The 72,089-nt window shown below is 41.0% G+C and overlaps 2 protein-coding genes across 2 annotated transcripts; both read right to left on the bottom strand.

Annotated features, from left to right (window-relative positions):
* Positions 1 to 4,754: 4,754 nt before the first annotated feature.
* On the bottom strand, positions 4,755 to 40,958 carry CD53 (CD53 molecule). Its single transcript, XM_068965644.1, has 8 exons — positions 40,879 to 40,958; positions 24,593 to 24,673; positions 23,294 to 23,482; positions 21,209 to 21,283; positions 20,542 to 20,637; positions 7,542 to 7,622; positions 6,321 to 6,404; positions 4,755 to 5,456 (listed from the first exon to the last, which is right to left on the bottom strand). The coding sequence occupies exons 2-8, from the start codon at positions 24,653 to 24,655 to the stop codon at positions 5,385 to 5,387; spliced, it is 660 nt and encodes a 219-aa protein (XP_068821745.1). The 5' UTR covers positions 24,656 to 24,673; positions 40,879 to 40,958; the 3' UTR covers positions 4,755 to 5,384.
* Positions 40,959 to 50,155: 9,197 nt separating this feature from the next.
* On the bottom strand, positions 50,156 to 50,857 carry LOC138069397 (olfactory receptor 11H6-like). Its single transcript, XM_068960683.1, has one exon. The coding sequence runs from the start codon at positions 50,855 to 50,857 to the stop codon at positions 50,156 to 50,158; it is 702 nt and encodes a 233-aa protein (XP_068816784.1).
* Positions 50,858 to 72,089: the final 21,232 nt, after the last annotated feature.

Here is a 72,089-nt window from a genome sequence, read left to right on the forward strand (position 1 = left end):
CTATTTCTGCTTTATTGACTATGCCAAAGCCTTTGACTGTGTGGATCACAATAAACTGTGGAAAATTCTGAAAGAGTTGGGAATACTAGACCACCTGACCTGCCTCTTGAGAAATCTGTATGCAGGTCAGGAAGTAACAGTTAGAACTGGACATGGAACAACAGACTGGTTCCAAATAGGAAAAGGAGTACGTCAAGGCTGTATATTGTCACCCTGCTTATTTAACTTCTATGCAGAGTACATCATGAGAAACTCTGGGCTGAAGGAAGCACAAGCTGGAATCAAGATTGCCGGGAGAAATATCAATAACTTCAGATATGCAGATGACACCACCCTTATGGCAGAAAGTGAAGAGGAACTAAAAAGCCTCTTGATGAAAGTGAAAGAGGAGAGTGAAAAAGTTGGCTTAAAGCTCAACATTCAGAAAACGAAGATCATGGCATCTGGTCCCATCACTTCATGGGAAATAGATGGGGAAACAGTGGAAACAGTGTCAGACTTTATTTTGGGTGGCTCCAAAATCACTGCAGATGGTGAGTGCGGCCATGAAATTAAAAGACGCTTACTCCTTGGAATAAAAGTTATGACCACCCTAGATAGCATATTCAAAAGCAGAGATATTACTTTGCCAACTAAGGTCCGTCTAGTCAAGACTATGGTATTTCCAGTAGTCATGTATGGATGTGAGAGTTGGACTGTGTAGAAGGCTGATCGCCAAAGAATTGATGCTTTTGAACTGTGGTGTTGGAGAAGACTCTTTAGAGTCCCTTGGACTGCAAGGAGATCCAGCCAGTCCATTCTGAAGGAGATCAGCCCTGGGATTTCTTTGGAAGGAATGATGCTAAACCTGAAACTCCAGTACTTTGACCACCTCATCAGAAGGGTTGACTCATTGGAAAAGACTTTGATGCTGGGAGGGATTGGGGGCAGGAGGAGAATGGGACGACAGAGGATGAGATGGCTGAATGGCATCAGTGACTCAATGGACGTGAGTCTGAGTGAACTCCGGGAGTTGGTGATAGACAGGGAGGCCTGGCGTGCTGGGATTCATGGGGTCGCAAAGAGTCGAACTCCACTGAGCGACTGAACTGAACTCCATCACCAGTCACATGCCCAATTGGGTGTTGTTTTTGCTTTGGCTCTATCTCTTCATTTCTCTACTGACCTGGGGAGTTCCTCTTTCAGTATCCTATCATTTTGCATTTCATACTGTTCATGGGGTTCTCGAGGCAAGAATGCTGAAGTGGTTTTTCATTCCCTTCTCCAGGTGACCACATTTTGTCAGAATTCTCCACCATGACCCATCTGTCTTTGGCGGCCCTACATGGCATGGCTTATTGTTTCATTGAGTTAGACAAGGCTGTGGTCCATGTGATTAGATTGGTTTGTTTTCTGGGATTGTTGTTTTCATTCTTTCTGCCCTCTAATGGAGAAGGATAAGAGGCTATGGAGGCTTCCTGATGGGAGATAATGACTAAGGGTGAAAACTGGGTCTTATTCTGATAGGCGGGGCCAGGCTCAGTAAATCTTTAATCCAGTTTTCTGTTGATGGGTGGAGCTGTGTTCCCTCCCTGCTATTTACCTGGGGCCAAACTATGGTGGGGACTTCCCTGGTGGCTCTGATGGTAAAGTGTCTGTCTACAATGCGAGAGACCCGGGTTCAATCCCTGATTTGGGAAGATCCCCTGGAGAAGGAAGTGGCAATCCACTCCAGTATATTGCCTGGAAAATCCCATGGACAGAGGAGCATGGAAGGCTACAGTCCATGGGGTCCCAAAGAGTCAGACACGACTGAGCAACTTCACTTCACTTCACTTCACTTCAAACTATGGTGGAAGTAATGAAGATAATGGCGACCTCCTTCAAAAGATCCCACGCATGTACTACTACACTCAGTGCCCCAAACCCTGCAGCAGGCCACCACCAACCTCTGCCTCTGCTAGAGACTCCTGAACACTCACAGGCAAGACTGGGTCAGTCTCTTGTGGGGTCACTCCTTTCTCTTGGGTCCTAGTGCACACAAAGTTCTGTTTGTCCCCCCCCAAGAGTCTGTCTCCCAGTCCTGTGTAAGTTCTGGCAGCTCTGTGATGTGGTTAATAGCGACCTCCTCCAAGAAAGCTTATGCCATACCTAAGATTAGTAACTATTCCCAGATTAGCAACTATTTGAATCTTCCCTTTGGAACTCAGGGCTTCCCTGGTGGCTTAGATAGTAAAGAATCTGCCTGCAATGTGGTAGACCTGGGTTCGATCCTTGGATTGGGAAGATCCCCTGGAGAAAGAAATGGCAACCCACTCCAGTATTCTTGCCGGGGAAATCCCATGGACAGAGAAGCCTGATGGGCTGTAGTCTCTGGGGTCACAAACAGTCAGACATGCCCAAGTGAGTGACACTTTGGAACTCAGGGAAGATCATAGGGGCAGGAATCAAGAAACGGGGACAGTTTTGTTCCTTTTTATGGATGAGTAATAATCCATTGTGTGTGTGTGTGTGTGTGTGTGTGTGTGTGTATGTATACATATATACCACATTTTCTTTATTCATTCCTCTGCTAATGGACATTTAGGTTGCTTCCATGTCCTGGCTATTGTAAAAGTGCTGCAATAAACATTAGGGTGCATGTATCTTTTGGAATTATGTTTTTCTCTGGATATATGCCAGTAGTGGGATTGGTGTGTCATACGGTACTTCTATTTTTAGTTTTTTTTTACGGAACCTCCGTACTGTTCTCTATAGACTGTAGTCTACCAAGCTCATCTGCCCGTGGGATTTTTCAAGAATACTGGAGTGGGTTGCCGTTTCCTCCTCAAGGGAATCCTCCCAACCCAGGGATTGAACCGTGTGTGTCTTGCATGTCTCCTGCATTGGCAGGCAGGTTCTTTACTACTAGCGCCACCTGGAAAGCCCACTGTTCTCTATATGGTTGTAAAAGGAATGAAATTGTGCCATTTGCAAAGGTGTGGATGGACCTAGAAGCTGTCATACAAAGTGAAGTCAGAAAGAGAAAAATAAATATCGTATATTGACACATATATGTGGAATCTAGAAAAATGGTACAGATGAACCTATTTATAAAGCAGAGTTCCTGGGACAGCAAGGAGATCAAACCTGTCAATGCTAAAGGAAATCAACCCTGAATATTCATTGGAAGGACTGATGCCGAACCTGAAGCTCAAGCTCCAATACTTTGGCCACCTGATGTGAAGAGCCAACTCATTGGGAAAGACCCTGATGCTGAGAAAGATTGAGGACAGGAGGAGAAGGGGATGACAGGATGAAATAGTTGGATGGCACCATTGACTCAAAGGAAATGAGTTTAGCAAACTCCAGGAGATAGTGAAGGACAGGGAAGCCTGGTGTGCTGCAGTGCATTTGGGTCACAAAGAGTTGGATATGACTTAGTGACTGAACAACAACAACAAAGACAATTAAATTTAGCTTCTCCTAACCCAAAAAATCATGGTGTGGCTGATCACCTCTAAGACAGCTCCCAGTGGTCTCTACCCCATAGTTTCTATATGCTGTATAATTTCCTCCCTTCAAGTGTAAAATTTTCAACTTACTTCTAAGGAATAGTGTAAAGCAGGACAGTTGTGATGGCATTCTTGAGTTAGCTTATAAAAGGAGTTAACAGCTTGTTTTGGGTGCTGTATTTCATTCTGTCTCTTGAATGTCTTGCTCTGGGGAGAATCAGTTGCCATGTCATAAGACAGTGCTGTGGATAGGTACATGTGGCAAAGAACTGATGCCTACCAGGAGCCATACTGAAATGGTGTAACTCAGACTGAGACTTGAAATCAATATTTTAACTGAAATCCATACCTGGTTTCAGGAGTTAATGAAATTCAGGTTCTTGATGTCTCATCACAGAAAGAATTCAGTGAGAGACAAAGTGATAGGTAAGAAGTGGATTTATTTAGATAGAAACACACTCCACAGACAGAGTGTGGGCCACCTCAGAAGGCAAGAGTGGCCTCACAATGTGGTGTGGTTAGTTTTCATGGGATGGGCAGTTTTATAGGCTGATGAGTGGGAGGATTATTCCAATTATTTTGGGGAAAGGGCAGAGATTTCCAGGAATCAGGTCACCTCTAACTGTTTGATCTTTGATAGTCAGGCTCAGAACTGTCATGGCACTGTTGGATGTATCACTTAGCTTATGTTAGAGTATTACAATAAATGTATGATGAAGCTCAAAGTCCATTGGAAATCGAATACTCCACCATCTTGGACCTAGTTGGTTTTAACCAGTTTTTGTCATATCCTATGTTTATGTCATTCCTTTAAAGGCTGTGCCCTGCCCCCTTGCCTCCTGTTTCAATATGAGAACTTAGAAGTGTGTCCTCTTCTAGTTGAGACTTGAGATGACTGCAGCTGACATCTTGACTGTAGTCATGAGGGAGATCACAAGCCAGAATCAGCCAGTTAAGCTGCTCTCAGATTTATGATCCACAAAAACTGTGAGATAATAAATATTTGTTGTTGTCAGTGACAAATTTTGTAGTAATTCATTATTTAGCAATAGATAACTAATATCCCTAACTTGCAGGCAGAACAATCAGGCTGGGTCATGAAAACTATACTTGAGACAAAGGATGAGAATGTAGTGATTGAGAGATCATAAGCTATTTTATTTATTGAAGAATTAAAATATTACATTAAGAAAAAACTTATCTGAAAGAGAATTAACACCAGAACTCTTTTGACTGTGATTATTACCTCAACCACCAGAAATACTGATCCTGCTGAATTCCTTCATAGTTATGTAAATCAAAGTCTAAGCAATTGGCTGAAATCAGGATGTGAGTCATTGGACAGTTCCTCTTAGAAAGACTTAGATGAATCATAAAGAAATTGAAATGAAACCTAACTTTTGGAGAAAGAATATTTTTGTCATTCCTGTAGCCAAGGCTCCTAGTCAAAAGGAAACAGAGGATTGTGATAATGATCCAGTGAATCTGCCCCCAGAGCTCCCTTAAGCTTATCTCTTGTTTGACTTCGGAGTGTGGACTGTGTGTGATTTAGAGGCCAGAGATTTTTTGGCAATGGAAAGATGCAGAAAGTCAGGCTACAGACCCATCCTTTGATTTTGAGCCATTAGTACCACAGGTTCTCTTGCCCTTTCATGTCTGACAAATGATCAGGTATTAAAGAATGATAAGGCTACTGCCATGAGTGAGTAAAGGATTGTCTTGCTGTCTGTCAGGGAAGTGCCTGACCAACACCCTCTTCTCTGGTTGTGTAAGTCAGGGACTCCATAAGGAAGAGATGGGTGGGAGAACAAGGACACCAATTCAAGAGGTGGTCATTTAGGACTTCATGATACAAGTTGTTTTGGATTTCCAGCGATGAAAGAAGTCTCTCCAGCACATGGCAGCAGCAGGTCAGAGTCCTAGGACCTGACTGGTTTTGTCAATCTGGCAGTTCAAGGTCAGTGCAAAGGACATCCCTAATACCTGAGGAAAGAGTTGGTAAAAAGTGAGGTCTTTACACGTAAAACATCTCACCCACAGTCCCTAGGATGAGTCCCAGAGGAAAAGAAAGTGTCCATCACACTGAAACTACCCTTCCTACTATCACTTCTAATTCCTTCTTGAGAGTTTTCTCCTTTAGCTTTAGAATGGCAGTGGGGAGACAAGTAAGGGTGATAATGGCAAGATAATGGAATATTAAGTGCTGAGACATCTTTTTGTCTTCTTAAGAAACCACAGAAATCCTGCTGCTGGTATAATGAAGTTCTGCACAGGTCAATACTTTGCACGAAGGTGCAATGAGTCTTCTCTACCCATGCCTTAGGCCTCCTTGGTTTCCAAGCAGAGAAAAATCATTTCTCTTTGAGCTTCCTAAGTAGATCTTAGCTAATCTGTGATACACTCAAGCCACTTGGGTATAAAAATAGTAGGAATATAACATAATAAAAAAGAACAAGAAATTATCCCCATTCACTCCTGACTTGTCAAGATAAGCAGAGAAGCAATGAGGAAATTGATTACAGTTTCATCACCAACTCCTCCTTAGCACACAAGATCAATTTTTCAAGTGAAATGTTTTATTTAACAGGTTTTTCCAGATGAGCTGAATGAGGAACCAAAGTAAGGTTCCATTTAGTGGCTTTTAATTTGACCATGATACACTCATTTCTATTAGGGATAAATTGACCAGATAGATCTTACAGCATTATTTTCTGTATGCCTTAAACTGGTAATAATATAATTTTCTACTTGAATAGGGGAGCTCATATTTATCAAGCACATACTTTAAAAATTACATGACTTAACTCATTTAATTCTCAAAATAGTCCTCTGATATTAAGCTCTTACCTGGATTACACATACGCAGATAGTGGTGATTCCAATATACAGGAAATTAGAGTGAAACCACTGTTTTGCTTGTATATAGCAACCCTAGAAAAAATTACATGTACAAATGACACTAATATATTACTCAACTTTATCAAGAGGCTTATTTGGGATGATAGTTTGTCTCTTGCCAAGATATTTAGGACAGGCATTATATATATATATATATATATAAAATATATAATATGGATAATATTATAATATATCCATATCCATTGTTATTATATATATATAATATTATATATATATTATATGGATGAAGAAATGAGCATGAAGTAGAGAACATTAAACTAGAGACTTTTCCAGTATTGTTATCATTACAGTGGAAGTAAATAAAGTAAAAGTCTTATATATTTACACACTGCATTAAATTAGCTCCCAAGAAGCAGGTCAACAACATATGTCCTTGTATTTTTTGAACATTCACTATTGTCTTGGCATTGACAAATAGGAATATAAGCTATGCAATCCTATGACTAGTTGCATTTCAGCTTCTGCTTCAAAAGCCAGTAATGATATCATAGCCCTACCAAGCTGCAGGGCAGTTGCTGGTTGGTGGGTGTCTCAGTCTTTCTTCACAGACTGCCCACCCACCCAAATTCCAGAGATTTCCAAACAATATCAACTGGGTGACATGGGTAACAGGATCTTAGGGACTTGGTCTAGTTGGAAGATGATTTGGGCTTCTTCTCTGGGTCTAGTCAGAAGTTCCATCAACTTTTTCACCCTCAGCTCCTCACTCTTCACTTATAATTAATTCTGCTAAGGAGTTGGATGCTGCCATCTCCAAGGAATAGAGCAGGGAAATAAGTAGAAAGAGAAGCTTTTCTGCTTCTACCTTGCAAATTTCACTTTCAATCATAAGAAGATCTAATTATTACTCAAGAAAAATCTAGACACAGTCTTCTGCCACTATCACATAAACTTTTCCCCTCTAATATAATAGTTCAGAGTAGCAAGATTCTTAATGGTATCTCTAGTCTAGATAAACTTGTTCTTTTCTTTTGCTTATGTTTTCTTTTTTGTTTTTCTTATTTTCTAGTTATATGTCTCCCTGGTCTCTCTTTTGTTTGAGGTTTCCTGTTTATGGCTGGGATCCAGTCCTGCATGACTGGATTTCTAAGGGAATTAAAGGTTTCATCACAGTGGCCAATAGCAGAAACGTTTCCAAAAATAAATTACCTTAACAGTTGAGCCTTTGGGGCAAGATGCTGGTACTCCAGATGTCCAGTCACTCGTGCCATTTACACCACAACATTGCAGCTGAAAGCCAAAGCCCCAAAAAGCAATGGTTAGTCAGATAACAGAAAGAAGACCATGGGCCTTGGAGAAAAGGTGAACCTTTCTGATTTGACTCTATAGCAGAAAATACAGAACTGACTCGTTTACTATGGCTCCTTAGAACTGAGTACTTTCAAACCTGTTATGCCATTTTGTTCACAAACCTGTTATACCAATTTATTTACATAAAACTTCTTGAAGTAGAGAGGGCATATTTAACTTATTCACATTTTATAGATCAAAAATTAGGCACACAGGGGACTTTATAGTGGAGGGATCAGACTGACCACACCTAGACCCACTGTATGTCTGTTAGCATAGCTGATGCCATCTTGGGCCCTTACAGTTTCTCCTGTCCTACACTGACCCTACCCCTGTGCAGTGAATCACTTCTATGTCATTAAGGGCTTTATAAATAATAGATATTGTGGCTTTTGTGCTCCATTAGTTCCCAAACAATGATGAAAACTTTTGCTGATGTATTTTTGGCACCCAGACGACTAGTTACCATTCATCTTGACTTAGGAGTGCATGTCCTGTTTCCAAGCACCTACCTCCATACCCTAAGTTAACTATAAAATCCTCCTAACAGCCCCTTGGCAGTGTGGAGTGTAGATGTGAATGCTTCCAAATTGTTGTCCACCTGATCCTGATACCACCCTGTGAGTAAGCGACTGTTTAACAAACTGACCCAGTGATTATATGGAGCTACCCAGCTTGTTTTTGTCTCAAGATGCCTTCTCAGCTCACTGGGCATTTTCTGTTCCTTCCATCCTTAGACAATTGGCAAGCTAGGCAGGAGACTGAAAATGATGCAAAAATGTGTGAAGGGGGCAAGCAGGGAAAAGCTTGCTGTTGTGGGAGAAATCCCAGGTTGGCCAGCCATTTCCATGTGGGGTGATCTGGCTAAATTTATGGAACAATTCAGGCTGATGCAAGTGTACATGGACACAATGGAAACACCAAAGGACTTACTAAATACATTAACCAAAGAGGTAGCAAAGCAAAAGTGCGGGGGGGTGGGGGCAAAAGCGAGTGATCTATTGCAGCTGTTGCATGGCCTTTGTTATGCACTCTAAAATTTAGCACAGAAAAGGACAGCTCAGCTAGGCACTAGAGAGAGATGTATGGATGGCATGTTCTGCAACTTAAGACATTATGTCAAAGAAAGTACAACAGGAAGAACCTACTGAAATGATGGAATGTAAGATGGCTAAATGTGGGGCCCTAGGCTACCCCATTCAAAGGTGAGGACTATTATTTCACAGGATACCTGGGACCCCAAGAGGTGGAATTCTTGGGCTCATGACTCCTCAGAAGATGAGGACATAATTCTAGAAGAAGAAGAAGAGGACCAGCAGTCACAGCCTCTGATTCAAACTAAAGCATGGGATGCTAGAGAACTGAGAGATAATAGGAAGGAAATGGCAACCCACTCCAGTATTCTTGTGTGGAGAATCCCATGGACAGAGGAGCTTGGCAGGCTACAGTCCATGGGGTCATAAGAGTCGGATATGACTTAGCAATTAAACCACCGCAAGAGCTGAAAAACAACCCCATGAGATTTTTCCTCCCTGAACTAGTAGAAATAGCCAAAATATTTAAACAAAAAGTAGAGAGGGCATTGCAGCCTAAGTTCTCCATCTGTGGGATACTGGGGACAATGGCATTGTGTTAAAAGGGCCACAAATGTGTAAAATGGCTTCTGTTATAGCACCAACTGCCTTCTGGCAATGTTTGTATGGGGCTGGTGTGGGAGAAAAATGAGGGTGCCCAGCCAACTTACTTAAATGGATATTTGCAGGTATACCCTGGATTCCTAAGGATTAGGGGTGGGGTCAAGAGTGCTCCTTGGCATGCAGGTCCCGGGTTGAACAGACTATTTATTGGTCCTGCACCAATAAACAGATTGTTCTAGCATATACTGTACAAAATACACCATGATTTACGGAAATCCATCTAAGTTCCAAGGGGAAGTAGCAACCATTGATAGGATATGAGGTCAAACATTGTAAAGTGAAACAAGTGAGCTTGTATTTACAAATCAGAAGATTGCCTCCCCTTCCTTTTCTGGTTTATCTTCACCCATATCTGAGTATATTTTGGGTGTGTATGTCGTATAGGACCTGGACCTCAAACCACCATGGGTGAGTTCGACTTATGGATCAGACACTCAAGATTATAAAGGTTAGTCATGCTAAATGGGAGTTGTAAAGTTGCCTATCCCCCCAGAGAGTAGTAGCAATAAACAACAATAATGGGTACCTGGGGGATAAGAAAAAATAACTTCTACCATTAAGGAATTAGAGAAAGTGGTGGTTATAATACCAGCACAAAGTCTGTTCAGTAGCCCCATGAAGCCAGTGAAAAAACCAAATGGTACCAGGTGTATGGCAGTAGACTATAGAGAATTAATCAAGGTAATACCCCCTATCTATGCAGCAGTTACAAAAACTCTTGGATAAAATTGCCACTTCTCTCAAGGCATAGCCTCTTCTCAAGACAATGTCTTAGATTTGTCTGATGCCTTTTCTTAGCAAACACTTAGATAAGGGGTCCCAGGACCAGTGCACCTTCATGTGGGAAGGGGGAACAATGGACTTTTACCATCTTACCCCAATGTCATCTCACTATATGTCATGGGATGGTGGCCCTGGACTTGAAGAAATGGACTCTCTTCTTTCTATAGTTCTCTATCATTACATTGATGATACTAGGTTAACCTGTAATGACTTGTTTTCTCTTTCCCAAGCCTCTTCTGGAACATTTAAGCATAAAGATGGGAGTTCAACACCAATAAGCTACAAGGACCTGGACAATCAGTAAAGTTGCCAGGAGTTATCTAGTCTGCCAAGATTGAAGGGATGCCTCAAACTGCTATTGATAGAATATAGATAAACCATGCCCTATAATAGAAAAGAACTACAATCCTTTATAGGTGTGCTAGGGTATGGGCAGCCTTTTATTCTCCACCTTGTCCAAATATTAAGACCCTTATATTCTTTGGGGCTTCCCAGGTGACTCAGCAGCAAAGGCTTTGCCTGCAGTATAGGAGCCATGCGAGTTGCAAACTTGGGTTCGATCCCTGCATTGGGAAGATCCCTATGAGGAAGAAATGGCAACCCACTCCAGTATTCTTGCTGGGAAAATCCCAACGGACAGAGGAGCCTGGCAGGCTGCCATCCATAGGGTTGCAGACTCAAAACACTACTGAGCACACAGCACATATGATTTAGTGAAAAAGGGAAATATCTGGGTTAGGAATACCCCACCCCACAAGCCCACAAGAGGCTTTTGAAAAGGCAAAGCTGATTGTCAAATAAGTCCAAGGACTGGAGGTGTTAATGCCAGACACAAGTTGTGAGTTGGATGTAAGTCTATACCCAGGAGGGTTTGAATAAGGACTATGGTAACAACAAAATGGGAAATGAGTCCCACTACGTGAGTCTGAGTGAACTCGTGATGGACAGGGAGGCCTGGCATGCTGCGATTCATGGGGTTGCAAAGAGTCAGACACGACTGAGCAACTGAACTGAACTGAGGATCTTGGTCTCAGTTTTGGGAAGGGGCAAAGAATTGATATAGTACTATGGAAAAACAATTGTCAGCAATATATCTAGACTTACAACAAACTGAGTGTCTAACCACTGACTTACCTGTCAGTGTTACCAGGCAGACGCCCCTGCCTATAGGGGAATGGATTAAGTAGTAGTAGTAGTAGTAGTTAAGTCGCCAAGTTGTGTCTGACTCTTGTGACCCCACAGACAGTAGCCTGCCAGGCTCCTCTGTCCATGGGATTCTCCAGGCAGGAATACTAGAGTGGGTTGCCAATTGCTTAGGATGGATTAAAGACATGTTTTTAAAGCCTATGAATGCCTGTGCACAACTGAGTACCTTACAAAAGTGGCGCACACACCTTCAAGAAAGAAGCACTTAAAACACTGGCCCACTTACGCAGGAGTTGCAAATAGTGACCTATATCTACCCACCAGAGACCCCAGTGACATCACCTGTTGGACCCGATTTACTTCAAGTACAGGAAGGTACCTGGATGCCCCTTGTGGATACATGGTACACCAAGGGCAGCTGTAAGGGTGATCTACCTTGGTGATACACCATAGTTGTTCTGGATTCAAATGTCATCTGGTTCAAGGAAGGGACTGGACATAATAGTCATTGGGCAGAACTCAGAGCAGGATGGCTGGTGATTGCTTACAATCCCATGCCCCTCAACCTTGCCACTGACATTTGGGCAGTATGGAAAGGCTTGACAATATGGATGTCTCAATGGCATCAAGATAATTGGACACAGTAAATGAACCTCTGTGGGAGTCTGAGTTATGGGCTGATATCTGAACTGCTTGCGCACAACCTGGTGCCAATGTGACCATATGCCATGTTTCCACTCACTGACCCTCAACTCTATCAGGCAATTGTGAAGCAGATACACTAGCATGGACAAGAGGCTTGTGTCTGCAAGAATTACAGACCTCCTCCAATGCAGCGGAATGATTCCACCAAAAGTCAGACATAGAATTCCCAAAACAACTTGGGAAATAGTAAAAAAAGCTTCATTTGCCTCTCAAATCTATAGGCCTGCAACTTACAGGTAAGGACTGCCTTATGCATCATTTGAGGTGGTCCCCTCCTCTGGTTACCAGATGGCAAGTGGACCACATAGGCTTTTGCCTGTGTCAGAAGGGTATAAATACGCCCTTACCTATGCTGACACAGCCTCTGGATTGGTGCTAGCCTTTGTTAGTAGGAAAGCCAATCAGACTGCTATTAATACAATCAAAGGCAAAATTGTCAAACTATCAAAACTGGAAGTTACGTGTGGAACATCAGCCCAAATTGGCAGTGATCAGGTGACTGGACATGAAAGATAAGAGTGAGCAGAAGCCCAAGAAATTCCTTGGACTTTCAATCTACCATATAATCCCACCATTGTTCAGTTGTGTCTGACTCTTTATGACCCCATGGACTGCAGCATGCCAGGCATCCCTGTCCTTCACTATCTCTGAGAGTTTGCTCAAACTCATGTCCATTGAACTGATGATGTCATCCAGCCATCTCATCCTCTGTCGTCCCCTTCTCCGCCTGCCCTCATCTTTCCCAGCATCAGGGTCTTTTCAAATGAGTCAGCTCTTCACATCAGGTGGCCAAAGTATTGGAGTTTCAGTTTCAGCATCAGTCCTTCCAATGAATATTCAAGATTGATTTCCTTTAGGATTGACTGGTTTGATCTTTTTGCTGTCCAAGGGACTCTCAAGAGTCTTCTCCAACACCTTAGTTCAAAAGCATCAATTCTTTGTCACTCAGCTGTCTTATAGTACAACTCTCATATTTGTACATGACTACCAGAAAAATGATAACTTTGACTATAGCTTTGTTGACAGAATGATGTCTCTGCTTCTTAATAGGCCAAGTTTGTCACAGCTTTTCTTCCATGGAGCAAGTCTTAATTTCATGGCTGCAGTCACTGTAGCTGGCTTTATAAAATGTGTCAACCAGATAGATGTTAAAAGCCCTATTTCCTGAGGGCACATCAAAAGTTTGGTCCTGAGGGCTGTCTGAAGCTATCAGACTATTAAATGCCTCGGGCCAATCAACAACAATCTACATGTGAATGGCTGGATGGATGGACAATAAAACAGAAGCTGAGAGTGCAGGTTCAAAAGGGAGGTCTTGTCCTAACATATAGCACAGGAACTCTGCTCAGTGTTATGTGGCAGCCTGGGTAAGAGGGGAGTTTGGGAGAGAATGAATATGTGTATATGTATGGCTGAGTCTTTTTGCTGTTCTCCTGAAATTATCACCACATTGTTAATCAGCCATGTTGTTATTCAGTCATTAAGGCATATCTGACTCTTTGCAACCCCTTGGACTGCAGCATGCCAGGCTTCTCTGTCCTCCACTATCTCCTTGAGTTTGCTTGGATTCATGTCCATTTGAGTCAGTGATGCTATCTAACAATGTCATCCTCTGATACCCCCTTCTCTTTTGCCTTCAATCTTTCCCAGCATCAGGGTATACACCCCAAAATAAATTTAAAAGTTTTTAAAAAAAGGAAGCCTTGAGCCTATCAGGTGGGATGAAGATCTTGTGGGTTTTTTTGTTTGTTTGTTTGCTTTTTAGGGGGATGCCACAGGACATCCCGCCTGGTGTTACTAAAACTCATTGGTGTTTAAATTATTCTCCCCATTCCAAGTGGCTTGGTATTCTAACCCCTTGGGAGATACGATTTGCTTCCAGTATCACCTTCAGTCCAGATGTTTTATTGAAAACTTTTATATAGAAAGTTTATATAGAAATGGGACCCCTTCAGGCCCAAATCACCTCTCCAGAAGCATTAGCACAGTGAGCTAAACCCACAAAAAGTAGGTTTACTCAGGTGGATTCCCACTGAGCCCCTATCTGCAATTTGAGTTTACCTCTCGGAGATATTAAAGGACAGATTGTGTAGTGTTGTTAGGTAGTTAGAATAGGAAAAAAGAGTCCAAAATGGCAGTAGCTAAAAGACAAAGAAAGGAAGAAGCCTGAGAAAATGGAACAAAAGAAAATCTGAGGACTGTTGTGAGAACCTCAGGTGAAACAAACAGCCTTCCTGGCTATCCCAGTTTACATAGGGCAGGTTCATGGGGAGGAGACAAAACATATAAAAAGAGGAGCCAGGATTGAGCCTCCCTTTTTGGGTTGGCCCGCCCTCATGCCCCAGGGATATGCTATCCTTCGCTTGACAAATAAAACTGAACTGTAACAGAGCTGTAACACCTGTCCACTGTTGCAAAGCTTTGCTGCGACGAGACAGAACCAAGGAAATTACACACACCCCCTGACAGTATCACCCACTGGGAAAAAAGTCAAAATTGGGGATAGTTTTCTCCAATGCTACTCATGAATGAGATTTTGCCTTATCTTTTACCCCAAAATATCTCTGTTGTCACCTACAGTGTTTGCCTCATGGACTATTTGGCTCTAGTTACTGGAAATATGTTCCTCTCCTGTGGCTCAAACATATGCAGAGGTCCACAACTCTCCTTACTTCTGGGTCTGTGGCCTGTCTCCAATACCAAGGGAATTCTGTGAAAATTTCAGCCACTCATCTGTACTAAATGTAGACAGTGGCTTGGACTGGTGACCAAAAATCCCCTTGCTATGTGACTCCTGTTTATGGAACCTCTATGTTTAACTATAGTGACTCTAAATAGTATGTTTTTCCCCTGCTGTGAAGTAGATCAAATAATCTCCAGATTCCCACGGTTTGTCAAATTTGGGATGGCTTAGGGGGTAGATGGGAGGTGAGTATGGAGTCTTGATGTCCATAGCCCCCATCTATATAGAAAGGAGCAATCATACCCAAACAAGGGTTTCCTTAGTGGCTCAGATGGCAAAGAGGCTGCCTACAATGCAGGAGACCTGGGTTCAATCTCTGGATTAGGAAGATCCCCTGGGGAAGAGAATGGCAACCCCCTCCAGTATTCTTGCCTGGAGAATCCCATGGACAGAGGAGCCTGGTGGGTCATGGGCCATGGGGTCACAAAGAGCTGGACACAACTGAGTGACTTTCACTTTCAAACTTTCATACCCAAACAAATCATACACACATGGAGGTGGGAGGGGGGCTTCCCTACTGTCTGTCAAGTAACTCACAAGATATTATATTCTAAATGGACAGGAAAAGAAGAAGCTCCCTACAAAGCAGGTGCCTCGATGGTTCCTAAACAAGAGATCTGAATATTTGGAGTCTCTGTGTGGGCTTTTCTGCCCTATGAGTGGACAGATTGATGCACCTTGAGATTTCTTTCCCTCTGGGCTGGTATATATACCCCTTTACTGGAAGTTCCCTATAACCTTCCTGCTATTAAGTCGGCCTATGGTAGTATGTCATGGTGGGAATGGTCAACATTTATTTTCCTTCCCAAAAACGTAGATATAAGTGCTAAACTAGAAACCCAGGAGTTAGCATACCCCACCTCCCCCCAGGAACACATCAAAATTACATCTACATGTGGAATAATTCTCACTGAAAACTAACTAAAAAAGGGCAGAAGGACTCCTGTACAACTAAGGCTGAAAGAAAGATACACATGTAATCAGGAGGCCAGGACCTATGACCCTTGGAGAGGACTCAGAGTAAAAAGGAGTGTACATGGGTGGGACACCACCCACTCTGGGGAGTGAGAAGTTGAGAGCCACAAATCTGGAGCCCCAGTCCTGGGGTCCTACACTGGGGAGACAAAGTCCCTTTGTTGATTGGCGGACTGTTTGAATTAACAAGAGAGCTGTAGAAGCCTAGACTCCACCATGAGGAGCACATGCATGCTGGCTTTCCTCTAAGGCAAGGTGGAGAGAGGTCTGCTTTAGTGGGTGCCAGGTTGCTTGCAACTACCTGTGGGCATGCCCCAACCTGAGTCGAGCAAATACTCTTTCCCCACTCATTCCAAGTCAGTGCAGCAAGGGATCTGGGGCAGCCATGACCAAAGAAATGATTCAAACCTTAGAAACAGAGGTGACCCAGTATTGGCACAGAGCCTGGGTGGGGCAGCAGCTGCCATTGTTGGTGCTTACTCAAGCAGTACATCAGAAACATCCTAGGTCCCTGATAGAGGCTGCTTCACCACAGCTTACCACCACCCCCCACACACACACCCTGAGAGTTCACGTGGACCTCACCTCCCCTGAGGTGTGGCTCCACAACAGGGCAGGGAAGGCAGAGGCTGGGGGCAGTGACTGGCAGTGAGGGAAAGGGGGATTTGCACCCAAGGCTGCTTCTGAGCAGAATGAGGGAAACAACTGCAGGTAACTGCAAAGCAGCACATCAAAGACAGCTCAGATTATACCCAGGTTGCAGAACATAAGGTTAATAACATTAGTTGCTTTCATATATTACAATAATGAATAAATAGAATTTGAAATTAAAAACACAATGCCATTTACATTAGCATTCCCAAAAATGAAATACTTAGGTATAAATCTAACAAAATAAGTGTAAAATCTTTCCTATCCTATATAATAGGAAACCTATAAAACTCTGATGAACAAAATCAAGTAAATGGGGAAGTATGCCATTTCCATGGATAGGAAGACTCAGTGTTATTAAGATATCAGTTCTTCTCAACTAGATCTATAGATTCAATGCTGCTGCTGCTGCTAAGTCGCTTCAGTCGTGTCCGACTCTGTGCGACCCCGTAGACGGCAGCCCGCCAGGCTCCGCCATCCCTGGGATTCTCTAGGCAAGAACACTGGAGTAGGTTGCCATTTCCTTCTCCAATGCATGTTACCCAATCAAAATCTCAGCCAGTTATTTAATGGATATCAACCAGCTGATTTGAAAGTTTTATATAGAGAAAGAAATGGCAACCCGCTCCAGTATTACCTGGAGAATCCTGTGGACAGAGGAGCCTGGAGGACTGCTGTCCATAGGGTCGCACAGACTCGGACACAACTGAAGCGACTTAGCATGCATGCATGCATTGGAGAAGGAAATGGCAACCTACTCCAGTATTCTTGCCTGGAGAATCCCAGGGACAGAGGAGCCTGGTGGGCTGCCGTCTATGGGGTCGCACAGAGTCGGACACGACTGAAGTGACTTAGCAGCAGCAGCAGCAGCAGCATAGAGAGGCAAAAGACCCATAATTGTCAACACAATACTGAAGGAAAAGAACAAAGTTGGAGGACTGATACTACCCAACTTTAAGACTTTCTACAAAGCTGCAGCAATCAAGATATTGTGGTATTGGTGAAAGAACAGGCAAATAGATATAGAGAGCCCAGAAGCAGGCCTGCGTAAAGATAGTCAACTGATCTTTGACAAAGGAGCAATACAATGCAAAAAAGACAGCTCAACAAATGGTGCTGGAAAAATTAGACATTCATATACCAAAAACAAAAACATAAAAACAAACAAACAAAAATAAACAAACAGAGACAGAGAACCTACACCATTCACAAAAGTTAACTCAAAATAGGTTATAGATCTAAGAGCAAAATACAACACTACAAAAATCTTAGTAGATAATATGGGAGAAAACCTGCATGACCTTGGTTATGATGACATCTTTTTAGAAACCACACCAAAAGTATGATTCATGAAAGAAATAATGGATAAGTTTGACTTGGCTAAAATTAAAAACTTCTATTCTGCAAGAGACAGTATCTGGAGAAATAGAAGACAAGCCACAGACTTGGAGAAAATATTTGCAAAAGACACATCTGATAAATGACTGTTACCTAAAAATCTATATATAAAAGAGAGAGAGAAACCTCTTAAAACTGAGCAATAAGATAACAACTAACCTGATTAAAAAATGAACCAACAAACTTAACAGACACCTCACCAAAGAAGATATAGAAATGCAAAATAAACATATGAAAATCTACATCATACGTCATCAAGGAAATGAAAATTAAAGTAATGAGCTCCCAGTACACACTTATGAGGATGGTCAAAATCTGGAACACTGACACTAAATCCTGTTGAGGATGTGGAGCAACAGGAACTTTCATACGTTGCTGGTGGGAATGAGAAGTGGTACAGATGCTTCAGAAGACCGTTTGGAGGTTTCTTACAAATTATGCATACTTTTACTAAATGATCCATCAATCACACTCTGGTATTTATCCAAAGAAGTATAAAACTTATGTACACAAACAAAAATGCTGCTCATTAATGATTATGGAAGCTTTATTCTTAATTGCCAAAACTTGGAAGCGACCAAGATGTCCTTCAATAAGTGAATAAGTTAAGTAAGCTGTGGTATATCCAGACAATGGAATATTAACACTAAAAAGAATTGAGCTATCAAGTCATGAAAAGACAAGGAGGAATCTTAAATGCATATTAGTAAGTGGAAGAAGCCAATTTGAAAAGTTTATAAACAGCATGACTTCAACTGTTTGGCATTCTGAAAAAGACAAAACTATTGAAAAATAAAAAGATCAGTGGCTGTGAAGGATGAGGGGAGGAGGAGGAGGGAACGTAGAGGGTTTTTAGGAGGGCAAAGCTACTCAGCATATTATAATGATGCATATATGTCATTATAAGTTTTGTCAAATGCATGGAATGTGTAACACCAAGAGTGAACTCTAATGTAAACTATGGACCTTGGGTGATAATTATGTGTCAATGTAGGATCAGCATTTATTTTAAAAAAGTACCATTCTGGTGAGTGATGTGGATAATGGGGGAGACTATACAAGTGTGGGAGTATATGGGATATCTCTGTGCCTCCCTTTCAGATTTGTTGTAAACCTAAGACTGCGCTTGGACAATGGACATGAGTTTGAGCAGGCTCCAGGAGATGTTGAAGGACAGGGAGGCCTGGCATGCTGCAGTCCATGGGGTTGCAAAGAGTCAGACATGACTGAGCAACTGAACAACAACAAGACTGCTCTTAAAAAACTATTTTTTTTATTTTTAATTAATTTATTTATTTATTATTATTATTATTTTTACTTTACAATATTGTATTGGTTTGCCATACATTAACATGAATCCACCATGGGTGTACATGCATGCAAATAAAGCTGCTAACTAAGCCACAAGTCTCATTAGGTAAGAATTAAATCTTTACCATTATTTACGGTTTCAAAAATTTAAGTCACTATTGGAAATTTGTCTTTTGACCAAAAATGATCAGGAAAGAGCTTACTTTTGATTATAATATTTTTAAAATGGATATACATATGTTTATTAAATTCCATTTGCTAAATGTGTACTTAAATGCTGTGTAACCTTTATTAAGCCAGAGAAAAGGGAAAACATTTTTTAAATGCAAGGAGAAATGTGAGTTTAAGATAACAAAATGTTCTGTCTTATTTCAACACAGTTCCAAATTCTCACCTTCTTGAAAAAAAATCGATTTTGATTACTTTGACTAGAGTGCCAAAGCTACTCTTTCCCTATATGGAATCACCTAGGTGATTTTGCATCACTTCATAGTTTCTCAGAGCTTAAACATACATACACACACACACACACACACACACACACACACACACACAAATGCTTTTTAAAACAAAGTAATTATTTTTATATTTAATTTTGAAATGATATAGTATCTATTATTTGCTTTAAAAAGTTCTAGCAAAAAATGCCTAGAGGATTAGGTGAAACAATATTGGCAAAATGTTAACTGTTAAAGCTGGGTGATATGTACCCAGAGATTCATTTTGCTATTACTCACTTTTCTTTTCTATCAGCCTAGAAATTCTATAATAAAAGGTTTATAAACTGGATTTTTAAAAGAAAGAAGAATAGGGATCCAGAAAGTTAACTGACTTTCCCAAAGCCACCCAGTCCTGGTCTCTGGACTTTAATTCCTGTGCTATTTCTTTTAGCCCACACTAAGCAGGCATGGCAGGGCCACAGGCGGCTCCAAGCGGTCATAATGGTATTGTCTCAGACACAAACTAGGCCACTGTCAGACTGGCTCCCTGACCCCAGCACACCAAGGAAGGAATGCTGAGTTAAAATATATGTTTGTGATGGGGAGGGGCATGAGAAATGGGGTTCTGGTGAACTAGGTAAAAAGAATGAGTTGGGCTACTCAGGAATTCAAAAGAAATTTCCTATAATAAACAATTTCTGTTTTCAGAAAAAAATTGGAAAATACATAAACTAATCCAGTATGACACGTTTGGGTCTTTCTTACATCTTACTAGGGCTGAAACAATGAGCCTGAGTGGGTAAAGAGTAAAAGAGAGAATGTATTAATAGACAGCTTTGTCCCAACCAGGCTCTCATGCTCTCCTGTTTCCGACAACCAGTGTTATTCTGAACCTAGGGGCTGTGGACCTCAGATTCTGAAGCCTTCATGAAAGAGAGACCGTTCCAGTGCCCAGGGACTGAGGCTGGAAAATTATATCTGGGCTGAGTTAAGGAGGATTTTGTACTCACAAATGACTGGATGGAGTCCCACGCTGCCTTGGTGCTGTTGTCTGAGTTGTATCGCTGGATGCTCTTGGTCAAACCCTCAGCCACGTATTCCTTCAGCTGTATGGGGCACATTCCAGCAGAGGAGGCGTTGTAAAAAGCAGGTGAGTTCAAGGAACAGGGAATTTCTAATGCAGGTTAATAAAATAGTTCCATTTGCTCCTCCCTTCCAAATGATCTCTTCAGAACTAAGTCAGGGGAGCGAGCTTATATATAGGAAGAAATGCTGAGGATGGAATGGCAATGAAGGAAGAAACACACAGCATTTTCTTGACCTTCCAAAACCCTGGGTCTACATAGGATGCAAAGGGGCAAACCAAACATGGGTTCTCTTAGGCACTGAGACAGATATTCTCCTCTGCCAGATAGATGGAGAAAAATAAATAGGTAAATAGGGGGAAGATAAACTTGATTTTTACTGTGCTTCCCATTCATCCTTCAAAGCACCACTCAAATACAATCACCTTCATAATTTTTTTCTCCCCAATTACAATCAACCTCTTTTCCCATTATCCTTCCACTTTGACTCTAGCTCTATCATAGGACTTACTTGTGCCAACTTCTCCTCCCCACACCACCCCCCACTCCACTCTTAGCAATCCAACAATGAATTGTGTTTTCTGTAACTTACCTTCTGTTCGTACACAAAGAGCAGGATGGCCAAGGTCACCTCAGCAAGGAGGATAATCAGCAGCAGGATAAAGAACTGGGGCAAAGCAAAGAGATGCTCACAGCACTGAGCCCAGCTACTCCCCCACTCCCACTCTACCCTGAGCATAAAGGCAGATCTCTGTACATGGGCAGAAGTTCCCACCTACTCGAGCTTTCATAGTTTTTTTCATGTTTTGTGAGGAATATCTGTTCTTTTCCTACAACCAGACTTCAAGACTCTAGAGGGCAGATCAGCTATCTTCCAGCTTTTCTCTCTTCTTCCCATTGCACCTGTTGAGTTCCAGGCGCATAGTGAATATGGATTACCATTTGTTGAATCAGTGAAGCAGTTTTGACATTAGCTAACTGAAACAGTTGAGCAGAAGACTTGTAAACTAAATCATGTGTCTTCAGAGTTTGGGACCTGGTTCTTTCTGCAAGCAGAGGGCTATTTTGGGGTGGAGGAAGGTGATAATAGAGGCTGAGAGGAGCCCTGTACAGACAGGGAGAAGAGGTGCTCTAATCATGATCTTCACTCTTATTCAACTCCAATTTTAGATGTTTGTGCTAATCACACTTAACAGCAAACACATTTTCACTTTTTAATTTTCTTTCATTGTTTTACCCCAACACAAACTTTGATTATTTAAAACCTTTTTCCCAAGTCTATTATCTTCCATCTTTTGCTAATAGTCTGGGAACTATCTGAGAACAAGGACTTTCTTATTCTATCTTTTGGCTTCAGTTTAACATGTAAAGGAAAGAAGATTAACCACATGACTTGAGGAAGAAGAAAAGTGATTGGGAATCTATATTTATGGATAGCTGCTACTGCTAAGTCGCTTCAGACATGTCCAACTGTGTGTGACCCCACAGACGGCAGCCCACCAGGTTCCACCATCCCTGGGATTCTCCAGGCAAGAACACTGGAGTGGGTTTCCATTTCCTTCTCCAATGCGTGAAAGTGAAAAGTGAAAGTGAAGTCACTCAGTCGAGTCCGACTCTTTGCGACCCCATGGACTGCAGCCCACCAGGCTCCTCCATCCATGGTATTCTCCAGGCAAGAGTGATGGAGTGGGTTGCCATTGCCTTCTCCAAGTGACACCCTGCTGCTGCTGCTGCTGCTAAGTCGCTTCAGTCATGTCCGACTCTGTGCGATCCCATAGACGGCAGCCCACTAGACTCCTCTGTCCCTGGGATTCTCCAGGCAAGAATACTGGAGTGGGTTGCCATTTCCTTCTCCAATGCATGAAAGTGAAAAGTGAAAGTGAAGTCGCTCAGTCATGCCTGACTCTTAGTGACCCCATGGACTGCAGCCTACCAGGCTCCTCCATCCATGGGATTTTCCAGGCAAAAGTATTGGAGTGGGGTACCATTGCCTTCTCCGATTTATGGATAGAGTGGTGCTTCACTATCGAGCTCTGTGTGGGCACACCAGAGAAATGAGAAACTCTTCTTTCATAGAGCTTATAGGCAAAGCCCAAGTCTAAAGGTGCTCCTGAGCCTAGTTAGCTGACAGGGAGAAAGTGAAAAGCTCTAGTATCTCTAACGTTAGACCTCAATGGCCTCAGCCTAGGCTCTCACCCAGCTGGGCCACTCACTAGCTGGTCTGAGATACATACATATCCTCTGCCATCTTAGGAGGGTCACAATACTCAGAAGAATCTAAAGACTAGATTTTCCACCAGCTAGTTAGTGACTCTGAGTCAGATCCTGGCAATATATACTAATGTGAGGAAGATTTAGGTAGATGGATGACGCTTGATTTCAACCATATATAAAGAATAAATAAAAAGCTATGAATGCAAATTATATTGATAAGGGTCATCATTAACAGTGTAAAATGGATACTAAGGAGGACAGTGATATCTTCTCTTATTTGTCCCTCTCAGAAACAAAATACTATGGGCCTAGACACACTGGACTGAGCTGAGGTGCCAACTTCACGTTCCAACAATTTCTTTGCACTAATAGATGAGGTACCAGAAAATGTCTTGCCTGTGGTTTAAGGCATCATGCCCACCTCCCCCTAAGTGGGGGCACATCAGCTGTGAGAGTCACTCACCGACATAAGCAGGCACTTATTCTCCTTGATGGATCCCATGCAGCCCAGGAAGGCAACCACCATGATGACGGAACCCACAATGACAAGCACATTGCCCAGCGTGAGAGAAGGGAGGTTGTGGAAGAGTACTCCAAACTTGCTGTGGATCAGGAGGTAGATCCCAAGGCCCAAAATGCAGCAGCCACAGAACTGAAAAGAAGAATCACATAACGTTCTGAAATGCAAGGGTGTTCTTAAATATCTGCTCATATCCCCTTACTTGACATTAGAATCATTTTTCCCCATTGGCTCTAGCCAACAAACTCTTTACCTAGATTTCTCCAAGTGCCTAAAAAAAAGGTATCATCTCCTGTAATGTCCCATGCATACCTCATCCTATTCATATCAGATAACAAAAAGGTCATTCCTATGGATAACACAGTATTTTCATGATTCAGATTCCTACTCCTTTTTCTAGATCTTCATGATTCAGATCCCTACTCCTTACTGGCTCAACTGCTTATATGTGGTCTTCGCTTTGTAAAGGGAATACACTGGTTGAGAAGTTCATCTTTCTTGGCAGAAAACTAGAGAGGCCAAACTTTTAAGAATCTTCTCATAGAAACATGAGTAACAACTCATCCTATGACTGAAATTCAATTGCTAAATTTGATATAGTGAAAGTGAAAGTGCTAACACTGTCCAGCTTTTTGTGACCTCATGGATTATATACTGCTCCCCCACCTCCCCCAGGCTCCTCTGTCTATCCACAGAATTCTCCAGACAAGAATACTGGAGTGGGTTGTCATTCCCTTCTCCAGGGGGTCTTCACGACACAGGGATTGAACCCTGGTCTCCCGCATTGCAGGCAGATTCTTCACTGTCTGCGTCACCAGGGAAGCCTTAATATAGTGAAATCTCCCCAGAAAAGGGGACTTCCTTTTTGACCAGCTATTTTTCCCAAGGATTCAGGAGGGTTGGGGTCAGGGGAGCAAGAAAAAAAGAAGCATTCAATACAGGGAGTGTAAAATCTTAGGTTTCTCACCCATAGATGTCAGCAGTGAGCAGTAATAGCCTAAAGCTCCCAGAGAAATAGCCTCACCAATCACACTGGTGTCTTTCAATTTTGCAGGCTTTTCTTATGGCAGGATGGGAAAAGGGGAGAAAATTATCATTCCCTTCTTCTTAGGCTGGGTGTACTTCACATGACCTTTGCATGCATGATTTGCACTCCACATCAGGCTCTTCAGGAGAGGAGAGAGAAGTAGAGTGTAGCTAGGAAGAGGTGAGCTTAACCATGCTCAGAAAATACACACTTACCCAAAAGATCAAATTGAAGAAAAACAGGACATACTTCAGCAGTTTCAAGCTACTCATGCCCATGCTTGAGATATTCTTGCCCTAAAAAGTAGAAGGAAGAAGAGAGGATGTGAGTGGCCTGACTCTGCAAAGTGGCACCAGAGATCAGAGGACACAAATGTCCAGGGTTCAAGGGTCTCCAGCATCACTGTGAGTTTTAGCTGTGACTCTTCTTTGGAAAGTTTCCCCAAACTTCTTGCTCTTTTAGTCTCTGAATTGAGGTACCAATTAGCTCATCTTGGACATTCACTTTTGCTTCAGTTCAGCAAGCCAGGGTGCTTAACATTTAATTAGGCACTCTAGAAATAAGTAGTAAAGCCATTCTTAGAGGAGGGTGAATTACAGTGACACAAAGCAGGCATCTGGGGGATAAAGGATAATCTGGTCAATCATCTGGGGAGGTCAGTGACTTGATCTACCAGTTTCTTAAATACCCTGAGATGCATACACACTACATTTGGTTTATGAACTTCTCTACATGAAAGTGGAGGGAGCATACCTATGCCTCATTCTTTTACCAAAGGAACATATATGGTGTTTTCTGTTCTAGGTGCTGTGGGAGATACAACCATTACTAAGCAATAACTATTTTCCAGAGAATGGCAGTCTTACAGCAGAGATAAAACTGACCAACAAATATCCAATGAAGAAATGAAAAGAGATTAGCAATGAGAGCTTGAATTTTTAAAAAATAGAATTTCATTTTTCAGTAGAGGACATCAATATTCAAAGTCTGGTCCTCAATTCTAGAGATCCAGATACACATTTTTAAATTTTCTTTCAGAATTAATGAGGTTATATAGAGGGACTCCTATTTAAAAGCTGCACATAAGACTGATATATAAGGCAGAATGTCAATTTATTGCTTTTCTCCCAATATAACTATGACTTTTCTAGTTCATGGATTGCTTTTATAATCCATTACACTGTCCTTGCAGTGTCAAGATGCCCAGAAATCAGGTGATATTAAGGGATAGTTCATTTAGGTTGTAAATAAGCCTAAGGGTTTTATATTATCTGGTCTCACATTCAGGGCTTCCCTTGGGGCTCAGCTGGTAAAGAATCAGCCTGCAATGCAGGAGACCTGGGTTTGATCCCTGAGTTGAGAAGATCCCCTGGAGAAGGGAAATGCTACCCACTCCAGCATTCTGGGCTGGAGAATTTCATGGACTACAGTCCATGGGGTCACAAAGAGTTAGACAAGAATGAGCAACTTTCACTTTTTTTCTTATATTTAGGCCTTTAATCTATTTTGCGCTTATTTTTGTGTGTGGTGTTAGGGAGCACGGAGATTCCTTTAAAAACTAAAACAGAACTGCCATATAACCCAGCAATCCCACTACTGGCATATACCCAGAAAAAAATCATAATTCCAAAGGACACATGTACCCCAATGTTCACTGCTGCAGTATTACAATAGTCAGAACATGGTAGCAACCTAAATGTCCATTAACAGCAGAATGAATAAAAAGGTTGTAGTACATATATACAACAGAATATTACTCAGCCACAAAAAGGAATAAAACCAGGTCATCTGTAGAGACATGGATGGACCTAGAGACTGTCAAACAGAATGAAGTAAGTCAGAAAAACAAATATATTAATGCATATATGTGGAATCTAGAAAAATGGTATAGGCCATCTTATTTGCAAAGCAGAAACAGAGACACAGATGTAGGGGGCAAACATATGGGCACCAAGAGGGGAAAGCTGAGGGTGGGATGAATTGGGAGATTGGGACTAACATGTCAACACTGTTTTTTTGCCTTTTTTAAATTTATTTTTTAATACATATACACTATTAATACTATGTATAAAATAGACCACCAATGAGAACCTACTGTATACCTTGGATAACTCTACTCAGAGCCTTGTGGTGACCTAAATGGGAAGGAAATCCAAAAAAGAGAGGCTATATATATACACACATATATATATACAGGTATAGCTCATTCATCTTGCTGTACAGGAGAAACTAATACAACATCTTAAAGTAACTATATTACAATAAAAATTAATTATAAAGAAGTGTGATGATTTACTACACAGACTTTGAAGTCAGATTTGATTTCAACTCTCACATATACCACCAAACAGGTATGTGAGATTTGGAAACCTGCTTAACATTTCTAGTCACAATTTATCCCTATGTAAAATGGGATAATACTTATACCTCACAGGGTAGAAGTAAAGATCAAATCATCTTATCACAGAGACTGATATACAACCAGTACTCGGTAAATGGAATCCTTGCTTATTAACATGGATTTGAGTGTTTTCCAGGCCTCATAATCAAGGGTTAGCTGCCCAAAAGGACTACACTCATTTGAATGTGTCCATTGAAATGTTACCTTCTTTATCAATCCAGCTGAAAATCTTTGAATTTCCATAGCATTTAGTGCTGTTCTTTGGGATTTGATAGCCACAAACTGGAAACAACCTGTGAAACTGTGATTTATAAGAAACATATTATGATGACTAAAATATATTTCTCAGAAACATTTAGTCTTTGTCCATAGTTCCTGGCTTACAGCTCCCAAAACTCTTGGGAATTCACTGAGCAATAAGAACAATCAGAACATTTTTTGATATATAATATTTGGTCTCTCATCCTCAACTCCTGAAAATAATTCAGAACCATAAAGGTATCTTACAAGCCCTTACTGCCACAACTGGGTTAATGTTAATGAAGGTCACTTATTTTTTATTGACGTATAGTTAATTTACAACATTGTTTTAGTTTTACATGTACCGGAAACTGATTCAGTTATGATATATATATATATATATTTTATTTTTCAGTTTCTTTTCCATTATTATAAGATATTGAATAGAGTTTCCTATGCTAATAGTAAGTTCTTGTTGTTTACCTATTCTATATATAGTAGTGTATATATGTTAATCCCAAACTACTAATTTATCTCTCTCCTTTCCCTGACTGTATCATATTAACTGAAGTAAGTAAGACAAAGACAAATAACATAGATATCACTCTTACATGAAATATTTTTAAAAAATGATACAAACTAACTTATTTACAAAGGAGAAACAGATTCATAGACATAGAAAACAAACTTTCCAAAAGATGTTCAAACTACTGCACAATCGCACTCATCTCACATGCTAGCAAAGTAATGCTCAAAATGCTCAAAATTCTCCAAGCCAGGCTTCAACAGTATGTGAACTGTGAACTTCCAGACGTTCAAGCTGGATTTAGAAAAGGCAGAGGAACTAAAGATCAAATTGCTAACATCTGCTGGATCATTGAAAAAGCAAGAGAGTTCCAGAAAAACATCTACTTTTGCTTTATTGACTATGCCAAAGCCTTTGATTTGTGGATCACAACAAACTGGAAAATTCTAAAAGAGATGGGAATACCAGCCCACCTGACCTGCCTCCTGAGAAATCTGCATGCAGGTCAGGAAGCAACTGCTAGAATTGGACATGGAACAACAGACTGGTTCCAAATTGGGGAAGGAGTACATCAAGGCTGTATATTGTCACCCTGCTTATTTAACTTATATGCAGAGTATATCATGCAAAATGCCAGGCTGAATGAAGCACAAGCTGGAATCAAGATTGCTGGGAGAAATATCAATAACCTCAGATATGCAGATGACACTGTCCATATGGCAGGAAGCAAAAAAGAACTAAAGAGCCTATGGATGAAAGTGAAGGAGGAGAGTGGAAAAAGTTGGCTTAAAGCTCAACATTCAGAAAACTAAGATCATGGCATCCAGTCTCATCTCTTCATGGCAAATAGATGGGGAAACAATGGAAACAGTGAGAGACTTTATTTTCTTGAGCTCCAAAATCACTGCAGATGGTGAGTGCAGCCATGAAATTAAAAGACTCTTGCTCCTTGGAAGAAAAGCTATGACCAACCTAGACAGCATATGAAAAAGCAGAGACTTTACCAACAAAGGTCCATCTAGTCAAAGCTATGGTTTTTCCAGTAGTCATGTATGGATGTGAGAATTGGACTATAAAGAAAGTGGAGCGCTGAAGAATCGATGCTTTTGAACTGTAGTGTTGAAGAAGACTCTTGAGAGTCCCTTGGACTGCATGGAGATCAAACCAGTCCATCCTCAAGGAAATCAGTACTGAATATTCATTGGAAAGACTGATGCTAAAGCTGAAACTCCAATACTTTGGCCACCTGATGCAAAGAACTGACTCATTGGAAGAGACCCTGATGCTGGGAAAGATTAAAGATGGGAGGAGAAGGGGACAACAGAGGATGATATGGTTGGAGATGGACATGAGTTTGAGCAAGCTCCAGGAGTTGGTGATGGACATGGAAACCTAGCATGCTGTAGTCCATGATGTCGCAAAGAGTCGGCACGACTGAGTGACTGAACTGAACTGAGGTCCATTCAAGTTGCCACAGATGGCATTATTTCATTCTTTTTTGTGGCTGAGTAATATTCCATTGTATCCATTGTGCCACATCTTCTCATCCATTCATCTGTTGATGGACATTTAGGTTGCTTCCATGTTCTGGCTATCGTAAATAGTACTGCTAAGATCATTAAGGGGCATATATCTTTTATGAAGGTGAACTTTGCAAAGCACCAGAGGATAGAGCCTAGTTGCCAGGAGAACCAACTGTGAATAGAGGATTGAAACTTAGTCTCATTCCTTGATTTTCAAGGAGGGGAGAGGGGAATAGAAGTTGAATCAATCACCAAGTGAATTAGTCAATCATGCCTCCACAAAAAAAAATAAAAAATAAAAAAGGAGGAGTTCAGAAAGCTTCCACTTGGGAGAGAACCAGAACATTTTTATATGCTATCATTCTGATTCCAAGCTGCATATGGACAGAAAGTCCTTTTGTTAGGACTTCATCCTATGTATCTCTTCATCTGACATTACATATTGTTTGTATTAAAGCAGTAGTCTAGTGAGTAAATGGATTCTCCTGAGTTCTGTGAGCCATTTTGGTTAATTAGTTGCACCCAAGGATGAGGTTATGGGAACCTCTGATTTATAGGACATAGGTGGGTTAGAAGCTTGGGTAACACTTGGACTTGGGGCTGGTATTTTAAACGGATGGCAGCCTTGTGGGACTGAGCCCTTTGTTTGTGGAATCTGATTCTATTTCTGGGCAGACAATGTTAGAATTGAGTTGAATTATTGGACACTCTGCTGGTATCCAAGAATTGCTTGCTGGTTTGGAAAAGCTGCCACCCACATATATATTTGAATCAGGTCCAAGAAGCTAATCTACAACCTAAAGCTCTAATAATAGGTGAATGGATGAATAAATGGTGGTAAAACTATATAATGGTATACTACTTGGGAATAAAAAGAAGGAACTGTTACTACATGTTAGAATGTAGGTGGATCTCCAAATGATTAAGGTGAGTGAAAGAAGTTAGCCAAAAAGGAGTACCCAATGTGTGATTCAGTTCAGTTCAGTTCAGCCGCTCAGTCATGTCCAACTCTGCAACCCCATGAATTGCAGCACGCCAGGCCTCCCTGTCCATCATCATCTCCCGGAGTTCACTCAGACTCATGTCCATCGAGTCCGTGATGCCATCCAGCCATCACATCCTCAGTCGTCCCCTTCTCCTCCTGCTCCCAACCCCTCCCAGCATCAGAGTCTTTTCCAACGAGTCAACTCTTCTCATGAGATGGCCAAAGTACTAGAGTTTCAGCTTCAGCATCATTCCTTCCAAAGAAATCCCAGGGCTGATCTCCTTCAGAATGGACTGGCTGGATCTTCTTGTGGCCCAAGGGACTCTCAAGAGCCTTCTCCAACACCACAGTTCAAAAGCATCAACTCTTCGGTGCTCAGCTTTCTTCACAGTCCAACTCTCACATCCGTACATGACCACTGGAAAAACCATAGCTTTGACTAGATGGACCTTTGTTGGCAAAGTAATGTCTCTGCTTTTCAATATGCTATCTAGGCTCAGTGAAAAAAGGAAAGAGGAAAGAGATGGCACTATCTCTGTGAAAACTGGGACCATCATTGAATACAGTAAAAGTATTAAAAATCGTCACAAAATGGGCAGTTTTTCTCCTGTAATTTGGTGCAAGACTACATGGAAAATCAGGGAAGGAGAAAGAGATGCTCTTTCCTGTCTGTGAAGGAAAGGATCAGTGGGGATATCCCCCGGTTTGTGGGCATCTCATTAGTGGGTGCTCTGTTGACAATTAGATTACAGGGCCTGAAGCAGTTGTCACAGGATCTGAGAATATTGGACATGAGGTGACTCTAGGAGGCTAGTCAGGTATGGACTTACCACCCCAGCCAACCCCACTGGAAAAACTGACACCCTTCTGCTGTCAAAATCTGTGACTCATGTGGTCCTGTGAGAAAAGTCCCTGATGTCAGCTTCCAGGAAACCTCTGTGACTGAACTGCAGTTAGGTGTGGTACCTCCCACTCCCAATGTGGAGGCCAGAAAGGAAGTTCACCCTTTAGTTTTCTCCAAGCAAAGAGCTCTTTGGCTGATAAACTGTCCCATTAATTTCTAGTTCAACCTCTTTTTCTCTGACCCATACTTACGGGTCATCGAATATAGTCTTGAATCTAATCAAGCCTAGAAGTGGCTAAGGTCAGACAAGAATCCCAAGGAAGTATCACTTCTTGCTCTCCAGCCTTATCTGATTCAAGTTCAATTTGGATACACCCAAGACAGCTTTGTTGTTATACTACTCTATTTATGAGATGTTAGTAAGTATTCCTAAAACAAAAACAAGCAAAACCATAGGGAGTGAGAGGAATCTATGGTTAGTCATTTCAGAAGTGAGATTAAATAAAATAAAACATAAAACAATGAAGTTTTTTTTCTGATCAACTTCTGAGAAAACTGTTATATACTAATGTACATTGTGAGTCTCTAAGAGAAACGTCTACTTATATAACTACAAACCTATTCATGTAATACAGGTTACTTATTAACAGCTCATAGTATTTCATAGCTCAGAGAATATTGCATTCCATGGAACAAAGTTTGGCAAACTCTAGTACTGGACTTGAGTAGATTTAGTTTTGAATTCTAACATTGGTGCTTACCAGAAGTATGGCCCTGGGCAATTTCCTTAACCTCTCTGACTTTCCCAATTTCTTCTTCTTTAAAATGGTGATACAATGATTCATACCTTATTAGCTAAAGGACATAATATTTCCTGGGTGGCTCAGTATCAGACTGCTGGGTTCAGTGAAAACTGAAAGATCAAATCTAGAACTTCCCTAACAGTCCATTCTTAAGGGTGACTCTGAAATTTCTGCTAGATCTTTTTTTTTTTTACTTTTTAAAAAATTAATTAATTAATTTTCCTTTACAATATTGTATTGGTTTTGCCATACATTGACATGAATCCACCATGAGTATACTTGTGTCCCCATCCTGAACCCCCCTCCCACCTCCCTCCCCATATCATCCCTCTGGGTCATCCCAGTGCACCAGCCCCAAGCACCCTGTATCATGCATCAAAACTGGACTGGTGATTCACTTCACATATGATATTTAATATGTTTCAATGCCATTCTCCCATATCATGCCACTCTCGCCCTCTCCCACAGACTCCAAAAGACTGTTCAATACATCTGTGTCTCTTTTGCTGTCTCACATACAGGGTTATTGTTACCTTCTTTCTAAATTCCATATATATGCATTAGTATACTGTATTGGTGTTTTTCTTTCTGGCTTACTTCACTCTGTATAATAGGCTCCAGTTTCATCCACCTCATTAGAACTGATTCAAATGTATTCTTTTTAATGGCTGAGTAATATTCCATTGTGTACATGTACCACAGCTTTCTTATCCATTCGTCTGCTGATGGACATCTAGATTGCTTCCATGACCTGGCTATTACAAACAGTGTTGCGATGAACATTGCGGTACACGTGTCTCTTTCAATTCTGGTTTCCTCAGTGTGTATGCCCAGCAGTGGGATTGCTGGGTCGTATGGCAGTTCTATTTCCAGTTTTTTAAGGAATCTCCACACTGTTCTCCATAGTGACTGTACTAGTTTGCATTCCCACCAACAGTTTAAGAGGGTTCTCTTTTCTCCACACCCTCTCCAGCATTTATTGTTTGTAGACTTTTGGATCGCAGCCATTCTGACTGGCATGAAATGGTACCTCATTGTGGTTTTGATTTGCATTTCTCTGATAATGAGTGATGTTGAGCATCTTTTCATGTGTTTGTTAGCCATCTGTATGTCTTCTTTGGAGAAATGTCTGTTTTAGTTCTTTGGCCCACTTTTTGATTGGGTCTTTTATTTTCCTGGAATTCAGCTGCAGGAGTTGCTTGTATATTTTTGAGATTAATTCTTTGTCTGTTGCGTCATTTGCTATTATTTTCTCCCATTCTTAAGGCTGTCTTTTCACCTTGCTTATAGTTTCCTTTGTTGTGCAGAAGCTTTTAATTTTAATTAGATCCCATTTGTTTATTTTTGCTTTCATTTCCAATATTCTGGGAGGTGGGTCGTAGAGGATCCTGCTGTGATTTATGTCGGAGACTGTTTTGCCTATGTTCTCCTCTAGGAGTTTAATAGTTTCAGGTCTTACGTTTAGATCTTTAATCCATTTTGAGTTTATTTTTATGTATGGTGTTAGAAAGTGTTCTAGTTTCATTCTTTTACAAGTGGTTGACCAGAGTTCCCAGCACCACTTGTTAAAGAGATTGTCTTTTCTCCATTGTATATTCTGCTAGATCTTGAGGAATAAAATACATTAGGTGCCAGAAGTTCTTTTAGTAATCCTTTGCCTGTTTCATTTTTTGTAATATCTTTAAGTTTTGTGTGCTCTTGTTAAAAAAAATTCAAACAATATAGAGAACACAAAAAAGGAAACATAACACCTTCTGCAACCCCACAAGCCAGAGATAACCACCTTTAACATTTTTGGTGAACATCTTCCCAGACATTTTTTAAATATACAGATCTATTTGACAATTTACATGGAAGAACATGGTATCCAGCAAGTAGTTATTGGTTTCCCATTTATTCCTACACAGAGTCTGTGGAGGTCTTTGATTCACCACTGGGGCCATAACTAACACAAGTTTTTTTCTAAGTAAGAGAAGAAATCTGTTCTCTATGAGCACTCCCAAATTATGGCCCTCATGACAAAATAATTTTAGATAAATGATATAGTTCATCAAACCCTGCAAAAGGCCAAGCTCTTCATAAATAAATTTTGTCTATAAATTTAACCCCACTTTTCAAACAGGAAGTCCAAGGCTCAGACAGCCTATGTAACCAGCATAAGATCACCCAGATAATAATCAACAAAGACAGGGCATAGGCCAAGGTCTTTCATCCTCCCAAGCCTACATTCCTTCCATTGTCCCACGGCCTGGGAACTCATCTCTCACTTCACCATTCAACTCCCTCCCTGCAATGTGATGAACCTCCAGAAGGACTCTTTTCATTTTTTACAGTTCTAACCCCTGTGAGCAGTGGCTGAGTGAGGTAGGATGTGGGTTTGCAAGTATGTCTATTTATGGAGTAATAAGCAGTTATAGATGGAGCAGTGTTACTAAAATCAAGTCAAATCAAACCATCAACTTTATGCATTAATTTCTTCTCATGTCTACATCACTTCCTCAAAAGAATGTGTCTATCAGCTTATTTTTTCCTTAAATCGTGTTCTGGTGAAAATTTCCTTTCAAGGCTGCTCTCCAGGGAGAGGAATTGGTGATTTATAAAAGAGAGAAAGAAGGAAGAAGCAAAGAGAAGAGAAACAAATGAGGAACACAAATCCAGATGATCCTGGGGTCTCATTTTCCTCTATTTGGGAGCTTAGCAAGGTCATCACTTAACAGAAAAACCACAGATGATCCTAGTGGCTGAGCTGAGACAGGACCTATATAACAAGGTGGCTCTCAAAACTGGAACAGTTACATGAAACAGCTACAACTGCTCCAGAGTCAGTGGACTAGGAGTTCTCTTTCTTTAGCATAAAATATGTAGAATTTTGATGCAGAGGGACCCTGTCCTAGAGACTTGTCCACGGTGTGCTCAGCAAGCTATGTCCACAGTGGGCAAGACTCTCTGTGAGATAATGAAAGCTATTTCTATAAATATTCCTATCAAAAGTTGGAATAGCCTGAATCTAGTCATGAGGCAATGGCACCCCACTCCAGTACTCTTGCCTGGAAAATCTCATGGGTGGAGGAGCCTGGTGGGCTGCAGTCCATGGGGTCACTAAGAGTCAGGCACGACTGAGCAATTTCACTTTCCCTTTTCACTTTCATGCATTGGAGAAGGAAATGGCAATCCACTCCAGTATTCTTGCCTGGAGAATCCCAGGGATGGGGAAGCCTGGTGGGCTGCCATCTCTGGGGTCGCACAGAGTCGGACACGACTGAAGCGACTTAGCAGTGGCAGCAGTCATGAGGAAACATCAGACAAACCAAAATAGAGAGACAATCTAGAAAATATTGGCCAGTATTCTTCAAGAATATCAACGTTATGAAACAAAGAAAGACTCAGGAACCATTCCAGATAGGAGAAAATTACAGAGATAACACTTAAAAGCAATGTATGGTCAGAGATTCTAATAGCAAAGAACAGCAATGCCAAAGAATGTTCAAACTACTGCACAATTGCACTCATTTCATGTGCTAGCAAGATAATGCTCAAAATTCTTCAAGTTAGGCTTCAGCAGTATATGAACCAAGAACATCCAGATGTACAAACTGGATTTAGAAAAGGCAGAGGAACCAGAGATCAAATTGCTAACATTTATCAGGTCATAGAGAAAGCAAGGGAATTCCAGAAAAGCATCTACTTCTGCTTCCCTGACTATGCTAAAGCCTTTGACTGTGTGGATCACAACCAACTGTGGAAAATTCTTAAAGACCACCTGACCTGTCTCTTGAGAAATCTGTAAGCAGCTCAAGAAGCAACAGTTAGAACAGGATATGAAACAATAGACTGGTTCCAAATTGGGAAAGGAGTACATCAAGGCTGTGTATTGTCACCCTACTTATTTAACTTATGTGCAGAGTAAATCATGCAAAATGCCAAGCTGGATGAAACACATGCTGGAATCAAGATTGCCAGGAGAAATATCAATAACCTCAGACACGCAGATGACACCACCCTTATGGCAGAAATCAAAGAGGAACTAAAGAGCCTCCTTATGAATGTGAAAGGAGAGTGAAAAAACCTAGCTTAAAACTCAACATTCAAAAGGCTAAGATCATGGTATCCAGCCCCATCACTTAATGGCAAATAGATGGGGAATAAATGGAAGCAGTTACATATTATTTTCTTGGACATCAAAATCACTGTGGATGGTGACTGCAGCCATGAAATTAAAAGACTCTTGCTCCTTGGAAGGAAAACTGTGACAAACCTAGACAGCACAGTAAGAAGCAGAGATATCACTTTGCAAACAAAGTTCCATATAGTCAAAGCTATGGTTTTTCCAATAATCATGTATGGATGTGAGAGTTGGATGATAAAGAAGGTTGAGCACAGAAGAACTGATGTTTTCAAATTGCGTTGCCAGAGAAGACTCTGGAGAGTACTTTGGACTGTAAGGAAATCGAGCCAGTCAATCTTAAAGGAAATCAACCCTGAATATTCACTGGAAGGATTGATGCTGAAGCTGAAGCTCCAATACCTTGACCAACAACTTTTGGTCATAACTATGATGTATTTTCATTGGAAAAGACCCTGATGCTGGGAAAGATTGAGGGCAGGAGGAGAAGAGGGTGACAGAGGATAAAATAGTTGGATGGCATCACCAGCTCAACGGACAGGAATTTGAGCAAACTCAGGGAGATAGTGAAGGACAGGGAAGCCTGGTGTGCTGCAGCTTAAGGCTGCAACTCTCATAAAGAGTTGGACATAATTTAGTGACCAAACAAAAACAATATAGAATATTAGTGAGCCAAAAGGGAGAGGATAAATGTATACATATAGCTGATTCACTTCATTGTACAGCAGAAGCTAACACATCATTGTAAAACAATTAAACCCCAACAGGAAAAAATAAAAAGAAAGAAAAAAAGAGTATTAGTGGGGCAATTGGGGAAATCTAATTAAATCTATGGAGTGGTAATAGTATTATATCAGTGTCAAAATCCTGATTTTGATCATTGTAAAGTGGATATATAAGAAAAAGATTTTGTTTTCATACACCTTAAACACTTAAGGGGGAAAGATATCATGTCAGCAATTGCTCTCAAATGAGAAAACTGGAGAAAGAAAGAAAATGTGATAAAATGTTAATATTTGAGAAATCTGAATGAAGGGGGTTCAGAAATTTTTGATATTGTTTTTGTAACTTTTCTGTAAGTACAAATTTTTGTCAAAATAAAAAGTGAAGAAAAAAGTTGAATGTAAGTAAATGATCTAAGGAATTCTGATCTCAAAATCATTATAGTTTAAGCCCCTCATGGTATAAATATTGAGATTCTACAATAGTTATTTTCAGAAGAATAAACCATGGGGCAATTCTTTATACCTCTAGTTCTTCCTGATATAGAATAAATATGAAGCTATGAGATCAAATTTAGCTGAGCAAATTTTAAAACATGCACAATATCAAAATCATTTCTCACCTTTTTTTCTCCATCAAGTTCTGAAATATAAAATGTCAAAAAAGTTTGGCAAATTAAATATTCGACGTTAGCCTATTGATTTCAGATATTTAGGATTTATAGCTAAGTTGTATTCTCATATCTGCTTATGTTAAAACACACTGGAAATTTCTTTATGTGAACAAATAACACAATTCAGTGATGCCATTTAATACATCTGAAAGAAAAGGATGTAGTGTGGAGAAAAAAAACATTTCTTAGAGAATCAAGAAACATTCTAGATAACTAGTTAAGTAATTTTGTGATTTTGAACAAGTTGCCTGACCTAAAAAATACGCAGATTGGAGTGTTATGTTAGCAAAACTGGGCTCTCACTATGAGTTGACATTTTATTTGAACATTTATGTAATCTCTAAGTTCCCTTTCAGTATCAACATTCTAACACTTAGAACATATCACATTTATTTTAAATTGTTATACAAATGTATCGCTGTGGTGAAACAACTTTTGGCGATAGCTATGATGTACTGATGCAGTGGGAACTCTACCGTGAAGTAGGAAATGAAGAGAAGAATTGCCTCTGTATTCCAACACAAAGATGCATGGCCTCCCCTCTGAGTGCCCACACACTTGCTTTGTAAATGCATTGTCTTCCTCTTTCTGAAAGTCTATTTCCAGACAACTTTCCCAAACTGACCACCCAGCCTCCAGTTGCGATCCTTTCATTCTGTGCCCCAGAGACCACCCTGGAGGCCCACTCTTCATGACTGTCTAATATCTCTGTATTTGTTTCAGTGCTCTGCACCTGATGTGGCAGCTGGGTCCTGGACCTTCCTGAAGCCAGGTAGCCAGCCTCTAGGCCCAGGGTGATCTGCTCACAGTGGACGCTCACTCTGTACAGGAAGTACTGTGTGCTGACTAATTCAGGAAAGTAAACCAAACCACTGTAAGTAAATCAACACAGCATTTCCGGAAACAGAAGCTGAAAGAAAGAGAATGGCTGTAACCTTGCAGAAAAGCTCCACCCTTCACTAAAATCTAAGGGGGATACCTAGGTCAAGGAGGAAGAAATCTGCCCCTCATCCTCATTTCAACCCATATTCCATCTGTCAAGTGGATATTTCAGGCATAGCTCTGTCTGTGGCTAGCTTGGAACTCACCTGGTTAGTGAGCTTGCCTTCCATTTTAGGTTCTGGAGTTCTAGAACCAAGTAGAAAAAATTTCCTACTTCTTGTGGTCCTGCAACCATGGCTTGTTATACTCCAGTGTCATTTGCTTACTCTCATTTCTAACATGCCTGGGTGTTCACATTTCTTTGAGTTTGCATATTCTGTTTGAAATGCTGTTACCCCTAGTCCCCATAGCAAATTCATCCTTCCTTGAAAATGAACCTGAGCAATCATCTCTCCCAGGGAGTCTTGGGCATATTCCTAAACTCCTCCTACATTTTGTGCACAGGATTGTTCCATTATAGAAAAGATTATATTATGTTGCATTTGTATATTGCTGTGACTGTCCTCATGCTACTATACAAACACCACATTGGTTATCCCTGTGTCTCCTGTGCTTAGCACATGCCTAGCTCCTGTTCTGTGACAAGGTAGGAGTGGGGAAGGTTAACAGACTTCACGTGCTAGTCTGAAGCCCCTTGGACAGTCAGAAATCAACCTGAAGTCATAAGAAGCTAAAGACCAACAGAGTTTGAGGTTTCCAGTGTGTGCCTCTTGTCAATTACCAAGTGTGAAGTCACTTAGGTAGTAGTAGATGTGAAAGGTGAAAGGCTGGGCTTTGACTAATTCCTTGCTGGTTTAAAAGTGTCGAATCCTCTTATTTCAAGGCTAAATACTCTTAATTGGCCCACACAGGAAACATCACAGGAAATCATGCTACAGTTCAGCCTCTGCTCTAATTTAACCGCAGTTTCAAAATAGTGTAGATTCTAGTGGAGATTGAGAAAGCAAAACTTTGTTTAGCCAGCAGCTAAGATTCTGTTTTGTTCAGTTCTGTTCCCTTGCAAGCATATCTGATGTTTCTTATCTCCCAAGGGAGTTCCTTAAGGGCAAGACTGTTTGCAGGACAAATACATTCCTTTTATTATCCTCCCACACCCCCACCTCCCACCCTTACCAGGATAGTACCTGGCCCTGCTGGGGCTGCTGCTGCTGCTGCTGCTGCTGCTAAGTCGCTTCAGTTGTGTCTGACTCTGTGTGACCCCATAGACGGCAGCCCATCAGGCTCTGCCGTCCCTGGGATTTTCCAGGCAAGAACACTGGAGTGGGTTGCCATTTCCTTCTCCAATGCATGAAAGTGAAAAGTGAAAGTGAAGTCGTTCAGTCGTGTCCGACTCTCCGGGACCCCATGGACTGCAGCTCACCAGGCTCCTCCATCCATGGGACTTTCCAGGCCCTAGAATGTGCTTAACATCTGATTATTAAATGAATTCATTACAAAGTCTGGTCTTTATTTGAAATTCAAAGGTCAATAGCCCCTGAGATGCTTATAGAATCGGTAGCCCTTTGCCCCATTCCCCTGCCTCATCATTAGGTGGATGAGTGTGGTTCTACAGAACTTTCCTTTCCATTCCCTGTATGATTCTTACAGATCTTGGAAGGAGAAAGCTTTCATCTAGAGTTCTTTGTGGTAATCTGACCCCCAACAACTATAGTGGTTACAGAAAGCCAGGACCGAAGCTTGGCTATCACTTTCTGAGTCCATAATACCGCAGTCATTAGTTATGGGACCCGAATTAGAAATCCTTGCAATATCGTTTTGTTTTCCAAGTCATCCAGATTTGGTACACGTCATATTATATTTATCAATATTCTTGTTTTGAATACTAAGGGAAAGCGTTAGTTGCTCAGTCATGTCCGACTCTTTGCAACCCTGTGGACTGTAGCCCGCCAGGCTCCTCTGTCCATGGATTTCTCCAGGCAAGAATACTGGAGTGGGTAGCCATTCCCTTCTCCAGGGGATCTTCCTGATCAAAGGATCAAACCCAGGTTTCTCACACTGCAGGTAGATTCTTTACTGTCTGAGTCACCAGGGAAGCCCATTGAATACTAAGGATAAGTTTATTTGGGGGAATCCTGAGGATCACGGTGCTCTTCCTGTTCTTTTAAAACAACTAATCTAAGCAGCTCTTAACAATGTCTATCTTTTACCGCTTGAAACACAGGTTCTGAGCATGTCCTGTGTCCTTGACTCTGAGCTGGGAGTTAAGATTAATCATAGTCCTTCTGTTTAGTGTCTCTCAGGAGTCACTAACTTTACTTTTGAAAATTTCTCAAATTAAGAAGATCTGCATCTCCCAGCTGCCTTTTAGAATAGTTCTAGCTGTTGGTTCTCTGCTCACTTTAAAATTACAAGACCAGTCTTCTAAAGACCAGATCAAGTAGGAAATCTTCCAGTTTCATTTCACACAAATGGCTCTAGTCATCAGTAATGACCAGACAGAGAAGTTCAAGTTCTGAAGCAATTTAAGCACATGAAAACCACGACCCATCAAATAACTGGAACCCAGTTAACTGGAACTCTTTCTGGCCAGATTGCCTTTTGAGGGCCACTAGGATCTTGCTGATAATTTTACTACCTGCACTAAACATTTGCAAAAGCTTCAAGAAAGTTTACAGTCTACTAGAGAGATAAACAGAGACTCCTAAGAAGATACCCTACCCCACATAATATGGTTCGGTTCTCTGCTTTCAAGCCAAATTAAAATGTCACCAATCTTACCGTTAAGCAGGCACTTTTCGTCTCTCCTTTAGACAGAATTGGTGATTATCAATGAAGCGCCAAGACAAGACTGGTAACACGGATGTCAGGGCTATTTGTGTAAAAGGAGAAGTGAAGGGGGAATAAATGCGATCACACTGTGACGACAGGAAGCCCAGATGAGGAGAGGGAGGAAGTGAGGCTGGGCCCACCCTCTTTAACCTCAGAAATGCAATCCTTCCCCTGTGGCTTTTCAGACGCCTTCTCTCACAGTTCACCCAAATATCTAAACCAGTTTCCATGAAAAACAGGAAAACTCGAAGAACAAGTTGATTCGGGCAGGAATCTGTGAGAATTGGTGGGTTCTGGAGTGATCTGACATTGATTTTTGTCTAGAAAAGGACAGCATTTCTCAATCAAAATGACATCTCAGAATTACCTGCGGATCTGCTCAAGAATAAATATACCTGACCCCACCATACTGATTGAGTCCCAGTTAGGTAGATAGACAGGAATGGAACCCAAGAATCAATATTTTGAGAAGTTTCTAGGAGTGAAAATTAGGAATGTCTCCTAAGCCACTTCACCTTCTCCCCATTCTCCCTCTGGCCTCCTTCCAGAAGCTTTGTAGTCTCCAGTTTGATTGAGTCACTACTTTCAGACTTCTATGTCTCAGAAGCTGGACTACCCTTGCGTAAATGTAGTGTCAGGGGCAGACTTCAAGGCACAGTCCAAAGGTACTAGTAGAATTGATTTGATTAGTAGAGAGAGCCCCAGATTCAGAGTCCCAAGATCTGGATTTCAGTCCCAGCTTTATTTGTGTTAACTGTGAGATACTGAGAAAATCTCAACCTCTCAGCTTCAGCTTATTAAGAGTAACAGCCAATAATTACTATCTTCCTTCACCTAAGACTTTAAAATTCTAGTATTACTTCTAAGCAGGGTTGGCTTATGGGGAAAACTGAGTTAAAGAAGAAAAGATTCTTTACTGCAGACTGTGTCTTGTCAGTCTTTAATATTCTCTTGTGTGTGTACATGTGCTTAGACACGTGTGTCTGATTCTTTGTGACCCCAAGGACTGTAGCCCACCAGGCTCCTCTATCCATAGGGATTCTCCAGGAAAGAATAGTGGACTGGGTCGCTACACCCTCCTTCAGGGGATCTTCCCAACCCAGGGATTGAGCCCAGGTCTCCTGCATTGCAGGTGGATTCTTTACCATCTGAGCCACCAGGGAAGCCTAGGAATGCTGGAGTGGGTAGCCTATCCATTCTCCAGGGGGTCTCCCTGACCCAGGAATCAAACTGGGACCTCCTACATTGCAGGCAGATTCTTTACCAGCTGAGCTACCATGGAAGCCCAATATTCTCTTAACATTCTCTAAATATGTAGATTTCCCCAAATTTGCTTGATCATAGAACAGTGTGTGTGTATGTGGGACAGAGAGAGAGGGAGAGAGAAATATTTATCAGGAAACTATTTTTCAGTGCAACTATACTTCAGGAAATGCTATTATAAACTCTCCTCTCTTCAGCTGGCATCACTCTGAGAAATCACTGCCCCTCACCTGGGACTGCTGTCATACCGACAGGCCACTGTAGTGGAGTAATTGAGGAAAGACCTTTTGATGGCTTTCAATACTATCTTTCTGTGCCGAAGATGCACATACCTATGTACAACCTCGTCTCTCATTTGAGTGCCACATAGGCACCTCAAGTACAGATCCAAAACTCAGCTTAGTAAACACAGCAACCTCCCACTCAGCCTGCTCTACACCCCCACCACCCCCATTACCATCTCACGGAAAGCTTGACTAAACTCTCAGTTGCCCAAGTCAGAAACAAGGCATCCTTTTAAGTTACTGTCTGTCACATACCACCACATGCTATTGTTAATAATGATTAAGGAAGACAATTTAGGCGACAAGGACAAACGTTATCTAACACTTCATAAAGTAGACTGTCTCCATTCAGAGAACTGCAAAGTGGGACCAAAGGCAGGAAGCATTTATAGAACAGAAAATAAAAAGGAAGGAAGATAAAAAGAGAAAATGTCTGATTGACTGTGGCCACATAGTCAACCTTGATTGTGGTGAGAAGGAACAAAGAAATAATTATAGCGCCTACAGTTGATGTGTTGACTGCTCAAGCAAAGCATCTACAAGAATACAAAAGTTACAAAAATACTTCAGTGTGCTGATGTGGTGCTTGGGGCAAGAGCAGCTCCATCCTGGGCCTTAAGAACTATGTCAAAATTATCAACCACTCAATTTATTTATTTTAATTGGAGGTTAATTACTTTACAATATTGTATTGGTTTTGCCATACATCAACATGAATCCGCCACAGGTATTATTGTTTTTGTTGTTTAGTCACTAAGTCATATCCAACTCTTTTGTGACCCCATGGACTGTAGCCCACCAGGCTCCTCTGTCCATGGGATTTCCCAGGCAAGAATACAGGAATGGGTTGTCATTTCCTCCCACCGGGGATCTTTCCAACCCAGGGACTGAACCCATGTCTCCTGCATTGCAGGTGGATTCTTTACCACTGAGCAATGGGGGAACCCCAAAAAATACCCCATAAAAAAGGATTATGCAGCAGAAAAAAAGAGAGAACTTTAGGAATATCAGGAGACTAGAGCATAGAGTCTAGTCAAGACTAGAGTTCTGCATAGCAGAAATAATGATCGTTTTAATTGAGAAAACATTTTCTTTAATGTACTTCTCTCTGTCATCCTACTGCGAAAGGCTAATCCAAGTGTTCCACCACCAGAGGCAACTGTCCCTGGTAGTCAGAAAAGGATAGGGAATTGTAAACCACTCAGACCCAAACCTATAAGATTTCATTGAGAACTAATGTCGTTTCCAACCGTTAGATGTTTACTATCCATTTGGAGAAACAACGGAAAAATTGGAGAACAAAACAATGTCAGGCCAGATCATGTTGTTAAATAATCCAGAAGAATGCTCAAAAACTTCAAAAACAAAAAAACAAAACTAAATTAGAGAAGGGATTTAGAAGAAGGTCAGACTCATGGCTTGGTTTTCTCAGTGTATGATATCAATCAAGCATCATAGGTGATAATGGAATCCAGGAATTTAGAAGGCTTACAGTTGGCCAGACAAGGAGTTGGAGTACAAAATATGGATGCTTCATTATCAAGCAGTAGTATCTGTCAAAATGGCCCCTGAATGAACAAAACCTCACATAAACATGGAAAAATCATTGAGTTCTCATTTAGGCTTTTTTTTTTTTTAATGAGTTAGTCTGTTTTTATTATTAGAAAATAAATACTATTGAGATATGAGGCAAATACAGATAGAATCCTCAAGCTGAGGGTAGGCAGTATTTTTATTATTATTATGGCTACAATAACCAATAGTGATATCCCTTTCCTTTGAGACTTAATCCAATGTGGCCTGGATTGGCAAACTTTCATCTATAGCAGCCCCCTACTGGCATCATTGTCCCAGATACTACACTGCCAAAAAGTTTGACACTTTTTAACATAATGTCTGTGATATATTGTGGCTACTTGATTTAGGCCCTAGGAAAAATAGGGGCTGTAGAAGTAGAAATACATTGTTGTACACACTAAAATTATGTAGTATTATAAACCAATGTTGGTGCTTCCTAGGTGGCATTAGTGATAAAGAACCTGCCTGCCAATGCAGAAGACATAATGAGATGCTGGTTTGATCTCTGGGTCAGGAAGATTCCCTGGAGGAGGGCATGGCAACCCACTCTACTATTCTTGCCTGGAAAATCCCAGGGACAGAGGAACCTGGTGGGCTATAATCTATAGGATTACAAAGAGTCAGACAGGACTAAAATGACTTAGCACATAAACCAATGTTATCTCAATAAAAAACAAATTTAAAAAAATTTTTAAAAACTGTCTTAGTACATTCAGTCTGCTATAACAAAAATACCATAGATTTGGTAGCTTATTAGCAACAGAAATTAATTTCTCATGATTCTAGAGGCTGGGAAGTCTAAGATCAAGGCCCTAGTAGGTTTGGTATCTGGTGAGAACCTGCTTCCTGATTGATAGGCAGTCATTTCTTCCCTGTGTCCTTACAAGCCTCAAGGGAGAGATGGAGAGCCCTGGGGTCTCTTTCATAAGGGCACTAATCCCATTCATGAGTGCCCCACCCTCATGACCTAATTACTTCCCAAAATCCCCATCTACTAATACCATCACATTGGGGATTATGTTTCAATGTATGAATTTGGGGAACACTTTCAGTTTATAGTGGCTTCCCTGGTGTCTCAGAGGTTAAAGTGCTGCCTGCAATGCAGGAGACCTGGGTTTGATACCTGGGTCAGGAAGATCCCCTGGAGAAGGAAATGGCAACCCACTCCAGTATTCTTGCTTTGAGAATCCCATGGATGTAGGAGCCTGGTGGGCTACAGTCCATGGGGTCCCAAAGAGTCAGACACGACTGAGCGACTTCACTTTCACTTTCTTTTCAGTTTATAGCAGTAAAGGAAATAACAGGGTTGGAAAATAGAAGGCACTCAGAAAGAGACTTTAAGTCATTTAACATCTTTGAATCTTACTTTCTTCGTCTATGCTGTTGGGATCATTTCTACTTCATGGCCAAATGAGAACCAAATAAGAAACTATGTAGAAGAGCTTTATAAAATTTAAAGTATGATATGAATGTTAGTTGCTATCCTCAGCATATTCCTTAGACCACTCCTGGTCTATCTTCCAGATTTTTCAGATTTAAAGCATAAGACCTAATGAGCTGAAGAGACTTCCTCAGGTCTCTCAGCTAGGGAAGAGCTCAGCAGATACCACAATCATCCACTCCTTCAGTCATTAAAGGGATGGTTAGACTCCAGAAGGATGCACAAAAGTGGACCATGTGTGCTAAAGACTCTTGATTTCTGCCTAAAAGTTGAGCCTCTCTCTTATTAAGGTCCCATCTTTTTTAAGCTCATGCAAATATGGACCAGGGAGAAACCACCAAAATTGTATGACTGTAAACCATGCTAGATGGACTTGTCCTCCTGCCTGAGGTCAGAGAGAGCAAGGTGATAGGTCTCTGTGAAAACACAGTTACTCCCTGTGATTGCAAGAGTAGCTATCTTCTCTCCTAATTCCATCTGGTCTTGGCTATACATTTATATCCCTCCTATCCATCAGTAAAGGCCTCCACAGCACTGGGACAAGAATCAGAAACTTAAAGTTCATTGTGTAGCCTTCCCTTCATTTCTTCTCAGAAGGAATCTAAGTCTTCAGGTGAAAGAGGATCTTTTTGCAGAACATCCCACTCCTGAGTCTAAAGGTACAAATATGACAGGGTGTGGTCATGCTACCTGAAGGTGTCCAGTGTCCCACAAAGACAGGCCTCCCTCATAAACTTAGGAAAGTCACTGGCAAGAGTTGCTTTGAGACTCAGCCTTGTAAGAGGCAGTTATGAAGATTCAGAGGCTTAAAAATACAGTGCAAGTAACTGACACATAAAATTTCTTGCAGAAACCCATCATCCTAGAAGGTGTAATCTCCTCTAAATATATTCTCCATCTTGTCCTCTCAGTCAGTGAACACCAAGTGTCCTTGACTTTACAGGACATAAAACTAATCCAAACATGACCTTCATCTTTTTGTACATTTTTTCCAGCAGGGAAAATAAGGGAAGCTATAAGATAGGAAAGGTCTTGTTAAAAAAAAAAAATTGTGTGTGTATGTGTGAACACACATTTAGCAGCAGAAGCCTTTATTCAAATGAAGCTTTAAATGGAACAGCAATAAATAAGATACATAAAAACAGAGCTGCTCAGTAAGCACAAGGGTGGGTCTCAGAGACTGCTCATCTTCTTCCTTTCTATTGTGGCTTCTCAGGCACCTTTGTCCAGCTATAAGTTCAGAAAACCACTGGTCCGAGTGAGATCAGACCCCTGGGTTCCTCACCAGTGTAGGGGCTTGTTTTCAGTTGTGGGACCAGGGCTGTGACTGCTTCAGCCCTGCAGTCCTCACTAACTCGGAGACTCTCAGGCTTCGTGTTTCATTGCCATGTCTCAGTGGAAAAAAGAAACCAGTTCTACCATCAATATCTTCCCTTCCCCGTCTGAGAGGTTAGGCGCTATGGCTTCCTGCAGAAGGAATGGTGGGGTAATTTCTCCCAGCCGAGGGCAATAATGCTTGCCACAAACATCCTGAGGTTTTGTTACCTGACTGGAGTTTCAGGCTCACTGTAGGTGCAACGTGGGGCTTGGGGCTGGAGGAGTTCCATGGCTCTGGCATGTGCTGTGATACACTGCATGCTTTTCTGGCTGAATATAACCAAACAGTGATACTGACATATACAGAAGTGCTCCTTATGTGTCCCCAGGCAAGAAGAAAAGTCACTGAGTCAGTAGGTGGTGTACAGGGGAGAGAGGCCTGGACTCAGATATAGAAGTGCTGTATTCTAGTCTGTGTTGCCCAGGGAAAGTCCACTTGATCCACCGGGGGATCACTTTTTGTAAAAAAAAAAAAAAAAAAAAGTGTTGGATAATCCATACAGTCTCTCTGGGCCTTAAACATTCCAAATATTTATTACTACATAATATAAAAAATGAATTTCTACTACATAATAATTTTGTCTGAGATTGGGTACAGAATCTAGAGGAAGAGTTACAACAGCTACCATTTACTGAGCACTTGCTATGGGCCAAATAGTGCACTTAGGGACAGTGTGAGATGGGCATGGCACTTCCTCCTTTACAGATGAGAAAGGCTAAAATCAGTGAGTTTAGGTGACTTGCTGAAAGCACACTGCAAGAAAGTGGCAGATCTAGAATTAAAAACTTTCCCATGACACAAGTACCTGCTCTCCTACTCAACTTCCTGCAGAGCTAATCTGACGTTAACATCTGCTGCAGATGAGTCACCTGTGGATAAATGAGCTGATGAGCTAAACTTTCACCAGGAGTACCCTCAGATGATCTCACAATATTTTCTTAGTTTACAAGAGGGGCAAGAAGAGGGCAATTCTCTCTTTATAAAGCAAAACCTGAAAATGTTTGGAGATACCAAGTCTTGTATCTGTTGTTACCCAACCACAGTTTTGAGTAACTCCCATGCATAGTGAACATAATCTCTTAGCTTAAAAAAAGAATAACTCTTAAAAAGAAAGTTTAGACAAGAGATAATCCTATCCTCAACTGAGCTTCCCTGGTGGCTCAGAGGGTAAAGCGTCTGCCTACAATGTGGGAGACCCAGATTTGATCACTGGGTTGGGAAGATCCCCTGGAGAAGGAAATGGCAACCCACTCCAGTACTCTAATCCTCAATTAGAGGAGCCTAATTTGCAGGAGCCAGAAAAGAAGGCAGGCAGCAACTGAATGTGCAATGCTGATCTCAGCTTTTCTACTCTAAAGTCAACTCAGCTCTTTAGAGTTGCACAGGGCAAGGAACACATGCCCACCACACCCTATGTTTCTAACTACTGAGAACATGTGTCAGCAAGAGGAGGAGCAAGTGCAGACAGGAGTATGACAGGAAGAGTTGGAACTCAAATACAAAGCTCCAGCTCCAACTGAGTCTGCCACCATGATAGCAGAGGAGATGGAGCACCACAGATTCATCATGGGTCCTCTCCTGAGCCCTTATTTCCCCGAATCTTTATTTCCCACCTCTAAATCTCGAGTGCAAAGGATTAGAAAATGCTTTGCTTATGCCAAATAATTCCAGAGAAAAGAATTAAAGTTCCATATTCTTGATATATAATTAACACCTTATAATTATTATTGCTATTATTTTTATTAAGTTTATTTTTAGAATAATTTTAGGTTCTGAGCAAAATTGAGTGGAAAGTACAGAAATTTCTCAGTCACCCTCCTTCCTCCACACTTTCATAGCCACCCCCACTATCAACATCCCACAACAGTGTGGTACATGTATCACAATCAATGAGTATATATCAGTACATCATCACTCAAGGTCTATAATTTACATTAGGATTCGTTCTTGGTATTGTACATTCTGCTGGTTTTGACAAACATATAATGACATATATCCACCATTGAAGTAGCACAAAGAACAGTTCCACTTCCCTAAAAATCCTCTGTGCTGTGCCTATTTATTCCTCCCTCAATCCCTAAGCTCTGGCAACCACTGATTATTTTTACTATATCCAAAGATGTGCCTTTTTCACAACATTGTACAATTGGGATTAAGTGCCATATAGCCTTTTCAGATTGACTTCTTTTATTTAGTAATATGCATTTGTTTCCTCCATGTATTATATTTTTATAGCTTGATAACTCATTTCTTTTTAGCACTAAATAATATTCCATTGTCTATATACCACAGTTTATTTTTCCATTCATCTGTTGAAGGACATCTTGGATGCTTCCAAGTTTTGGCAATTATAAATAAAATTGCTATAAACGTGCAGTTTTTTGTGTGTGAATACAAGCTTTCAACTCATTTGGGTAAATACCAAGGAGTATGATTGCTGAATCATATCAAAAGTATGCTCAGTTTTGTAAGAAACTTCCAAACTGTCTTTCAAAGCATTTGTACTATTTTGTATTCCCACCAGCAAGGAATGAGAGTTCTTGTTGCTCCATATCCTCACTGGTGTTGTCCATGTTCTGGATATTGGTCATTCTGATAGATAAGTAGTAGTCATTTTATTATTATTTTAAGTATCTTATTTATTTAAGCTGCCCCAGGTCTGAATTGTGGTACATGAGATCTTCAATATTTATTTGTGGTATGAAGGATCTAGTTCCCTAACCAGGGATCAAATCTTGGCCCCCTGCATTGATAGCTCAGAGTCTTAGGCACAGAGAAGTGCCTTATAAAAAATCATTTATTTTATTTAAAATTTTGAATCATAAGTGTAATTTTATATTTATATATGTAGTTTTACATTGGTTATTTGATTAATGTTTGCCTTTCCCCCAGAGACTGTGAGTTTAGTGAGAGCAGGGACTGATTCTATTTTTGTTTATTTTGTACTTACATTTCATATAATACCTTGAATATAGTAGACCCTCAGTGAATATTTGAATGAATTGTGACCAGTCTTATCAGCTCATCTTGGAGATAAGTTTTTACACAAGGATCCAGGTCTACTGAAGATAATGAAGAGAATCTGACCTGTTTAAACCATTCCCAGGATACCAGCTTGCCTGAGGCTTTCAGAATTTAGCAGTGGCCTCAGCTATACTCACAGTTGTCTGATCATTAGTCTTTGGTAGTTATTGATTTAGGCTGTTGCTCTTCATGTAGAAACCAAATTACTCAGTCCAGTTAATAGACTATTAGACAAATATAGCTGTTTTCCTTTTTGCATCATCTAAGGAAACCTGGCTTCTTATGCAAGCACTTCTTCAGGGCTTCATGGATGTCTCTGTTTCTCAGGCTATAGATGATGGGGTTGGACATTGGTGTTAGGATGCTATAGAGCAGAGAAAATCCTTTGCGCAAGAACTGGGAAGAGTTGGCTGAGGGCACAAGGTATGTGGCAATCAGTGTCCCATAAAACACCATGACCACAGTGAGGTGGGAGGAGCAAGTGGAAAAGGCCTTTTGCCGGCCGGTGCCAGATGGAATTCTTAGGATAGCAGCAAGAATGCAGGAGTAGGAGGCTGTGATGAAGAGAAATGGGATCAGAGTCACTGCAGAAGAGGTGGCATAGGCAATCGTCTCAGTCAGTGAGGTATCCATGCAGGAGAGATGGACCAGAGGGGCAAAGTCACAAAAGAAGTGATCAATTTCGTTGGGTCCGCAAAAGGTTAATCTAGACAGTAGGACCATCGTGATTGTTGTGAGAAGGAAGCAGCAGAGCCAAGAGCTGGCAGCCAGCCTAATGCAGAAGGGGCCAGTCATGAGAATGGGATAGTGGAGAGGTTGGCAGACGGCCAGGTAGCGGTCATAGGACATCACTGCGAGCAAGAGGCACTCTGTTGCAGCCAGGGAGCCAAAGAAGTAGAACTGTGCCAGGCAGCCAGCCACAGAGATAGTCTTCTGTCTGGCTAGGATAATCAGCAACATCTTGGGGACAATACTGGATGTATACCACATCTCTAGAAAGGACAAGTTCACCAGAAAGAAGTACATGGGGGTGTGGAGGGGATGGCTGAATAAAACTAGCAGGACAATGAGGGTGTTTCCAGAAATAATTAAGATATATGAAACTAAAAACATCATAAAGAGAAAAATATTTAGCTCTTGGATGGAAGAGAATCCTTTAAGCACAAACTCCACTACTGTTTGGTTTTCCCAGGGCAGGGTCACCATGGCATGGCCTCCCTGAATGAGTGATAAAATATTCAAAATGCAGAAAGTTGTAACTTATACATAGAGCATGGATGGACAGTGGATGCTTTTCATTCACCACTCAGGTTTTTGGAAAATTGTTTTTAATCTGGGTGAAGGAGTGTTTTCTTTTTTTCCAAGACCTGAAATGAGAAAGAAAAGAATCTTCAATAGGAACTTGTGACCCTTTCTCCTACCTATATCTTTACCTCATCAGGTAAACTAGGTCTCAGATAAGTTTAACAGCTTGTTCAAAGTAGCAACCTCAGGCTTTCATGAAAGCAGGAATCAGGAGAAAGGGGGAGAAAAGTACAAAGAGGAGGGAGAAAAAAAATAAAGGAAAGTTGTCTGCTCTGTGCTTATCTTGAATATACTATGTTAGCCTGGAGAGTTATGGAAAAAAGAAAGATTTAAAAGGAAGGTGGGTACATTTCAGAAGATCTGTGAGCTCTTGGACAGAATGTAGAGAATCAAGGGCCTGGGATGAAGAACCCTCTCCTTCCTCCTCAAGCACTGTTTATCTTTAGGGAGAGAGGACTCATCATATCTACTACATATGCCCCTCCTTTTAACTTCTTAGTGAATTGAAAGTTAAATCTCTTATTTCTGTTTTGATTTCCACCATGCTAGCAGGAGAAAAGCATTTGAATGTGAGGTTTCAGGTGTTTTGATGCTGGGGTCAATGCTGATGCTGATGTAACACAAAGGCAAGAATGCTTTCTTTTACAATTTTAAATAGACAAAATAAAAATAAAACCACAGACATTTAAAAAAAACTGCAGTAAATGGGAAAAGACGTTTCAGAACCAGGTAGTCTAAGGCACTTTGTGCAACCAACCAACAATACAATACCCTCAAGTTCTTTTGAATGAGATAAGTAGCCTAATTTTGCTCCTCATTTCTGTCTTTGTCCAAGCAATACACTTCACCACAAAGTTCAGGACAGACACAGAACCTGCCCCTCTCCCCAAGCACTGCTGTCCACAGACAAGGTCTAAGAATGAAGCCACTTTACTATTCTTCACACACATGCAGATACAAAAAGCACTGTGTGAGCTTAATAATGAGATAGGTATCATGAGTAACCAGAGAGTCCTAAACAAAGCCTGGAGCTCTGCTTTATGAGTCAGACTTTGAACAAGCTGTTAAACTTCTCTGAGACCTAGTTTCTCATCTGTAAAATGGGATACAGAGTGGTAGAACTTACACACCTATTTTGTTTGTGCTTAGTCACTAAGTCATATCTGACTATTTTGTGAACCCATGGACTGTAGCCCTCCAGGCTCCCCTGTCCATGGAATTCTCCAGGCAGGAATACTGGAGGGGGTCACCATTTCCTTTTTCAGGGGATCTTCCTGACCCAGGGATCAAACCCATGTCTCCTGCTTGGCAGGCAGATTCTTTACCCCTGGGTCACCTGGGAAGCCCCTAACATGTGCCTAGAATGTGCAAAAAGAATACATGTACAAAGATTGGGAAGTGTCTGGTATTGAGCACTGTCAACATTATTTAAATGTCCCAAAGAACTGCCCTTACTTTGAAGGGAGCATTGACAATACATCCATTTCTTTTGCCACATCCTGCAGTGTGTGTGCCTGTAATTGTGTGAGCAGTTAAGCTCATCCTGCTAATTCTTATCATACAAAAGCCTTCAATACTTTGAGTGAGTGAAGTTGCTCAGTCATGTCCGACTCTTTGTGACACCATGGACTGTAGACTACCAGGCTTCTCTGCCTATGGGATTCTCCAGGCAAGAATACTGGAGTGGGTTGCCATTTCCTTCTCCAGGGGATCTTCCCAACCCAGGGATTGAACCCAGGTCTCCTGCATTGTGGGCAGACGCTTTACCCTCTGAGCCATCAGGGAATCCCATTTTAAAATTGATCCAGTGTCCTAGGTACTATTTTTTGGAGATGTGGTTCCAGCTTTTCAAAGGGCTCATAGAACTAACTTGGAATCTGCACTGACAGAAAGTCCTGATACCCAGAGGATGCCCAGTAACTGGCAACTCAGGCTGAGCCCATTGAGTAGAGCATGAGAGAAAACTACTCAATGCTCTGAAAAGCATAAGTAACAACCTGAGATCTCAGAGAGAGGGCTTTGGCTCTGAGAGAATACAAGCAAACTCCTGAATGCTGTTGCTAATGATGTTGATAGGGCTTGATCCCAGACAGTGTCCTAAATGCTGAAAATATGTAACCCACTTAATCATCACAGCAAGCCTATGTTGTGAGTACTCTTATTATCTTTACTTTCCAGATAGTATCACAGGGGAACTAAATAACTTAACCATGGTCATCAGCTAGAAAATGGCAGAGATGAGATTCAGACTTGCTCTGGATTCCCCACTCCTAACCATGAACACTGCCTCTCATGGGGCTTGGGTACATGGGCAAGTTTACATTATCTCACTGAGGTGGGAAAAGAAACAGTCCTACAAGGAAGCGTCTCATCCAAGTTTTAAATTCTGGGAAGGTGAGGCTTGCTTTGTTGATTGGTGAGGGAGCAATCCCTCAAGGGGTCACCGACTCTGATAACCTTCTCTACCTGTTTCCTGGACTTGCTTTTGCACTGCTACCTTTATGTCTTTTCTTTATAATCTTTTAAAAAATCAGGTTAACCTATTATCTTATAAAAAATTAACACTTTTTGGATATGTGCACAGGGAATTATTACTTTCCCACTACCAGGCAATTATAGGACTGCTGCTATATCTTACTGCAGTGCAGGAAGGCTTGAGAGAGAACAGAAAGCAGGTGAAACATATGAGAGAACTGGCTAGAAAGGCAGTGAAGCCTGCTTAAGAGCACAGGTTCTAGAACTAAACAGGTCTGGATTCAAATTCCTGCTCAACCACAGATGCACTGTTCACGTTGTCACTTCAGTCTTGTCCAACTCCTTGAGACCCTATGGACCATAGCCCACCAGGTTCCTCTGTCCCTGGGATTCTCCGGACAAGAATACCGGAATGTATTACCGTGCCCTCCTCCAGGGGATCTTCCCGACCCAGGGATTGAACCCGTGTCTCTAAAGCCTCCTGCATTGGCAGGCAGGCTCTTTACCACTAGGGCCACCTGGGAAGCCACATATCAACCACAGATATATGTGAGCAAAAACACTTTATAACCTTTCAGGAAACAGACGCTCTGTTGCCTCCAGGTCTGTGCAGATGAGGCTTTTAAGGGCAGTAGAGAGATGACACTAACTCCCTGCCCCCAACCCTAATAGACAACTACTATCTCTCCCTCTATTACCTCAGCAGAAGTGGGGAAATCAAAAAAGGATATTATCAGAAATATTGTGGACTCTGCTAACATGCTCCTGCATTAACTCTGCTCATGCATGCTGCTGGACCCGAGAGCCACAAGCCCAACTGACAAAATAGGTCTGTAATTCACACTGGCCCGGAGCTGGGTCCAAAGTAAGTGCTTAATAAATGGTGACCCTTTCTCTCCCTCCTCTCCTCTTCTCTCTTTCTCTCCCGCACCCTCCTTCCTCTCAATTATGCCAGCCCAGTTACTGTGCTCTCTTAGGAAGACATCTTCATTTGGAGACGTTCAGTGAAAACAACTTATAGAGACAATTAAAGGAGACTAAAATCACTGAATATTTTTCCTAATTGGAACGCATTCCATTCCCCCAGGACATATATGACACAAGCCTGTGGGAAAGAGAAGAGGCTTATCACAAAGCAAAGTAAAACCACAAATATTCAGTAAATAATCGGAGGTTCTGTAGTTTCCACTAACCAAAAAGCAAAGGAAGACGTAATGATTCAAGCACTGTCTGAAAGGGAATTTGGTAGCCAATGAATTAACCAAACAATTCAGCCAACATTTAGCTTATTGATAAGACCTGTTGCCTCTTGCCAGCTGCTGATTAATTCAGATGGACAGTTGGTCAACCAGACAGACAAAAGTTTGATGGAATAACTGGTTTAGTATGCTGGATGATTGTTATCTCTGACCTCATCTAGCAAAGGACAGATTCAAAACAGAGAAAACTGAAGTATACAGCAGTAGAAGAGATAAGCTTACCAGTCAGTGCCTGAGAGGGTTCGACTTCAACTTTGGGGGAGCTAGACCACAGACACAATGAATGTCCATCTCCCTTTGATTCATAGAACTGGCATAGACATTTGGAATCTTGCTTTTATACAAAAATACACCTCCCTGTGAAATTGACAAAACCAAATTTGGAGCTGCCTTTTCATATGAAACTTTAGAGGCCAGTCAGGTTGGACTCCATCTTTTGATATCTTTCTTCTGTGTAAACTTTAGTCCCTCTGTGGGCAAAGCCATAATGTCCCCTGACATTGATGCTCATGGGCATTTCCCAAGCAACATTGGTGGGGAATTGATGCTGTTTTGAAAATTGCATGAAACCAAGTTAACTCAGAGGAAATCTCTTTCCCATTGCTTTGTGTTAAACTTCTACTTTAATTATGATTCTTTTTTAAAAGCTTTTATTTTTAATTGGAGAGTACTTGCTTTACAATGTTTTGCTAGTTTCTGCCATACAATAGCATTAATCAACCATCAATTCAGTTCAGTTCGGCCACTCAGTCATGTCTGACATTTTGCGACCCCATGGACTACAGCATGCCAGGCTTCCCTGTCCATCACCAACTCCTGGAGCTTACTCAAACTCAAGTATAACGAGTCAGTGCTGCCATCCAACCACCTCATCCTCTGTCGTCCCCTTCTCCTCCCACCTTCATTCTTTCCCAGCATCAAGGTCTTTTCCAATGAGTCAGTTCTTCACATCAGGTAGCCAAAGATTTGGAGTTTCAGCCTCAGCAGCAGTCCTCCAAATGAATATTCAGAGCTGATTTCCTTTAGGATGGGCTGGTTGGATCTCCTTGCAGTCCAAGGGACTCTCAAGAGTCTTCTCCAACACCACAGTTCAAAAGCATCAATTCTTCAGCACTCTGCTTTCTTTATAGTCCAATTCTCACATCCATACATGACTGGAAAAACCATAGCTTTGACTAGACGGACCTTTGTTGGTAAAGTAATATCTCTGCTTGTTAATATGCTGTCTAGGTTGGTCATAGCTTTTCTCCCAAGGAGCAAGCATCTTTTAATTTCATGGCTGCAGTCACCATCTGCAATGATTTTGGAGCCCCACCAAATAAAGTCTTTCACTGTTTCCATTGGTTCTGCATCTATTTGTCATGAAGTAATGGGACTGGATGCCATGATCTTAGCTTTCTGAATGTTGAATTTTAAGCCAACGTTTTCACTCCCCTCTTTCACTTTCATCAAGAGGCTCTTTAGTTGCTTTTCGCTTTCTGCCATGAGGGTGGTGTCATCTGCATATCTGAGGTTATTGATATTTCTCCTGGCAATCTTGATTCCAGCTTATGCTTCATCCAGCCCAGCATTTGACATGGTGTACTCTGCATATAAGTTAAATAAGTGGTGTGAAGATATTCAGCCTTGACATATTGGAATCAGTCTGTTGTTCCATGCCCAGTTCTAACTGTTGCTTCTTGACCTCAGGAGGCAGATAAGCTGGTCTGGTATTCCTATCTCTTTAAGAATTTTCCACAGAATCAGCCACAAGTGTGCATATGTTCCCTCCCTCTTGAACCTCTCTCCCACCCTTCTAGGTTGTGACCGAGTACCAGGTTGAGCTCCCTGTGTTATACAGCAACTTCCTATTAGCTATCCATTTTTACATACACTACTGTATATATTTCAATGCTACTCTCTCAATTCATCCCACCCTCTCCTTCTCTTACTGTGTCTACAAGTCTGTTCTCTATGCTTTTGTTTCTATTCATGTTCTGCAAATAGGTTCATCAGTACCATTTTTCTGAATTTCATATATAATGTGTTAATATGCAATATTTGTTTTTCTCTTTCTGACTTATTTCACTCTGTGTCACAGGCTGTAGTTTCATCCACCTCATTAGAACTGACTGAAATTCCTTCCTTTTTATGACTGAGTAATATTCCATTGAATATATGTACCACAACTTCTTTATCCATTCATCTGTCAGTGGACACTTAGGTTGCTTTCATGTCCTGGCTATTGTAAACAGTGCGGCAATGAAAGCTGGGGTACATGTCTTTTTCAATTATGGTTTTCTAAGGATATACATGGCACAGTGGTAAAGAATATGCTTGCCAATGCAGGGTATGCAAGAGATATGTGTTTGGTCCCTGAGTCAGAAAGATCCACTGGAGGAAGAAATGGTAGTCCACCCCAGTATTATTGCCTGGAAAATTCCATAGACAGAGGAGCCTCGTGGGCCACACTCCATGGGTGTCACAACGAGGCGACATGACCGAGCAACTGAACATACTCACCCAGTAGTGGAATTGCTGGGTCATATGGTAGTGCTGCACTCAATGTGACAGCAAATTTGGAAAACTCAGCAGTGACCAAAGGACTGGAAAAGGTCAGTTTTCATTCCAATCCCAAAGGAAGACAATGCTAAACAATCCTCAAACTACCACACAATTGCACTCATCTCACACACCAGTAAAGTAATGCTCTAAATTCTCCAAGCCAGGCTTCAGCAATACATGAACCGTGAACTTCCTGATGTTCAAGCTGGTTTTAGAAAAGGCAGAGGAACCAGAGATTAAACTTCCAACATCTGCTGGATCATGGAAAAAGTAAGAGAGTTCCAGAAAAACATCTATTTCTGTTTATTGACTATGTCAGAGCTTTTGACTGTGTGGATCACAATAAATTGTGGAAAATTCTGAAAGGGATGGGAATACCAGACCACCTGACCTGCCTCTTGAGAAATCTGTATGCAGGTCAGAAAGCAATAGTTAGAACTGGACATGGAACAACAGACTGGTTCCTAATAGGAAAAGGAGTACATCAAGGCTGTATATTGTCACCCTGCTTATTTAACTTCTATGCAGAGTACATCATGAGAAATTGCTGGGCTGGAAGAAGCACAAGCCAGAATCAAGATTTCCAGGAGAAATATCAATATATCATTAACCTCAGGTATGCAGATGACACCACTCTTATGACAGAAAGTGAAGAGGAACTAAAGAGCCTCTTGATGAAAATGAAAGAGGAGAGTGAAAAAGTTGGCTTAAAGCTCAACATTCAGAAAACTAAGATCATGGCAGCTGGCCCCATACCTTCATGGGAAATAGAAGCGGAAACAGTGGAAACAGTGTCAGACTTTATTTTGGGGGGCTCCAAAATCACTGCAGATGGTGACTGCCGCCATGAAATTAAAAGACGCTGACTCCTTGGAAGAAAAGTTATGACCAACCTAGATAGCATATTCAAAAGCAGAGACATTACTCTGCCAACAAAGGTCCGTCTAGTCAAGGCTATAGTTTTTCCAGTAGTCATGTATGGATGTGAGAGTTGGGCTGTGAAGAAAGCTGAGCAGAGAAGAATTGATGCTTTTGAACTGTGGTGTTGGAGAAGACTCTTGAGAGTCCCTGGGACTGCAAGGAGATCCAACCAGTCCATTCTAAAGGAGATCAGCCCTGGTTGTTCTTTTGAAGTAATGATGCTAAAGCTGAAACTCCTGTACTTTGGCCACCTCATGTGAAGAGTTGACTCATTGGAAAAGACTCTGATGCTGGGAGGGACTGGGGGCAAGAGGAGAAGGGGACGACAGAGGATGAGATGGCTGGGTGGCATCACCGACTGGATGGACATGAGTTTGAGTGAACTCCGGGAGATGATGATGGACAGGGAGGCTTGGTGTGTTGCTATTCATGGGGTTGCAAAGAGTCAGACACGACTGAGTGACTGAACTGAACTGAACAGATGGTAGTTTTATTCCTAGTTTTAAAAGGAATCTCCATACTGTTCTCCATGATGGCTATATCAATCTATATTTCCACCAGCAGAACAAGAGAGTTCCTTTTTCTCCGTATCCTCTCCAGTATTTATTGTTTGTAGATTTTTTAATTTTATTTTTAATTGGAGGATAATTATTTTATAATATTATGTTGGTTTCTGCCATATATCAACAATATATATATATACCCTCTCCTTCTTGAACCTCCCTCCCACCTCCCATCCCATCCCACCCCTTTAGGTTTTCACAGAGCACTGGATTTGGGTTCCCTGAATCATACAACAAATTCCCACTGGCTATCTATTTTACATATTGTAAATGTATATGTTTCAATGCTGCTCTCTCAAATCATCCCACCCTCCCCTTACCCAACAGTGTCCAATTATTTTGATGATGGCCATTCTGACCAGTGTGAGGTGATACCTCATTTTAGTTTTGATTTTCATTTCTCTAATAATGAGCAATGTTGAGAATCTTTTCACATGTTTGTTGACCATCTGTATGTCTTCTTTGGAGAAATGTCTGTTTAAATCTTCTACCCATTTTTTTATTTGGGTTCTTTGTTTTTTTAATATTGAATGCTATGAGCTGCTTTTATATTTTGATGATTAATCATTTCTTAGTTGATTCACTTTACATTGGAGAAGGAAATGGAAATCCACTCCAGTGTTCTTGCCTGGAGAATCCCAGGGAGAGGGGAGCCTGGTGGGCTGCCATCTATGGGGTCACACAGAGTCAGACACGACTGAAATGACTTAGCAGCAGCAGCAGCAGTTGTTTCAGTGCAATTATTTTTTCCATTCTGAGGGTTTTCTTTTCATCCTGTTTATAGTTTCCTTCACATTGCAAAAGGCTTTAAGTTTAATTAGGTCCCACTTGTTTATATTTTTTTAATTTCCATTACTCTAAAAGATAAGTCAATGAGGATCTTGGCTATGTTTCCAAAGAGTGTTCTGTCTATGTTTCCTCTAAGAGTCTTATAGTTGCAGTCTTACATTTAGGTCTTTAATCCATTTTGAATTTATTTTTATGTATGGTGTTAGGAAGTGCCTTTAATAATGATTCTGTATATGTAAGACCTTTGCAAAGAACTTTAATGATTGAAAATGTATGATTATATTATATTTTGGTTCAGTTCAGTCGTTCAATTGTGTCCGACTCTTTGCAACCCCATGAATTGCAGCACACCAGGCCTCCCTGTCCATCTCCAACTCCCGGAGTTTATCCAAACTCATGTCCATTGAGTCGGTGATGCCACCCAACCAACTCATCCTCTGTCATCCCCTTCTCCACCTGCCCTCAATCTTTCCCAGCATCAGGGTCTGTTCAAACAAGTCAGCTCTTCACATCAGGTGGCCAAAGTATTGGAGTTTCAGCTTCAACAACAGTCCTTCCAATGAACACCCAGGACTGATCTTCTTTAGGATAGACTGGTTGGATATCCTTGCAGTTCAAGGGACTCTCAAAAGTCTTTTCCAACACCACAATTCAAAAGCATCAATTCAAAGGCAGTCCTAAGATGGCAGAGGAATAGGACAGGGAGATCACTTTCTCCCCCACAAATTCATTGAAAGAACATTTGAACGCTGAACAAATTCCACAGAACAACTTCTGAATGCTGACAGAAGACATCAGGCACCCAGAAAGGCAGCCCATTGTCTTTGAAAGGAGGTAGGACAAAATATAAAAGACTAAAAAGAGAGACAAAAGAGGCAGGGACTGAGATCCATCCTGGGAAGGGAGTCTTAAGAAAGAGAGAAGTTTCCAAACACCAGGAAGCATTCTCTCCACTGGGTCTGTGGAGAGCCTTGTAATCTCAGAGGGCAAAATAACCAGGAGGAAAAATGAAAAATAAATAAATAATTAAAACCCACGGAATATGTGCCTGACAGCAACTCCTAGTGGAGCAGCAGCCCAGACACTCACATCCGCCAGTAGCAAGCAGGAACTGGACAGGGAGGAGTGGGCTACATTGCTTAGGGTAAGGACTGGGCCTGAATTCCCTGAGGGCAATCTGAAGCAACCAGCTTGAGATAGCAACCCAGACTGTGGGATAGCTATCCTGCGAAAAGGTGAAAAGCCCTAACCTAAGACACCGCCTGAACTGAACTGAAGACACCGCCAGGCCCACTCATAGAACAAAGGACTGAGCAGAGCTAGCTGGCTGTGGACCATCCCACCCCCCGCCTGAGATAGGCAGGCAAGGGCAACCAGAGCCAGGGGGCAATCACGGCCCAGAGAGGCATCCTATACCAAACTGCAAGCAGACTTCATTGGTAACCAAGACTTCCTGGGTTTCTGGATGGTCGACATCTGCCAGGAGTGTCACAGCCAGAGATCAGCTCCCCAGAAGAGACACAAAGGCACACCTGAGAAGGCACACCATTGCACACCCAGAGCACCAGGTGGCTGGGACGGGGGAGGAGATAAGTCAGAGCCTTCAACTGGGGACGACTACACGCACCCAGCACCTGGTCACCTGAGCTGCTCAGACCTGGGATGGCGCAAAACACAGGCCCAACTAAGTCTGCGCCTTTGTGGAGTACCCGAGAACCTGAACCTGAGTGGTTTAGACCTTGGAAGTGCATAGAACCCAGGGCCCTCATCAGAGAGTTTCAGGAGGAGCAACCTAGAGTCTGAGCAGTGTAGGCTGGATAAGCACACATGCTGTGAGTGGGGGCAAACCCAGTGTGGCTGAATCACTGTGAGTACATGCCAGTGACATTTGTTTGCAGTGTTCCTCACTCCCCAAAGCACGACTGAACAAGAGAGCCTAAAAGAAATGAAAGTGACCACCACCACGCCCCTTGTGTCAGGGTGGAAATTAGACACTGAGGAGACCAGCAAACAGAAGAAGCTAAAATAAACAGAGGGAACCGCTTGGAAGTGAGAGGTGCAATAGATTAAAACCATGTAGTTAACACTGACTACATAGGAAGGGGCCTACAGAACTTGAGAAGTGCAAGCCAGACCAAATAACTATCTGAAAATGAACTGACCCAACACTGTCCACAACCTCTCCAGAAAAAGTCTTAGATATATTTTTACTATTATCATTTTTTTAATTTAATTTAAAAAATTATATATTTTTTTTATTTTTAAGTCCCCATTACTCCCTTATTTTCATTTTTATAACTTACTATTACCTTCCAAAAAAAAGAGAAAGGCCCTATTTTTAAAGCAAACTTCATATATATATATGTGTATACATATATATATATATATATATATGTGTATACATATATATATATATATATATATACATATATATTATAATTTTTGTGACTTTGTCTTTTTGGGGGGGTTTCTTTTAATATTGTATTTTTGAGAACCTTTACTCTAGATTTTTAATCTTTGCTTTTTGGTATTTGTTATCAACTTTGTACCTTTAAGAACCCAATCTTCAGTACCCATTTTTACTTGGGAGTGAGATCACTGGCCTGATTGCTCTCTCCTCCTTTTGACACCTTTTTCTCCACCAGGTCACCTCTGTCTCCCCCTCTCCCCCCTTTCTTCTCTACCCAACTCTGTGAATCTCTTTGTGTGTTCCAAGTTGTGGAGAACACTTATTACTGGCTGGATCTGTCTCTCTCCTTTTGATTCCCCCTTTTATCCTCCTGGCCACCTCTCTCTCCTTCCTCCCTCTTCTCTTCTCTGTGTAACTCTGTGAACATCTCTGATGGATCCAGACTGTGGAGAGCACACAGGGAAGTGATTACTGGCTAGCTTGCTCTCTCCTCTTTCGATTCCCCCTCTTCTCCTCCTGGTTACCTCTATCTCCCTCTTCCCTCTTCTCTTCTCCATGTAACCCTGTATACCTCCTGGGTGTCCCTCACTGTGGAGAAACTTTTCACCATTAAGCTAGATGTTTTATCATCAGTGCTGTATAGATAGAGAAGTCTTGAGGCTACTGTAAGAATAAGACTGAAAACCAGAGGCAGGAGGCTTACGTTCAATTCTTGAGAACACCAGAGAACTGCTTAATCCAGGGAACATTAATCGATAGAACTCATCAAATGCCCCCATACCTACACTGAAACCAAGCACCACCCAAGGGCCAACAAGCTCCAGAGCAAGACATACCATGCAAATTCTCCAGCAACACAGGAACATAAACCTGAGCCTCAATATACAAGCTGCCCAAACTCACACCAACCTATTGACATCTCAAAACCCATTACTGGACACTTCAGTACACTCCAGAAAGAAGAAATCCAGCTCCACCCACCAGAACACCAACACAAGCTTCCCTAACCAGGAAACTTTGAAAACCCACCCATTGAACCCCACCCAAAGTGAGGAACCTGCACAATAAAGAGGAACCACCAACGGCCAGTATACAGAATGGCCACCCCAAACACAGCAATAAAAACAAGATGAAGACACAAAGAAATACCAAGCAGTTAAAGGAACAGGATAAATGCCCACCAAACCAAACAAAAGAGGAAGAGATAGGGAATCTACCTGATAAAGAATTCTGAATAATGATAGTGAAAATAATCCAAAATCTTGAAAACAAATTGGAGTTACAGATAAATATCCTGGACACAAGGATCAAGAAGATACAAGAAAGGTTTAACAAGGACCTAGAAGAAATAAAAAAGAGTCGATATATAATGAATAATACAATAAATGAGATCAAAAACACTCTGGAGGGAACCAACAGTAAATAACAGAGGCAGAAGATAAGATAAGTGAGGTAGAAGATAGAATGGTAGAAATAAATGAATCAGAGAGGAAAGAAGAATTAAAAGAAACGAGGACAATCTCAGAGACCTCTGGGACAATGTTAAACGCCCCAACATTCCAATCATAGGAGTCCCAGAAGAAGAAGACAAAAAGAAAGACCATGAGAAAATACTTGAGGAGATAATAGTTGAAAAATTCCCTAAAATGGGGAAGGAAATAATCACCCAAGTCCAAGAAGCCCAAAGAGTCTCAAACAGGATAAACCCAAGGTGAAACACCCCAAGACACTTATTAATCAAATTAACAAAGATCAAACACAAAGAACAAATATTAAAAGCAGCAAGAGAAAAACAACAAACAACACACAAGGGGATTCCCAGAAGGATAACAGCTGATCTTTCAATAGAAACTCTTCAGGCCAGAAGGGAATGGCAGGACATACTTAAAATGATGAAAGAAAATAACCTACAGCCCAGATTACTGTACCCAGCAAGGATCTCATTCAAATATGAAGGAGAAATCAAAAGCTTTACAGACTTTATCCCACTCACACCTATGGATAGATCAACTAAACAGAAAATTAACAAGGAAACACAACCTTTAAATGATACAATAGACCAGTTAGACCTAACTGATATCTATAGGACATTTCACCCCAAAACAATGAAATTCACCTTTTTCTCAAGCACACGCGGAACCTTCTCCAGGATAGATCACATCCCAGGCCATAAATTTAGCCTAGGTAAATTTAAAAACATTGAAATCATTCCAAGCATCTTTTCTGACCACAATGTAGTAAGGTTACATGTCAATTACAGAAGAAAAACTATTAAAAATTCCAACGTATGGAGGCTGAAAAACACTCTGCTGAATAACCAATAAATCACAGAAGAAATTTTTAAAAAATCAAAACTGCATAGAAACGAATGAAAATGAAAACACAACAACCCAAAACCTATGGGACACTGTAAAAGCAGTGCTAAGGGGAAGATTCATAGCAATACAGGCATACCTCAAGAAACAATAAAAAAGTCAAATAAATAACCTTACTCTACACCTAAAGCAACTAGCAAAGGAAGAAATGAAGAACCCCAGAGTAAGTAGAAGGAAACAAATCTTTAAAATTAGGGCAGAAGTAAGTGCAAAAGAAACAAAAGAGACCATAGTAAAAATCAACAAAGCCAGAAGCTGGTTCTTTTAGAAGTTAAATCAAATTGACAAACCATTAGCCAGACTTATCAAGAAACAAAGGGAGAAAAATCAAATCAACAAAATTAGAAATGAAAATGGAGAGATTACAACAGACAACACGGAAATACAAAGGATCATAAGAGACTGCTATCAGCAACTATATGCCAATAAAATGGACATCTTGGAAGAAATGGACAAATTCTTTAAAAAGTATAACTTTCCAAAATTGAACCTGGAAGAAATAGAAAATCTTAACAGACTGATCACAAGCATGGAAATTGAAACTGTAATCAGAAATCTTCCAACAAACAAAAGCCCAGGACCAGACAGCTTCACAACTGAATTCTACCAAAAATTTAGAGAACTAACACTTATCCTACTCAAACTCTTCCAGAAAATTGCAGAGGAAGGTAAACTTCCAAACTCATTCTATGAGGCCACCACCTAATACCAGCTAATACCAAAACGTGACAAAGATACCACAAAAAAAGAAAACTACAGGCCAATATCACTGATGAACATAGATGCAAAAATCCTTAACAAAACTCTAGCAAACAGAATCCAACAACATATTTAAAAAATCATACATCATGACCATGTGGGCTTTATCCCAGGGATGCAAGGATTCTTCAATATCTGAAAATCAGTCAATGTAATATACTACATTAACAAATTGAAAAATAAAAGCCATATGATTATCTGAATAGATGCAGAGAAAGCCTTTGACAAAATTCAACATCCATTTATGATCAAAACCCTCCAGAACAGGAATAGAAGGAACATACCTCAACATAATAGAAGCTGTATATGACAAACCCTCAACTTCCCTGGTGGCTCAGACAGTAAAACTTCTGCCTACAATGTGGGAGACCCGGTTTCAGTCGCTGGGTGGGAAAGATCCCCTGGAGAAGGAAATGGAAACCACTCCAGTATTCTTGGGTGGAAAATCCCATGGACGGAGGAGCCTGGTAGGCTACAGTCCATGGGGTCACACAGAGTCCGACACTTGACTAAGCGACTCCACTTTCATTTTCAGCAAACATTATCCTCTATGGTGAAAAACTGAAAGCATTTCCCTTAAAGTTAAGAACAAGACAAGGGTGCCCACTCTCACCAATACTATTCAACATAGTATGGGAAGTTTTGGCCACAGCAATCAGAGCAGAAAAATGAATAAAAGGAATCCAAATTGGAAAAGAAGAAGTAAAACTCTCACTGTTGGCAGATGACATGATCCTCTACATAGAAAACCCTAACTACTCCACCAGAAAATTACTAGAGCTAATCAATGAATATAGTAAAGTTGCAGGATATAAAATGAACACACAGAAATCCCTTGCATTCCTATACACTAACAATGAGAAAACAGAAAGAGAAATTAAGGAAACAGTTCATTCACCATTGCAATGAAAATAATAAAATGCTTAGGAATACATCTACCTAAAGAAAGAAAAGACCTATGTATAAAAACTATAAAACACTGATGAAAGAAATCAAAGATGACACAAATAGATGGAGAAATGTACCGCGTTCATTGCTTGGAAAAATCAATATAGTGAAAATGAGTATACTACCCAAAGCAATCTACAGATTCAGTGTAATCTCTATCAAGCTACCAACGGTATTTTTCACAGAGGTAGAACAAATAATTTCACAATTTGTATGGAAATACAAAAAACTTTGAATAGCCAAAGCAATCTTGAGAAAGAAGAATGGAACTGGAGGAATCAACCCACCTGACTTTAAAGCCGCAGTCATCAAGACAGTATGGTACTGGCACAAAGACAAAAATACAGATCAATGGAACAAAATAGAAAGCCCAGACATAAATCCACACACCTATGGACGCCTTATCTTTGACAAAGGAGGCAAGAATATACAATGGATTGAAGACAATCTCTTTAACAAATGATGCTGGGAAAACTGGTCAACCACTTGTAAAAGAATGAAACTAGAACACTTTCTAACACTATACACAAAAATAAACTCAAAATGGATTAAAGCTCTAAATGTAAGACCAGAAACTATTAAACTCCTAAAGGAAAACATAGGCAAAACACTCTCCGACATAAACCACAGCAGGATCCTCTCTGACCCACCTCCTCCCAGAATATTGGAAATAAAAGCAAAAATAAACAAATGAGGCCTAATTAAAATTAAAAGTTTCTGCACAACAGAGGAAACTATAAACAAGTTTAAATACTGCCTTCAGAATGGGAGAAAATAATAGCAAATGAAGAAAAGGGAAAAAATAATTAATCTCAAAAATATACAAGCAACTCCTGCAGCTGAATTCCAGAAAAATAAAAGACCCAGCCAAAAAGTGGGCCAAAGAACTAAACAGACATTTCTCCAAAGAAGACATAGAGATGGCTAACAAACACATGAAAAGATGCTCAACATCACTCATTATCAGAGGAATGCAAATCAAAACTACAATGAGGTACCATTTCACACCAGTCAGAATGGCTGCTATCCAAAAGTCTACAAGCAATAAATGCTGGAGAGGGTGTGGAGAAAGGGGAACCCTCTTAAACTGTTGGTGGGAATGCAAACTAGTACAGTCACTATGGAGAACAGTGTGGAGATTCCTTAAAAAACTAGAAATAGAACTCCCATATGACCCAAGCAATCCCACTGCCTGGCATACACACCAAGGAAACCAGAATTGAAAGAGATACATGTACCCAAATGTTCATCGCAGCACTGTTTATAACAGCCAGGTCATGGAAGCAACCTAGATGTCCATCAGCAAATGAATGGATAAGAAAGCTGTGATACATATACACAATGGAGTATTACTCAGCATCACTAACTCGATGGACATGAGTCTCAGTGAACTCCGGGACTTGATGATGGACAGGGAGGCTTGGCTTGCTGCGATTCATGGGGTCACAAAGAGTCGGACACGACTGAGCGCCTGAACTGACTGACTGAAACTGGAGCCTATTATACATAGTGAAGTAAGGCAGAAGGAAAAACACCAATAGAGTATACTAACACATATATATGGAATTTAGAAAGATGGTAATTAATGATAACCCTGTATGTGAGACAGCAGAAGAGACACAGATGTAAAGAACATACTTTTGGACTCTGTGGGAGAGGGTGAGGGTGGGATGATATGGGAGAATGGCATTGAAACATGTAAATTATCATATGTGAAAGAATCGCCAGTCCAGGTTTGATGCATGATACAGGGTGCTTGGGGCTGGTACACTTGGATGACCCAGAGGGATGGAATGGGGAGGGAGGTGGGAGGGGGTTCAGGATGGGGAACACATGTACACCCGTGGTGGATTCAAGTCAATGTATGGCAAAACCAATACAATATTGTAAAGCAAAATAAATAAATAAACAAACAGAAAGAAGTATCAATTCTTCAGCTCTCAGCTTTCATTATAGTCCAACTATCACATCCATACATGACTACTGGAAAAACCATAGTCTTGACTATATTTTGAAAGAATGGGTTAAAATAACTTTTTGAAGGAAATATTCAGTTTTTGTTTTTGTTTTTTTATCCTCAGGAAGAAAAATTACTGTTCCTGTCCTGACTGTGTAGTTTTGGTAGACTCTGAAACAAGCGTTGGTGTTAGTACACATTTATTGCCAAAGCCATTAATTAGGATTCTAAGGAACATGTATCATCTTGGGTTCTTGTTATTGATTAAAAATAGTAACCAATGTTAGTCCTGTTCTAGGAAGTGCACATTTGTGAGTGGCAACCTTATGGAATTAAAGCTATCATTTATTTATAGGTATTAATAAACGAGATAATAGCTCAAACTAACAAATTAATATAGCTATCTAATAAGTATAACAAATCAAACAATAATAAAATAATCAGTGGATTGAAACTACCTCATTTGTTAGAATTGAAATACTTTTTCTATGAGCTAATACCTAGACTTCCTGAAACCCTGGTCTTTACCACTATTTCAACTCACAAATAAACAAATATCTGAATATATGGGGTCTCTGGGTAGGATGTCCTTATTGAAATCTACTAAGTAACCACTGTATGCCAGGCATTGTGCTAAGCCTAGTATCTGAAATTCTTGCAACCTTTCTATTTATTGCTTATTTTAGTCATGAGGAAATCCTGGCTTTTAGAGGTGAAATGACTTGTTCAGAATTACTCAGGCAGAATATTAGAAAACTGGAATTGGACTAAAAGCTTCATGATGACACAGCATATATCTTTTAGCCACTACTTTGCCTCAGAGCCCAGCATGCAGTAAGATTTTTAATAAATATTCATATACTAATGAATGAATAAATATATAAGAAAATGTCTGACTTCATATAAAATGTTATTTCTGTTTATCAAGCCCCTTCCTCCAATCTTCACAAAATGATACTATGGCCCTGTCAAGTGAAAGGTGGGACTCTGGAATCTGAATTGAGGCTGTCTAGGTAATGGAAGTAGTTGAGAAAAGTGAAAGTGTCCAACTCTTTGCAATCCCATGGACTGTGGCCCTCCAGGCTCCTCTGTTCATGGAAATCTCTAGGCAAAAATACTGGAGTGGGTATCCATTCCCTTCTCCAAGGGATCTTCCCAACCCAAGGATTGAGCCTGGGGCTCCTGCATTGCGGGCAGATTCTTTACCGTCTGAGCCACCAAAGACAGAAGAAGTTACTGATGCTAAAAAAATTTCAATTTCACTTAAAGTCAAAGTGAAAGTGAAGTCGTGTCCAACTCTTTGTGACCCGGTGGACTGTGGCCCACCAGGCTTCTCCTTCCATGGGATTCTCCAGGCAAGAATACTGGAGTGGGTTGCCATTTCCTTCTGAAAAAAAAAAAAAAAGTCAAAGACCACTGCAAAAAAAAAAAAAAGCAAAGCTTATTTTACTTAGAGAAAAGTTGTTTAGGAAAAACCTGATTCAGTATTTAAGCTAGCTAGTTATTTTTCAGAGAGACCACTTCTCAATTTCTAAGAGGTTGTGAAACTATTTTCTACTTTTAAAAAGTACAGATATTTATTTTTTGAAAAACATGCCAATGATGCAAATTTATTCAAGAATGCAAGCTTCAGATATGCTCTGCAGCTGGCCAACGATGCAAAGCTATTCAAAAATGCAAGCTTCAGATATGCTCTGCAGCTGGTACAGATTCAGTTCAGTTCAGTTCAGTCACTCAGTCGTGTCCGACTCTTTGCAACCCCATGAATCGCAGCACACCAGGCCTCCCTGTCCATCACCAACTCCTGAAGTTCACTCAGAGTCGCATCCATCGAGTCAGTGATGCTATCCAGCCATCTCTTCCTCTGTCGTCCCCTTCTTCTCCTGCCCCCAATCCCTCCCAGCATCAAAATCTTTTCCAATGAGTCAACTCTTCGCATGAGGTGGCCAAAGTACTGGAGTTTCAGCTTTAGCATCATTCCTTCCAAAGAAATCCCAGGGTTGATCTCCTTCAGAATGTTAGTCAAAGCTAAATGCTTTGGGCACTCAAGCCATATACCACAGCACAATGAGCAATTAAAAGGCTGATCCTTTGACTTCAAGAAGAATTTAAAGTATAATGTCTACATACTGTAAGTCTAAAAAAGGTGAAAATTTCTAAAAAGAAAACAAAAACTGTTAAAATAGTAGCATGTTTGAGCCTACTTGTTAAGTTCAGTTATTCAACACAATTGGGAAGGTGACATGGTGGATATAAGCTAATTATATATTTGGCTACCTATTACTTTTTCTCTTTTACTGTCTTGTCCCCATCCCTTTGGAACCCCAAGTCCCCTTCTGTTTCAGTGACTGTGATTGTTGACTCTATCTAGACTATGCCCTGTTTTTATTTCTTTGTGTCAGGTATCACTACTTCATTTCATTTTTCTTGTTTACTTGGTTGTTGACCATCTCCCTCTTAAGACTATAATCCTACAAGAGCAGAAATGTCTTCTATCCTGTCTTCTACTGTATCCAGTGTAAATACTATGTATATCTCCACACAGCAGATAATAACTGGCACAAAGAAGATCATAACTGTTTGTAGGAAATGATGAAAACAAAATTCTATAGTGTTACCATGAAGTTTTCAGTTATTCTAAGTGATTGGATTTTTAATGCTAGCCCTTTAGGGGCTGGTTATTTTCTTTAAGAACTTTGCCTTCAGGGAAAAAATGGTACTGTGTGACTGTTGTGACTTTGTTAAATGGGCATTTGTTAAGTAGAGCCCCGGGTGTCTGGTTGCTGAGCCACAGTTCAAAAAAGACCACAAGAGAATTGAAATAGAGAAATTTATCACTCACAGGTCCTGGAAGGGGTGCACTGTATACCTCAATGGGCCATTCGAGCAGGGCAAGGCAAGATTCAGGCAGAGAGAACGTGGCATGACCTGGGGCACATGCCTTTATCAGGGTCTTCAGGTGGAACTGGTGTTCCCTGGCTAAGTCCAGATTGGTCTGGACTTAACAAAAAACAGACCCAAAACAGCAGGAATTTGGTGAGGGTTGTGGGGTGTCTTATCTAAGGGGTGCACAGGAGGAAGACCAGCCCAAAAGTGACTAGGGGAGTCATATTAGGATCTTACATTGACTTGTGACTGTAAAGGTGCCATCTAGGGCTAGAGTGAATTCAGGGCTCCTACAGGCTGCTTGGTCACACAAAATGGGTTTAAGGCAGTACTATTAGCTACACTGTCAGCAATGACTAATTAATCAAGCTTCCTCACATACAGACATAAACAGAGGGAGTGTGTACCACATGACCCTATTCCTTATGCATGTTAAGTTGCTTCAATTGTGTCCAACTCTGTGTGATCCTATGGGCTGTAGCCTGCCAGGCTCATCTGTCCATGTGATTCTCCAGGCAAGAATACTGGAGTGGGTTGCCATGCCCTCCTCCAGAGGATCTTCTCCACCCAGGGATAGAACACATGTCTCTTAAGTCTACCTGCATTGGCAAGCAGGTTCTTTATGACTAGTGCCATTTTAAAATAGACATGTCAATACTAAAGAAATAAATTACTTGAATTGTATAAAATTTAAGTGAAATATTGTATTGGTTTATTGTAAAGTAAAAAAAATAATAATAAAAACAAAAACAAAATAAATTTTATCTCATTCAACTGTGGAAAAAAATTTAAGTGAAACAAATATTTTTAAAATATGTACAAACTCCAACTCTAATTCTTCATAGGTTATTTTATTTACTGTCCAAGCCTCATAGCAAGGTTAATCTTTGCTTGAGGCCAGAAGAACAGTGGGGAACATGAACTGCTCTAGCACCTGGTCTTCAGACTCTGCTGATAGATGGCTCCAGTCTAGTCTCATTTATCTGTTCATAACCTGTGAA

The sequence above is a fragment of the Capricornis sumatraensis genome, chromosome 2 (genome assembly GCF_032405125.1).
Source record: "Capricornis sumatraensis isolate serow.1 chromosome 2, serow.2, whole genome shotgun sequence".
Taxonomy (NCBI): domain Eukaryota; kingdom Metazoa; phylum Chordata; class Mammalia; order Artiodactyla; family Bovidae; genus Capricornis; species Capricornis sumatraensis.

Coding starts and splice junctions, on each gene's coding strand:
- CD53 (XM_068965644.1), bottom strand. CDS start 24,655: ATGGGCATGAGTAGCTTGAAACTGCTGAAGTATGTCCTGTTTTTCTTC. Junction 21,284..23,293: donor ATAAGTGCCTGCTTATGTCG/GTGAGTGACTCT, acceptor GCTTTGCCCCAG/TTCTTTATCCTGCTGCTGAT. Junction 5,457..6,320: donor TCTGCGTATGTGTAATCCAG/GTAAGAGCTTAA, acceptor CTCTTTCCTCAG/GTATTAGGGATGTCCTTTGC.
- LOC138069397 (XM_068960683.1), bottom strand. CDS start 50,857: ATGTTGCTGATTATCCTAGCCAGACAGAAGACTATCTCTGTGGCTGGC.